This window comes from Pagrus major, chromosome 21, assembly GCF_040436345.1.
Source record: "Pagrus major chromosome 21, Pma_NU_1.0".
Classification (NCBI taxonomy): domain Eukaryota; kingdom Metazoa; phylum Chordata; class Actinopteri; order Spariformes; family Sparidae; genus Pagrus; species Pagrus major.
The window spans coordinates 19565964-19632605 of NC_133235.1; the positions used below are offsets into that span (position 1 = coordinate 19565964).

The 66642-nt window shown below is 41.2% G+C and overlaps 2 protein-coding genes across 3 annotated transcripts; one reads left to right on the top strand and one right to left on the bottom strand.

Annotated features, from left to right (window-relative positions):
* Positions 1-823: 823 nt before the first annotated feature.
* npc1 (Niemann-Pick disease, type C1) lies at positions 824-17016 on the top strand. The gene is made up of 25 exons (XM_073491174.1): positions 824-937; positions 3322-3450; positions 3600-3706; positions 4073-4218; positions 4446-4613; positions 4712-4961; positions 5106-5188; positions 5292-5662; positions 5833-6059; positions 7075-7175; positions 8030-8132; positions 8223-8412; positions 8655-8837; positions 8991-9105; positions 9269-9396; positions 9728-9862; positions 10044-10133; positions 10539-10729; positions 11211-11326; positions 12078-12207; positions 12391-12576; positions 13056-13287; positions 14194-14307; positions 14513-14675; positions 14770-17016. Exons 1-25 carry the CDS (start codon positions 860-862, stop codon positions 14850-14852), a joined length of 3819 nt encoding a protein of 1272 aa, XP_073347275.1. The 5' UTR covers positions 824-859; the 3' UTR covers positions 14853-17016.
* Positions 17017-22579: 5563 nt separating this feature from the next.
* On the bottom strand, positions 22580-45368 carry cables1 (Cdk5 and Abl enzyme substrate 1). 2 transcript variants are annotated; one of them, XM_073490763.1, is made up of 10 exons: positions 44686-45368; positions 36064-36135; positions 35826-35918; positions 34622-34699; positions 30431-30536; positions 29681-29837; positions 29435-29538; positions 26299-26405; positions 25963-26170; positions 23030-24463 (listed from the first exon to the last, which is right to left on the bottom strand). In XM_073490763.1, exons 1-10 carry the CDS (start codon positions 45285-45287, stop codon positions 24323-24325), a joined length of 1668 nt encoding a protein of 555 aa, XP_073346864.1. In that variant the 5' UTR covers positions 45288-45368; the 3' UTR covers positions 23030-24322. The 2 variants fall into 2 exon arrangements, with proteins under 2 accessions (XP_073346865.1, XP_073346864.1); XM_073490764.1 differs by lacking the exon at positions 34622-34699 and having other exon boundaries at positions 22580-24463.
* Between the last annotated feature and the right edge of the window lie 21274 nt (positions 45369-66642).

A 66642-nucleotide genomic window follows, 5' to 3' on the forward strand; every position in this document is an offset into this window, starting at 1 on the left:
TCATCATATCTTGATTTGTAGATGTGGTTTTCAAATACATATTGTTTTGCTTATTTTTCACATAACCACAATATTTGTAATAAAACCTGAATTGTTGTTACTTTAGCATCCAATAGTATAGTAATACTTAACAAGGCGTGTAGGATTATTACATTAAAGGGTCCATAGCTAGTTTTCCTGGAAGTTCATTGTCATAACAACATAGCCATGGCAGTAAACTGATCTTTGAAGTTTCAAGTCTTAATAGGGAAAGGTTTTCAGGTGTAATATCAGGAAATAACCTTCCTTCTTTAATTAAAGAAGAATCAAATATGCATACATTTAAAGTGTGTTCACCAATGAACTAATCTTTTTTGTTTGTTTTTGGTACATTCAAATGTACATCTTAAACTATGTAACTGGCGTCGAATGGGATTTTTGAGTGTCTATAGTATTTTTTGCCTTGACTGCTTTCTATTAAAAATTTTTTTACATACTTTTGTTCTTGTGATTCAAAGTTTATACCTTTTTAGTCCCTGTTATTAATTAATAAAATAAATCCAGGAACTTATAGTAATATCTCTGACAAAGTTTGATATTATTTATTTTATAAATATATTTCTGTCAAACAAACAAACACCATCGCTCATATTGAGAAGCTCATTGATAAAATAGGTTTTCAGGGCAAATTAATTACAGTGTTATCTAATGCGGTTATGGTTTTTAGGTGTAGTTCGTCCTCGGCGACGTGTGGTGGCAGCACTGAGAGAACATTTTGTCTCCGCCCCCAACAAATCATCCGACGAAGAAGAAACCATCAACAAGATATGCGAAAGTTTAACAGGACTGACACTTCGAGTCGATCGCTTCAGTAAGAGGGATGGGAGTCCTACCAGGGAGAAGCTTTTTATCTGTACTTTTCTTCATCATACTCCTGTCGGAAGGACATTTTCGATGGGTAAGCGTAACTTAACGTTCGTGTTCGTGACTGAAACATGACTCAGCTCGGGCTGCAGTTGACAGTGTGGTGTTTATCTGAGTGGGTTAGCGAAACTCAGCTTCAGGTCAGGTGAGCTATTTGAGGATTCAGCTCTTACTTATCCCAAGCAAAAATAGCGTTAGCCTGTAGTTGTCTTAACAGTGGCGTAAACATAGGAGCTAGTGTTATTTCTAGTTGGAAACTGGAGCAGTCTCGTAACGTTAGCGAAAACAGACGTTAGCTTTGACATTCCTTGGAGACGGGCTGTGTTGATACAGGTTGTATCCTGGATCCAGAGCCGGTGTTTCGAAAGAAGTTTTCCTCTGTCACGTCTTGACAGATTTAAAACACCACCCCTTTTCAAATAGGTATCATATAAAGCTTAAATAAACGTGTTTCAGTTCGTGTTGTTGCTCACGAAGCTGTAATGAACACGCCGAATCTACAACGTTAGCAAGTTATTATAGCTGCAGACGTGAGATAGGTTGGATGCTAGCCTGATAGCTAGCTAACGCTAAATCATTTTTACCGTCGCTGTTTGAAAACTGTGGGTAAATTACGTTTTTCTGTGGGAAATTCTCCTTTTATTTGCATTTACCATGTGTACATGTAATGTAGAAACTATGGAAAAACACAGAAGTCTAGAGAACTGCATTAAATGTCCAAGTAGTCATAATAAATAAGACATAAACAGGCAAGTACATAGAAATTACAAGAGAAAGACAACAAAATCTGTGGAATGTTGATAGTAATTTTTGCAAAAAAAGATTAACATCAACCTCATTTGACTTTAATTCCATATTATCTATGCACATGCATATATGCACCCATATCCTTAACTAATTTTGAGTAGTATAAAGGTGTGTTTATACAACATCCACCTTTACAATGTTATTAAAGATTCGTCCTGTTGTTTAATCAGGACACCATAAATTATGTCAATCCAATCGTCAATTGTTCCTATTTCTGGTGAAGATGTCATTTCAAAACAAACCATACCATGTGTCCCTACTCCTTGATTTAATCAGATGTAGATAACCACTCTCTCACTTGTCATCAGTATTTTCAAGGTAATCAGGTCAATGCACTTCAACATATAGCACTACTTCAAACCTGTGGGTAAAACATCAGATCTGAATCTGATTAATGATGACCCTTTCAAGATATCAGCAAAATGGTAAAAATAACAAGGATGTGGGATACCTGAAAACCATGATTATTTGTATAAGCAGAAAGGATTTACAGATACTGTCAGTTTCTCTTGCAGGGTTGGGGTTCGTACATCAGGTTACTGTTATGCTTATGATGACCCATTTTGAACAAACCTTGCAGGGTTCTGGTTCTCACTCAATACAGACAAGTATTATAAAGCTAGTTCTGATTATTGCAAGTGGACTTTGGACAAACAGTTGGTATAGTTACATGGAGAACTGACCTAGTCTGCAGCTGTATAAAACTCCAACTAAAGAAGTAATTACATTTGAAGGCTGCCCTTGAACTCAGGCCCACAGCACAAGAAGGACAGAGTGTAACACAAAAGTTTGTAGAGTAAGTGAATTAACTTCCCTAAGTCAACCCTCCCAATGAAGAACACGTGAGAACTCTGATGCTGAATAGACAGATGACGGAAAACTTTGCCAGCAGAAGCTATAAATAGTACTAAAATTGTATTAAACATGTCTTAATTGTATTATTGCATTTTCTTGAACACACTGGATTTAAAGCAAATATTTCAAGTGCTCAATCGGTCTTGATTGTAGGCATAACAACATTGACAGAATGCTGTTATGTTGCCATAGCAGTCTGACCACAGTTCTCCTTTTTCTGGCCTTATTTTGATGGGTTAGTCAAGATAACACTGCACAATGTGACTAAACAGACTCTCTGTCTGTGTCAAGGCTTACTCTTCAAATGCAGGATTGTAAAGAAAAAATTTTTTTTGCGGAAGTGAAATTGATATTTTCAGACATTCAAAGCACGAGATACTAGAAACACAGGATATGAAACACACCCAGAGTTTAAATGTGGCAAATATAAAACCTCAAGGTGTAAAGGAACAGCTTTGACCTACGATCAGAAGGCTTAAATCTTTTTGAGCAGCTAGAAATAAGTCACATGGTCCACTGCAGCCTTAAGAGGAAGTCAGTGTGGTTGAGCTATCTTTGTTGGTAAGACCTTGTTCTTGTCCACAAGAGATAAAAAAAAAAAAATCAGTAAAAGGCGACATAAGATTCAACAGACTCTGCAGAAAAACATTAATATTCTGTATGCAGACCAGAACACGGAAACAAAAGGGCCAAATGTGTTCATTCCATGAACACACCGCACAAATGATCATTGTGTTTCTGTTGTCTTTGTATCAGGTTGAGGCCCAGCACTGTGTGTGGTATGGCGAGTGTGGAGAGTCCGAGAAGGTGCACGGAAAAAAGTACAACTGCAACTACAACGGTTCTGCCGTCCCGCTACCCTCTGAGGGTTCTGACCTTCTCATGGTACAGACATGCTTTTTGTCTTGTTATTTCTGATATTTGATGCTCAAAACAATCTTTTGTAACACACTTCTGCTTTACAGCATGCTTTATTTTTGCACTATGGAAATGTTGTATCAAACTGACGTCATCCGGTTTGTGTTTGCATGCAGGAGCTTTGTCCCGGGTATGACTACGGAAACCGAAGCCTCTGCTGCAATGTCGACCAGTTGCACACGCTCAAAGGGAGCCTCCAGCTGCCCCTTCAGTTCCTGTCTCGGTATGCACTGCTTTTATGAGTCACTAATGGAGCACATGACATGCTTGGAAAGGCATTATCATTCCCCCTCTCAATTTCGGAACACAAAGAGTTTCAATCTTTTTAAATCTGTCATTATATGCGCTGCTCAAATGTTATATGTTGTTCTGACACACAAGCCTTGGCTTTCCATGTTCCAAATAGTGGGTTAGAGACAGACTGGCTCACAGGTCTAATGACTATGATTTGACAAGGTTGCCATGCTTTGTGGACTTTATTTCACTACATGTGTTATTGCCTTGTTTTTTTCCTTGCAAGTGTTACACACTCTCAAACTTTAGCTTGTTTTATTATTCTGCTTCTCACACTCTTAATGTCTGTGCACAGGTGTCCCGCCTGTTTCTTTAACCTGATGAACCTTTTCTGTGAGCTGACGTGCAGCCCCCACCAGAGTCGGTTCATGAATGTCACCGAAGTCAACGGGACCGATGTGTTGGAAGTGCAGTACTATATTGGACAGACATTTGCCAACGGTGAGTCCACAGCCAGATGCTGATTGCAATATGAGAAACGGCTTCCGTCATTATTTTCATGACATGTCTGGGAAAACTCCACCAGTTCCCTATTTAAAAATAAAGTCATGCTCTCAGTTGTGTAATTCTGTGGGTGACTAGCAGTCATAACTGTTACATTTTTTTTGGCAAATAGAATAGGGGACAGGCATTTAACTTGATGAAAAACTTGAGTTTTTCCCTTTCAGCCATGTACAATGCCTGTAGGGATGTCCAGGCACCATCCAGCAATGTGCAGGCCCTATCGCTGCTGTGTGGGAAGGATGCAAAGGACTGCAATGCCACTAACTGGATACAGTACATGTTCGATATTAACAATGGACAGACTCCCTTCCCTATCATCCCGATATTCTCAGGTAAGTCATCTGGTTCTGCTTCCTTTATGCAAGTTAAAAAGATGCAACACCTGTAGCTCTTTGTATGATTAATTCACTGTGCTGTTTCTTCACATTAGATGTCCCGGTGTCTGGCTACACCCCCATGAATAACAAGACATACGCCTGTACTGAGGGCCTGGAGGACGGTTCAGGTCCCTGCTCCTGTCAGGACTGCACAAACGCCTGCGGCCCCAAACCTGTGCCTCCCCCTCTCCCCCCTCCCTGGACAATCCTTGGCATGGATGCCATGACGGTCATCATGTGGATCTCTTACATGGCCTTCCTGCTCATCTTTGTTGGAGCTGTACTGGGAGCTTGGTGTTACAGGTAAGGGTCCATTTGTGATTTATTCTGTTAGAATTCATGCGTTATACCTGCAAACCCTCACCTGCTGAAAAGGAACATGTTGGTTCTGATGCATGCTTTAGAAGTTCATTCCAGCTTGGTTTGTGTGGTTCTTTGTGCGAACAGGAAACGGACCATCATGTCTGAGTATGGCCCCATATTGGACAGCAATAACCCCCTGTCTCTCAACAGTGACAACCCTGACCAAGGTATTGTAATGCATGATAAATAGTCAAATTGTGGTGCTTCTGAGGTGTAATAATTTTGTTGTATCATTGCTGCAACTAACTCCCAGTCTGTCTCCCATTTTAGTAAATGCATCTTGCTGTGAAACACTGGGTGAGCGCTTCGAGAATTATCTGCGGATCCTCTTTAGCTCCTGGGGCTCCTTCTGCGTGCGCCATCCCTCTGTGGTCCTACTGGGCAGCCTGATACTGGTGGTCGCCTCCTCTGGGGGTCTGGTCTATATGAAAATCACCACAGACCCCGTCGAGCTGTGGTCGTCACCCAAAAGCCAGGCTCGCCAAGAGAAGGACTACTTTGACAGCCACTTTGGACCCTTCTTTAGAACTGTGCAGCTCATTATAACCACCCCACTCACTGTCAATTTCACTTACTCTCCATACTTTGGAGGATCGGACGTCCCATTTGGTGCCATCCTGGACAAAGACATCCTGCACCAGGTGGGAAATGATTATTAGCAATACTTGGTTATTAAAGCCATGGTTTGTTTTGTATCATACCAGATTAGATATAAACATTGCATCCAAGGAGCAGCTGCATCTCTGAAACTGTGGTTTATTGGTTCTCCTTTCTTCTCCTACCCACATTTTTTTCAACCGTAACCAAACAGGTGCTGGATCTGCAGCTCGATATCGAAGGCCTTGTAGCCTCATACGAGGGCCAAAACGTCACCATGAAGGACATCTGCTTGGCTCCGCTGGCCCCGTACAATGACAACTGTACCATCTTAAGCGTCCTCAACTACTTCCAGAACAGCCACGCTGTGCTAGACCACAGTATAGGAGATGACTTTTTTGTTTATGCTGACTTTCACAGCCACTTCCTCTACTGTGTCAGGTGATTTCTTTTTTCTAAAGTTGGTTCTTAACTTCAATAATCTAAGTTTTAGGCCTTAAATGAGGTATGATTTTGATACTACTTAAAAATTGATTGGATTATGAAGTTAATATTACAAAGTTAATGTTAATGTCATAAAGTTGTGTTAACTACAGTCTCACTTTTTGTTTTTGGAAAAATTTGTATTGATTTCACTTTAACAAAACTTCAAAACCAATAGTCACTAATCAATCGGAGCACACCCAGCTAGTGTGTCGTGATGTGGTGTGTGGACTAACATGGCATCTCCTGTCATCAAAAAAGAATCTACTTCTAGAAGTAATGAGTTAAAACTGTAATTTGTTAACGTAAATGCTCGCTATCGCCCAAAATTGTTCTGTATTCACATCTGGAGCCCTAGCACGACCCAGTCTCTTCAAAAAACTTACAGGGGGGGACCTTTTTAGATAGATGATATAGATCTTGAATTGCACTCATAATGGACTTAAAAAGTCTTAAATTTAACTGCAGCAACCCTGTTGTAAACATATCTTGTTTGCCAGCAGAAATCTGTTGTAGGTCCAGGTAAAGTTCCTATGGTAAAAAGGGTTAAAACTGCTAGAAAATACAACAGTGTTGAAATCTAACACCTGCAGCTCACGAGTCTATTGTTTTTTTAGATGCTGGCATTTTCTAAGAACGGTTGTGGGGGAAAGTGTCTTCTTAAAATAGCACAATCACACTTCCTCATTGGTTATCATGCAGTTATGACCTGCCAAAGGACTGCAGATGTAAATTGGCTCTAAGCTAACTCGTATGTTACGTTGTGTTACAAACATTTATGTTTAATACTGTACATGGTCCCCCTACAAATAAGATACATTAAATTAAGTTGTACAATCTGTTCTTTTTCACTGCTTTCCAATGAGGTCAGATAATGTCAAAATCTATACTGATGAATGCGTCAGCCTACTGGTGTCTATGATTTTCAAGGGCTAACTCTAATCATTAACTCTGTTGGTCTTTTCTTCCACAGCGCACCAGCTTCCCTCAATGACACCACCCTCCTCCATGATCCCTGTTTAGGCACCTTTGGTGGCCCCATCTTTCCCTGGCTCGCCATGGGGGGTTATGACGGTGAGCTTGATTTACACTTTTACTGTTTTAGACGAGTCAAAATCAGTGTTAGTTTTTCCATCCACAGGTATGAAGGAAGATCGTGACAGTCGACTATCTTCCTTCACACCTGTACTTTCATCGTGGTCAGCACCTCTATGACATCAGTGTGCATACCTCCGTTCTCTCATCTCAAGTTTTTCCATCCACAGCAGTTACATGATGTGTTTATAGCCTCTTAAAAAATGTTTATTGGACTAAATGGGGAAAAAACCTGCACTCTTCTGGTTGCTGAGCTAGTAGATTAACTTGTGGCAATGTTCAGTCAAAGGTGAATCAGTAAAATACAATATAATCTCTTAAGATGCGCAGCAGGTTACAAGCACACCATTTGAAATTGTATCATGAATAAAATAAGAATAAGGTTCCAAGTGTATTGGCACACATGGATTTAAGCAACAAATGTTATTAAAGGAATAAGGTTTTGATGCCAGGTGCGTCTGAATCAAACAGAACGGAGACTCACACCTTCTGAAATAATCTCCCCTAATTAGGACCTAATCAACAGTAAATAGTAAACTTGTAAACAGTAAACTTCACAAAAAATTGCGTCCTAAATCTGTGTGCTCCAGTACACTTCAGGCTTGTTGAAAGTCTCTCTTGATGCTAGATTCTACTCTTAGAGAACTGGACAGGCTGTCAGTTCCTTGTGAGGCGGTCGAAGAGTGTTGAACCTGATTATTATGAGAGCTGAAACAACCAAACAAAGTCTGTGAAATTTTATCTGTGCTTTTTTAGTCTCTCCACCAAAGTGAATGCTTAGTTCAGTAATCTTTATTAAAGTGGTTGTTGACAGGGTTGTTCTTGCTCTACAGAAACCAACTACAACAACGCCACCGCTCTGGTGATCACCTTCCCACTCAACAACTACCTGAACGACACCGTCAGACTGGGAAAAGCTCTTGCCTGGGAGAAAGAGTAAGTTCTGTTTGTAAAATCCATCTTAGCTCACTGTTATTTGTGTCACTGTCTGTACTTATTGTATTTTTGTGTGTGTGCCTGTTTCAGATTCATCAAGTTCATGAAGAACTACAAAAACCCCAACCTGACAGTAGCCTTCAACGCCGAGAGGAGTATAGAAGATGAGATAAACAGAGAGAGCGAAGGTGACATCAGCACCATAGTAATCAGCTATGCCATTATGTTCATCTACATCTCCTTGGCCCTGGGTCACATCCACAGCTTCAGGAGAATGATGGTAAGAGCCTAATAACTACGTCATTGCAGTTTTGTACAACGTGTCATGCATTTTATAGCTCCAAGTGTTGCCAGAATCCATATCTGAAATAGTTTTACACGTTACTCAGTGTTCCAGCCTGTGATGTAAGAGCTTGACAAACCCTTTTCAGAACAAAACTAGTACAACTTGCTAGACAACTTCCTGCCACTCAAGTATGGAAGCAAAGTAAATGACTGATTGTTGTCTTTTGTCCCATGCAGGTGGACTCTAAGATTTCTCTGGGTATAGCAGGTATCCTGATAGTGCTCAGCTCTGTGTCCTCCTCCCTGGGCATCTTCAGCTATTTTGGTATCCCCCTCACCCTCATCGTGATTGAAGTCATTCCTTTCCTGGTGCTGGCTGTCGGAGTAGACAACATCTTCATTATCGTACAGACGTATCAGGTAACCTCCCCTCTTCCAATACACTAAACTCAACTCATGCAGTCTATCTCTTAACATAAGATCCTAATTTCAGTGAGAATACCTCTTTTGCGTGCTGCCAATATAACCCGTGTACACCTGCTAAAAGTGATTTCCATTTGTATTTCTCAACAGAGGGATGAGCGGATGCCCCATGAGGAACTTCACCAGCAGATTGGTCGAATTCTCGGAGACGTAGCCCCGAGCATGTTCCTCTCCTCCTTCTCCGAGACAGTGGCCTTCTTCCTTGGTAAAATAAATCCCTCTATTATACAGCCCAACAGAAAAATGAAACCATTTTGAATCATGAGAAAAGTGTCTTTGGGGCCAGAATCCGCCCAATTGCGACCAAAAGAGTCATAGTTTCCGGGTGAGTCATGTGCTGATAAAACTGTCGACTTTGTCTTCTGTAGGAGCGCTGTCCAACATGCCTGCAGTGAGGACATTCTCCCTGTTTGCTGGCTTGGCTGTTTTTATTGATTTCCTGTTGCAGATCAGCTGCTTTGTCAGCTTGCTCGGCCTGGACGCCAGAAGACAGGAGGTGAGACTGAGGGAAATGGTTGTGGGGTTACAGATGACTGATTGTGAGGTTTTCGTGAAAATGATTTCCTGTAATGGCCACAGTTTAATGTCATGCAGAAGTGTGATTGAAGTTTTCATCCTACCAATCACTGCACGAGCCAATATAACTGATTTAATGGCTGAGCTCCTCTCGGGTTGTTTGCAGAGAATTGTTATTGGCCAGTGCAGTGATTGTTGGCAGTAAAAACATATCTCATGACTAAAGCATCGTTTTAAATGATTCATCCTTCAAGTTGGTTACAGATTTAGTTCCACTTCATCAAATGCTGTCTTGTCATTGTGTTTAAAAGGGGAATCGACTCGACATTATTTGCTGTGTGAAGCTGCCAGAAGGTCAGGAAACCAAGACGGACAGCCTTCTCTTCCGTTTTTTCAAGAAAGTCTATGCCCCATTCATCCTCAAAGAGTGGGTGCGACCGATCATTGTAAGTACCTCGGTGCCATGCTGCCAGTCGTGCACATCTGTCTCTAGTCAGTTTCCACTCTGACTTAATCCATCAACATATTAGAATAAAACATGACGGGGGGAGTTGTCAGACTCGTATTTTTCATCAAAAAGAATATTGTTGACTATATGATGATTCTTTTTTATTTGTGTGTGTTTAGGTGGCAGTGTTTGTGGGAATGCTCTCCTTCAGTATTGCTGTGGTGAATAAAGTAGAGATTGGACTGGACCAAAAACTCTCCATGCCCGATGTGAGTCTTAACTGTGTTCATGGATTGCTAGTGGACACTGCTTGAATATTTTCTTTATCTGTTGTTTTCTAGTTTCTTTGCCTTTTTTATCACTTATATTCCATCTGTTTTCACCTTGATTTTCATCTGGTTTTGTAAAACACTTTGCAACTGTGTTTTGAAAAGAACTGTACAAATAAAGTTTAGTATTATTTTTACAGAAGTGGCAACACTTCTCAGTTTTTTTTTCAGAGGATTTTACTTCTCTTGTCAGTCATCCATGAAGCTAAATCAGTTGCATGTGATGTGATGTGATGTGATTATTTGAATTTCCATTACATTACGTTTTTGCAACGGTCTTCTTATTACAACATGCTTAATAGCCTTGGTTTGCATTCCTGCACTGATGATCTTTCCTCCATCTAGGACTCGTACGTGCTGGACTACTTTAAAAACCTGACCGAGTATCTCCACACCGGAGCTCCGGTGTACTTTGTGGTAGAAGACGGTGTCAACTACAGTAGCCCAGAGGGCCAGAATGTTGTGTGTGGAGGAGTGGGCTGCAACAACAACTCTCTAGTCCAGCAGGTCTACGCTGCCTCACTCATCAGCAACTAGTAAGTCAGAATGAGCAAATAGAGCAGAACTTGTTTTATTTTTCATTTAATTACATTAAACATTTGAATTAAAACCCCGGCTCCCCTGGGCGGAACTGAGCTACATGCCGAAGTATCCTTGAGCAAGATACTGAACCCCGAAACTGCTCCTGACGCGCAGTTGGCACCTTGTGTGGCAGCCTCTGCCGTCAGCGGGCCCTGCGATGAGCTGGCGACTCGTCCAGGGATATACCCTGGCCTCCGCCCTATGAAAACTGGATTTGGCCCCAGTAACCCCCGCAACCCCCTGAAAGGGGGGGGGTAAAGCGGCAACATCTCCGCGACCCTCACGGAAAAGCGGTCAAGATAATGAACTGAACTGAACTGAACATTTGAATTAATATGGCACCAGGATTTCATAACAGGCAGAGGTGCTAAAGTCTGTCTAATCTAACCCCTGATTATATGATCTTCTCAATTTGTCTTTTCCTTTTACTTCCAGTACAACTATTGGCTTCACACCATCTTCCTGGCTTGATGACTACTTTGACTGGGTGAAGCCTCAGTCCACCTGTTGTCGATACTACAACACAACTGGGGCCTTCTGCAACGCCTCGGGTAAATTTTAATTCAGTGTCAACACGCTTTGAACCCTTTGAACCCTTTGAACCCTCACCTCATGATCCTGCTGTCTGCCAAACTGCCTTTTGACACAGTTCAACAAAGTTAAACACAGTGAAACAAATAGCGCTGAAGGGCATAATCCAGCAAAAAGAACAGCAGAAATATGAAAATACTTAACTAAACATTAATGAAATTATAGTAAAAGTATCATTCAAACTAATTCAAGTTTTCATCTTAACAGAATCAAAGTGTTTCTTTAGATTAGTTTAGCAAAATGTTTGTATAATTATTAATGCAGTACATTGATATATCCCATTTTTAATAGATCCTCATAAAAAAACTTTTGTCCAGTTAAGTCACCTGAGTATCAGCAAGAGCCAATTTATTTGAGGAAGTTGGAAGCAAATAAAAGAGAAATGAGGAAACAAATGACGCAGTTTCAGGAAAATATGCTAATCAACAAAATGTTTATACAGCTATTCAATCAAGACATTTATGATAACAACAAGCATTGTTTTACAACAGTAGCCTGTAGATCTTTAGGCTCACAGTGCTCAAAGTTGTTATTCTGTTCTGTTATTCTCATATTTAAGTCTTTTTTTGTGCCAAAACCTCAAATTGCAACTTCGTTTACTCAATTGTTTTCAAAACTTTCTTTCAGAGCATATTTGTTTATTTCTATTTTGTATATTTCTCAAATCCTCTTGTTTAAATGGATAAAAATATTCCCAATATTGTTTTTCAGTGGTAAATCCCTCCTGTGTACACTGTCGGCCCATGACTCCCAGTGGGAAGCAGAGGCCGGTAGGAGACGACTTCATGCGGTTTCTGCCCATGTTTCTGTCAGACAATCCCAACGTCAAGTGTGGAAAAGGGTAATCTTATAGCTCTGCTGAAATGTTTTTTTCTTCTTCTTTTTGTGGTTTGTATTGAAACCACATGAGATGTGATTTGGTACTTTCCCTTTAACTTCTAGAGTTTCACAGTATACCATTTTAGTTGTGGTTGGTAACTTTCCTTTCTTTTGTCTCTCTCACAATGCGTTAATGCTCATCCAGCGGCCACGCAGCCTATGCCACAGCAGTTGACGTGTACCCTGACAACACAGGGGTCGGAGCCACATACTTTATGACTTACCACACCATCCTGAAAGAATCCCCAGACTACATACATGCTTTAAAAATGGCCCGAAAACTGGCTGACAACATCACTCAGTCCACAAACCATAAAGTCTTTGCCTACAGGTAAGTCCTGTTCCTCATTTGCACCTTTGCTTAATATTCAGTATAAATTATATTGTAATCGTTGTTTTTGTGACAATCATTTTAGTTTCACTCACTGCTTTAGGGTTTTCTCAGGTGAAATACTTGTAACTGAAGTTTTGCTTGTTTTGAACTCAAAGTTCAAGGGTATTAGGGGGGGAAGTAGGTCATAGATAAGCACACAGCAAATCAAACATTGTTTGACCTCAAGTCCTGAAAAAATCTTCCTGTCGCCTGTGTCCTATATAACACAAGAGTCACACCACCACTAATGCAGGTCAAATATTCAGAGAAAAAATGGTGTGCAGATTAAAAAAATAGATTTGCTGTGTCTATTTAATGTTGGAATAAGTCTCCATTAAAAATGCATGAGGGGATAAGGCAGAAGATAATTGAGCTTGGATTGAATTGAATTTTCTAAGGGCTGTTCACTAAACTCACAAAATTCTCCGCCTATACAGCGTCTTCTACGTGTTTTACGAACAGTACCTCACCATTGCGCATGACACAGCTCTCAACCTGGGCGCGTCACTGGCATCCATATTCGTGGTAACGACGGTGCTGTTGGGCTTCGAGCTGTGGTCAGCAGTTGTTGTTTGCATGACCATCGCCATGATCCTCGTCAACATGTTCGGCGTCATGTGGCTGTGGAGCATCAGCCTCAACGCAGTGTCCCTGGTGAATCTGGTCATGGTAAGAAGCAACATAAATCGCACCAAACATATACACCAGAATAATATTCCAAGCAAGATAACAAACAACTTGTGAAATGGTTTTTAAGCAAAGCAAGAAAAAAGTAAGAATTTATTTATTTTTATTTGAAATTGGCAAAATCAGCATGGGAAGAGGACTTGACAGAGAGGATCAGTTTGGGGTTACAGAGATCTTTTTACAACGTTCTTCCTATTTTTGTAGTTTCAGCCATTATTTTTATCATGTATGACAACATTTACATCAATTTACCTGCTAATTTAATCACATCAGTCTCCCTCATAGCAAGTAACCTGAGTCAGACACATAATCAGTTGTGATTATAACTGTCCATTAGATTACACACTGCTACTTTCTGTTTCAACTTTGACTCACTTAAGTTACTGTCGGTGCAATGCATAATTTAGATTTTCATAAATACATTTTAATTTTAGGAATGTTCAATTTATTGTTCACTTCAATTATAAACTCTGTAAAGGCAGGATAAGTATCATATACAGTATATTTAAAGGTATATTAACACATTTATCAAAAGACTTTTTAATAGAAGAATTTTTAATATTGATGGTGTTCAGCTACATCACAGATTGTGCCTTTAAACTTGAGACTTATTTACAATCTGTCTGGTCATCTGACCCCACTTGTGTTGTTTACACAAAGCGACTTTGTTTCGCAATCACTGTAACCCTAGATGTCAGCACTTACTCACTTTTGTGAAGAAAATGTTGTCATACCCATAATGAACTTTCCTTTCAAACAGTTGACAATGTGCTTTTCACCACTCGCCTATAAAATACTCACTTTCAACGCAACAAGTTTTCAGCCAGTTGGCTTTTATTTCAGCATTTCCATGTTTCCCTGCTGAGATGTTTCTGTCCTCTGTTGCAGAGTATTGGTATCTCAGTGGAGTTCTGCAGTCATATCGTCCGAGCTTTTTCCATCAGTGTGAAGAAGAACAGAGTGGAGCGGGCTGAGGAGGCCCTGGCTCACATGGGCAGCTCTGTAAGTCTCACTTTACCGCTTACAAATTCTCAAAATGAAAGTAAACAAGGAGCTTTTGCATCCTGGTATTGTGGATAATATCAGTGTGAACAAGCTTGCATTTTCACTTCTTGGCATAAAATCAGCTGTAAAATGATTTATATTTCAGTATAATTGTGTTCATCATTACGAACATGATTTAAATGACACTGTTTCCTTTTCACAGGTATTCAGTGGGATCACATTAACAAAGTTCGGAGGTATCCTAATCCTGGCACTTTCCAAGTCGCAGATCTTCCAGGTCTTCTACTTTAGGATGTACTTGGCCATAGTGTTGCTCGGTGCCACACACGGCCTCATCTTCCTCCCCGTCCTGCTCAGTTATATCGGTCAGTAATGTCAAACATAAAAAAAAACAAACACATTAAGCACAAGATTTAAGCACAGATTTAGAAATAAAACATGATCTGTTCCTTTTCACAGGTCCTTCAGTAAACAAAGCGAAGGTGTTTGCTGCTAACCAGCGCTATGCTGGTACGGAAAGGGAGCGCCTCCTCAACTACTAGCAGGCCCGCTTGGGACGATGAACAATGAACTAACTGTCTGCGAGAGACTGTGTGGGTGTGAGCGCAAGCCGTTTCTGTGATTACTGACGCACTCATCATCATTGCCACTACTATGCACGGATTTAACTCAGGAATACACTCGGGAATGGGAGTGCCAGAGGCCTTGTCCAACTGCAAACTTACTGATAGTCCTCAGAAGACTTTGGACCCCCACCCTTCCTTTACCTTCACCTCTTTCGCCGCCTCACACTACAGGACAAGCCTGACATCCGTAGGTGAAGCATGAGCAAACAGAACAGAAAACAGAGTGGAAGTAGGAGAGACACCATCCCCAACATAAGTTGACAGACAAACTCTGCGTCAGTTCCATATGCTATGAGCTGTTTTGATTTGGGAAAACTCAAAAGGGTAAAACTGGTCAGTTTTTTCATGTTTTTTAAATATATACCAGACGACGAAAAGGATTTTCTTTTTTTTTTTCTAACGTTTACTTTCGTGGGACTTTTGTAGAACTATTTGATATTATGAATCAATTAATTACTGGCACACCGCACACACTGGCACTATCGGATAACAATAATGATATCATAGGCCCTCGTATTACCTGGCATCAGTATTTATCACATCCGGGGCTTTGTCTACATACTGTATTATATAGCAGGCCAGCTAGTTGTAGCATTTTCAGATAGCAACAATTTGTTTACTGTGCAACTTGTGCGTTTTGACCCAAGCAAACTGGATTCGAAATGAACTTTGAGGATTAAGTGTTGACTTTCGGCTTAAAGGGTCCACTTAAAGCGCCCTTTATGCTTTAAATGGGTTGAGTTTAAACTAAAGAAACTAAAGAAAACTGTCAAACCTAACACATAAGGTTAAACACTGTCGAAAAATATTGCGTAACAACTTAGATGCAACATTTAACCGGCGCTGTTTATATAATTAACAAATGCTTGTTTTTTAAACTGAACATTTAACTGTGAAGACATGACATTTCAGTGCAAATTATGTCAATATTTGATTTAAATGTTTACATTAACGTAACATTTTTTAACTGTCTAGTTTTTCTGGCGCGAACTAGTGAGGGTAGCAACATTTAATTCACTAATTGCACACATTGCTACCCTTGACATAAAAAAAAAAAAAAAATGCAACCATTTTTCATTGATTTGGATATAAACACCCTCAAAATTGAAACCTCTTAGTAGTTTTATGCAAAAGTTGCTCTCTAAACTGCATCATGCCTGGTCTTTTATTTCCAAACAAGTAGCTATTTACATGATCCGGTGCAACATTTCATCTTGGAGCGAGTTAATGTATTTGAAGTGTCCTTTTCCAGTGTTTTTGTGACTGTTAGTTCATCTCTGCTTGCTTGGTGCTTTTACAAATACTCCCAGCAAAAACCCCCTAAGTGATAACAGTGAAGATACATGATGATGCCAGGTGTAAAGGGTGCTAACAATAATGCTAATAATGGTTTTACATTGAAGTGTAAATGAGACGCTGTGCAGTTGCTAAACAAAACATTTGTCGCATCAAGAAGTGGCAAGAAACAAAGCTTTTCATTTAACTGGAAATAGCAGACACAGGACTAACTTAAACTTAGTGTTATTTGTAATATGTTGATACAGAATACTGGAGAATTATTGGATAATGGTACAGTCCTGCGTTTTTCATTCCTACACATTTAAGTTATTGATATTTTAATGTAACTATTAACATTATGTTACCATGCATTGCTGTCTTTTAATCCCTTCCAGTGAATCGCTTTGTTTTACAAGAAATGCAACATTAAGGACTGTGTTCACTTCCATCAGCTGCCCCTCAACATATAGTTTAATTTGAATATGGTTTAAGGAGGATGTTAACATTTTTCCCCAAGGTGTAAAGAATCTGTTTTGGACCTTTTTAAAGAAACAGCACCATTCCTTCTTTTTGTTTTTTTTCTAGCTCTATTGTGTTTTTGGTTGTTTTTCACGATGCAGTAATGTTTTATGGACTGTAAGTAAGAATTGTGTCGATGAAAAGTCAAAAACTGGATTTAAACAGTGCTGTGCATTGACATGGACAAATCATCTCATTGAAGAAAACGATTGCGGTTAAAGAGACTAAACCAAGCTTATTTTAAGTATTTTAACACGTATATTAAATAGTTTTCAGAAAAATATTAAGTGAGCCTGCGTCTTGTTTTTTCACAAAGGTATACCTCTGAATTCATTTAGTTGTTTTTGCAGATGTACATTTGATTTAAAGGAGACCTATCATGTTTTTTCAGTTTTTTTCTTTCCTTCAGTGTGTTATTTAGATTCTTGTGCATGTAAAAGATCTTTAAAGTTAAACAGCCCAATGTCCGCATCAAAATAATGAACCTGATAATGAGCACACGATGTCTCCTTTAATGTAATATAATATAATACAACCCTTATTAGAATGAGGTAAGGCTGCAACTAGTGATTATTTTCATTATCGGTTAATCTGTCCATTATTTCCATGTTTAATTGATTAATCATTTAGTCTATAAAATGTGAAAAATGTTCATCATATTTTCCTAGAGGCCACAGGGACCTTCTCCGGTTGCTTCTCTTATCAAACCAACAGTCCAAAATTGAAAGACTCTTTATGTGCTACCATAAATGACAAAGCAGCAAATCCTTATTGTCAAGAGGCTAGAATTTAACTTCGATTGACTGATCTTTGCAGCTCTAGAAAGAGAGAAGAAAAAACAAAATCTTTAAAATCACAGTAATCTTATTCCTTTAAGGTTAACATTACTGCAACTGCAGCAGAAGTCATGGTTGAGATTGTTCAGATCGACCACAGTGTGGCGCCTGAATCCAGTCATGGAGCTCTGTCTGCATTGTGCTCTCAGTAATGTAGTGGGAGTGACCTAATTTCATGTCTTGAAGAGAAGCAGTCTTGCCATGCTTTTACAGTGAATTAAATTTCTGCAGGGTCCAAGACAAGTAGTTCACAGAGTCTTTTAACTAAAGCCTGTGAATGGAGCTGCTTGTTCAGCGTGTAGATCTGCAACTTTTGGATATTAAGACCATTACTAACATCCCATTTGGAAGTCAGTGCCAAACCCCCGAGCTGTGTGTTTCCTCCAGGGTGTGTTGTTGTGTCTCTGTCCAGCCGTGTTGTCACACAAACCTCCAGCTCATGACTTATTTATCCGCTGCCCTGTGAGAGCGGGGACTGTTCTTTGAATCCGGCTGAGAGATTAAAATATTAATTTCCTCTGCAGGTCTGCTGTGCTGTCTGCAGGGGGAGAGTAGACAGGTTGGGAGAGAACTATTATGTAAGATGTGCCAGGCTCGCCTCTCAGTAGACTCTGACCTGTCCCCATCTTTCATTATGACACCGATGCGCACATGATGCCCAGCAAGGCTGTTGTAGTTCAGTAATGAATGAAAGAAATTTTAGGAATGAAAAAAGAAACTAAATTGAAATGGAGTTCTGCTTTGCCTTTAGTAACAGTCTGAGTTGAACGCAAATGAGAAGCTTTGTTTATATGAGTACTATTCGGATTAGGACGTCATTTAATGCTGTCAAAGACTAATTTTTATTGGCAGTGCATCCTAAAAAAATCTAAATATATATAGGGAAGTGAAACCAAAGTGAAAGCAACAAATGCTGGTTGGGAAAGTTAAATAAAACTGAAAGTAAGTCATCGTGACTCACAAAGGTGATATTTTAATCCCGAAACAAAGCACCAGCAGTTTACTTATTATTAAAAGGCTTTTAATTAGTAATGCTACCATACAGTTTATTGTTGATACTCAGTTAAGCCTCAGACCGTACATCTAGTATATATAATATAATATACTGTCATGAAAGGTCATGTTTAGTGTAACCTCCTGCAGATAAAATAACACATGTTGTGATGTAAGAACTTCTCATATCACAATTTGTTCTTATGGGCTCAATCTCCCTCCCACTGAGCGTCTGCTGTCTGACGGTGACACTGGATTATAAAATCCTGGAATTCATTTTTAATCTTTTAGATATCAGGACTAATCTCGAAAAAAGATCTGTAAATAATCTAGTAACAAATACAGTAATCACAACTACATTGAAGGATTAAATACCTCTTGTTTATCTTGAGTAGTTATCTATTCCACCACTGCTAACTTACATAACATTTTTTCTCTAATTTCAGGAAAGCAGCTTTGATTTATTAACGGAGTTAAAGGAATAGTTCACCCAAAAATGAAAACTTAGTAATTGTCTACTCATCCCAATGCTGATGAAATGTCAGGTGAAGTTTTGTAGTCTGCAAAACATTTCTGGAGCTTCACAGCAAAACAGTTTGCAACATTCTCCTAAACAACTGAAGTAGATGGGGACTTGTTTTAAAATGTAGAAAAAAAACTGTTCCTTTAACAACCCCTCATTTCAATTTCAGCAACTTATTCCAGCACACTAGAAATGGTGACTTTGTCTGCTTAGAAAGCTTTGTATTACATTACAACCAAAGCTACTCAGAAAACAGGCTCTAAAGATTTGAATTTCATCCTCATGATGAAGAAACAGCACTGCCTCCTAATACTGGCACATTATCAAATGTCATCTACAACATCACAGCTGCCTCTGAAACTAATTTGTGCAGTTGTCCTTGAACTCACATTGTGTCCTCCACCACACCTGCTTAAAAAAGTGTTGTTTTTTTAAAAAGATCCATCAATAAGTAAGTGTAAGAAGCATTTAATGTCCTGCTTTGCGTCACTGGTTTTCTGTTACAGTGGGCTCGGCTGTCTCTGAAACAGACTCTTGGGGTGGAACAAAAGGGATTAGGTAGCCTTGTCAAACACGGAGAGGGGATCAGATTTTCAGGTCCACCTGCAGTGCTTTCCCCTCCTGACCGTGGAAACACAACATTGAAGTTACTGAATAAAGAGGATTTTAGCAGATCGACGGCCCTGTTCACATTAAAAACACGCCCTGCACATTATGTAAATGTGGGATTCGGCGAGTACAGTCAAACTCGTAATGTCTCTCCAGGACTGAATCCAACATTAAGGACATCAAACAGCTTGCTGCTCAATTATTTGTTTACAATCTACTGTAAAAGTCCTGAGTCACAGTATCATGACAGGAAAGGGGTAAAATGCCGTTTCAGCCAAATGTTGTTATTTTAAAGGGAAGGGCAATAGACCGCAGCTTGCCCCAAACGATGGTACACATATTTTCACAATGAGGGTCACTTATGTGTGAGCAGGGCTCAGGAAGGGCTGTCAATAGACCCCTTTATGAGGCACTGAGGGGGGAATTAGGCTGTCAATGGAGGGGACTAAGCCACGTATGCCATGTGTCCACACTCGGCCCTGGCCTGTTTGTTTTGATGGCAGCACGAGACTGGCGTGACCGCGGGCCTTGTTTACATTGGATATGTGTCAAGCAGGAGAGTTCCCACTCGATGAGAAACTGACCTCTCCGATTGCATCAGAGCCGCAGGTGCAATCCATTTCCAGGCCAGGCTTCTGGGGTCGCACCTATTTATCGCGCTGAGGTTAAGCAGGCCTGACAGTTTGATAATCCCAGTTATGCATTCACAAGACGGAGGGGTGTTTTTATACTGTACAAGGCTTATTGTGATAGTCAGTCAGTTTAAGAGCGGCTGGTTCATGAATTTGAAACAGACTAAAGACAGCGAGCACAAATCACATTAATTGCCTATAAAGACAAGGAAATTGCACAGTTAGAGCTGTAATACCTCAGGTCACAAAGCCTTACATACTGAAGAACAAAGCAATAAAACAAAAATGAGCAAAAATGCTGTTCACAAAGCAAACAAGACATTTTGGCAACATGTTGTAGACCAGAAGTAAGCTCAGACTTCCAGGTGAATAATGAGAATCTTCCATATGAGTTCTGGAAATTCATTTTTGCAGTATGAAATAGGACCTCAAACTTGCTTTATGTTGCAGCAATGACAGAAAAATAATTAGCATTTCCTAGACACAGAACCAGTTATATTATCTTCCCCAGTTTAAAATAATAAAATAGCATCATGTTAGCTGTCTGCCCATTCTGTTTTGATAGATTGTTTTGTCTGTTTCTCTAATCTTATTTAAAGTTTAAGGAAAGGGCAAAAGTCACAGGTCAATGGTTAACATTAGCTTCATTATAATTGCAGTGCATCTGAAAAGCACATGTAATACTACGAAGACACTTTTCATATTTTATATTTTATGTTTTAAGTATGCAATAAGTGCAGCCCATGTCAATATGCGATACATGTGTCACATGTCTGCGAGTTGATTTTGACACGCACCATAAACTGACTTGTGTTCACAGAAGGTGGACACTGCTTCAACCTGAGGTGAGGCTACAGTCAGACTGAAGACCAGTTTCAGTAGTATCTTGGTTCAGTAAGTCTGTCTTACTTCAGATTCTTTTGGTGTCAGCATCTGTGATGTTATCAAAGGAGGACCCTGGAGGCCTATTTTCTCAATCAGGTACTTCTTTTGAGTGATGGGTTTGTACACGAACACATAATCTCCTGCCAAAACTACAACAGTTTTGGAGAGATTTCTGTATTTAAGATTCCCTCCTTGTTTTCCTCACTAGTTTGAAGTGGGCAGCTCTCTGCTGGAAAATGGATCCGTCATGTAATTGCTTAAACAAATTAGAGTTCAGAAACATTTGAATCTAAATCTGATGATAGCTGGGGGGATGTTTGCTTATGTTACCAGTACCTCACACAAAGCACACCCACACCATTCTGATGATGCAGTTTGAGTTTCTGAGTGTTAAACCTTTAATGAAAATTGACTAAAGTACTCACTTTAATTGTGTTTAGTCAGCTGCTTGACCAGTGGTTTTTACTTCTCACCATGTCACTTACTTACAATCACTCTCTATGTTTACACGCACAAAATATTCCTGTTTTTTCCCTTATTCCGAAAAAGATAATATTCCCACTCAGCTGTGTACACGGCTAATGACAGTGAGCATTCCCCTCATATTCCTGTTCACATGCAACCTTGCAAAAAAACACTGGCTCCCTCTTTCATTCGTTCAACCACCTTCTTGTAAAGGTTGGCGTTGCAACAGTTGTTCATATCCAAAAAATCTATTTATATTCTGGCATTTCATAATATTTCAAAAGTAGGTGCGTTTCTCCTTCCAACCAGATATGTGGGCTATTCTTTTGTGCATGCTTCTCTTCCCCAGTCTTGCAAACTGTTGGCTAGGCAACGCACAGAGCTGACCATAAACAGGCAACAGACCGTGTGTTGATAACTGCAGTAAAAACCCTAACTGAGATCTGAATGAGCTGTATGCACGTCAAAATCCTGAATATCAGCATATCCCACATGTCTTAATGGGAAAGAGCTACAGTCGGAATAAGGCGTCATTCACAATAGATGAATATTAGTGTGAATGTAAACATACTGACTGTTAGGTGTGGTTACAGGAGCAACATATCTGACCACACCCAGTTCAGAGGTAAAACAGGCTTGAAACTTTCCACAAGAGAGGACAGCAAAACCCTGCTGTTCCACCTGCTGTTAATGTACTCTTTAATGTTATAAAAAAAAGTACTTAAGATTTGTGTGTGAAGTTCAAGTGTATACCCACAGCGACGTCACCCACAGATTTGTGTATGACCATTGCATGGGGCCCACTTTAAGGGTTTCCCAGAAATTTCAAGAACCGTCGGTTGGTATCTGTTCACTCAATACACGCTAGATTCAGGAGAAGTAAAAAAAAAACATGTCAGAGTCTTTTTTTGATTGAACAAGCAAAGCAATTTATTTACAAACATACACAGGGAATAAGTGTCGCCCATGAGTCTTTCCTCACAGAGTACTTAGTGTGCATCTTAGCGTGAAATCTTTGGGCTTGCAAACAGAAATAAGCTCAGTGATCTTTTCCACCTTAAATCAGCATAATCCGTGTTTTCCTCATTACAATTTGGTTTACTGATGTGATCATTTCCACTCGGATAACATCAATACTTTGAGCAAGTATCTAATACCATTTTTTTTTTCAAGTGGGGCCAAACTGTACGTTCCTGATTCGATGGCCTCACAATACTTTGCGGTATTGTGTGAGACAATTTCAAGGAAAAGAAAAAAGAAAATCAATTTGAGAAACATGCCGAATAAATGAAATAATACTTTTTAAATTGATCACATCGCTAAAGCTTTTTTTTTTTCTTTTTTTTTGTTTAAAACATCTCAATCTAAAATCAATAAATGCTGATTCAAGTCATATGCAACATTTTGATCCGTGACCGATAACTGTCGGGATCTCATTTAGGTTTTCTCCTCCTCAGAGAGGTCAGAGGTCAGGTCAGCTAAACAGAAGTGTCTCTGAAGCCTGTAAAGACTCTTGCTCAAGGACACTTACTGACACAGGGTCTGAGCCCACGTCATCCTCCAGGTGACACCAGGGCACCCTGCTGCCACTCCGCTGCTTATCCTGATCACTGCTTAATGGCATTTTTGCACTCAAGATAGTTCAAAATGACCTTCCTGACCTCATTATAGCACTTTAAATGTGCTAGCAATACACTCTAACATAGAGCACGGGAAATTCGACACTGATAAAAGTGGGTCTGGTCTCCGTGAGTCCATGGCAAGCATTTGACTGGTAGAAAATGAATGGAATACTTCAGTGAAAATAGGAAGTCCCATCTTGTCTGCAAGTACCTGTGTACAAACAAATCAATACTATACATGCGGATAGTTCTGGCTAGAAAACTGGTAGAGAGAAAAACAATTCAAAAGGTCCATTCAAATGACTTGTGTGTGGTGCTTATGAACACAGCTTATTTTTCAGGGGTTAGTTCCCAAGCTCATTAAAAGTATGAAAAAAAATGCCCCCCTTCCCCCCCATAATGTCTCACAATATTCAAAAAGTGCACTTCGAGGACGATGACTTGCAAAAAGATGAGTCACTCCGGGGAACTGAAGTCGAGCCAAAACCAGCCGCTTAAAAGGCTTTTGTTTAAATTTTTATGCAGGTCAGGAGGCAACCAATCATACCGAAGTTTACAAGAAGGGAGATTAATGAAAAGAGATGATAAAAATGTTACAATCGTCGGTTGCTTTAACTGAGAAAAAAAGTTCACCATCAGATCCAAAGCTCTCTTAATCAACAAGAGAGCTCTAAAAATATACAAAGTAAAGATGAAGACGTGTGAAAACATGCAAACTAGAAAAACAACTGGTTTGCAGACGGTTGAACCCTTTCTTTCAGAAGTCTGTGTAGTGATGATGATGATGATGAATGTAGAAGTCAAACGATGAAGGAAAGTTTTAGAAATCTGTGTCCCTTTGGCTGATTTCAGGTCTTTGAGGGAAGGAGCTTGTTGTCGGTAGTGATGAGCTGCTGCAGCTGACTGACAGCCGAGCGGTACCTTAGAGCATTCAGATGGGGGACGAGGAGAGAGGATGGATATCGTGGGAGGCGGAGGATCAGGAGGAGAGCCTGGCGCTCGTCCTCCTGATGGGTCACTAATGCTAGGAGGTCTGCAGCAGGCGTCTGTAGTGGGGCATGATCTCATGTTCTGGCAGGTGCAGGTTGAACTCCAACGCCACCAGGACGGGGAACTCGAAGGCTATCAGCTCTCTGCGGTTCACTCTGAACCTCTCTTCCAGTTTCTGCCAGAAGAAAATAATCAAAGATTAAACAGCACATGCATAACTTTTTTTTTTAAATGGTTGATTGTTATGTTGTTTTTTTCTTTAATTTATTTATTTTATTCATATGTATTTGATGACTTGGGAATGAAACTCAACAAACAACTATCTTTCCCCAGACGTGCTTACTGCACCATTGAATGATGTATTTACAAACACCAACCACAAATCCTGCATAGTATGCCTTTAATTTGCCACGCTAAAAGCCTTCATTGAAGGGACACTCAACCGATTTTAACCATAGGAAGTACTACTCTGTGAAAAAGATTTCTAAATTCAATATAACCTTCATAATGTCTGAAAAATGGACATTTACTTGGCAGAGAGGAGGCAAGAAAAGACAATATAGAGCTGCAATGTGGGAATTTTATGAGCCCGTGTTTTTGGGGTTCAAACCAATCAAATCAAATTTATTTACACGTCCCAAAATAACAATCACATCGCCTCAGTGGCCTTTACAATCTGTACAGCGAGCGACATCCTCTGTCCTTAGACCCTCGATTGGAGTGCGGAAAAACTGAGAAACCTCAGGAAGAGCCACAGAGGAGGGATCCCTCTCCCATGCAATAGATGTCTCATGTACAGAACAGAGCGTCAATACAAGAGTATCTGATACAAGGAAATTATATAAAACATATGTGAAGAGTGTGGCTCAAGGAGGACGACTGAGCAGGCCGAGGCATTGATCTGGGGACGAGACCAGACAATTAACTATCTTTCTCCAAAATCGCTCACCCGCCCTTTAACACGCCGTTGAAAATCTGGCCAAACCCCAGATCTATGAAAGACAAATACAAATTCACTAGATTCCCATTTAAGGGTATGAATCTGTTCGCCAATTATGACGGTCGTGCTATCAGGTTGTTTGGGTTCCAGACCATTTGAGTATCTGGGAAGAAACTTGCAGCCTGCCATATATGGGATCTGGAAACCACTTGAATGCAACACCAGGTCCTGTTTTTAGGGACATATTAGATCCGACTCTCAATATCTGCTTCAAGGATGTTGAAGGTCATGAAAGGTCAACACTTATTTCTCTTACAGCCTTATTTAGCTCAGACGGTGAATTAAATACTCTTTCCTTTCTATTTTCGCTTTTCTTGTACATTCCAGCTTCACTGTGTCTCGTCTACGGGTACGTTACTACTCATTACTGAACAGGCACACCTAGTCAAACCACATTTTTTTACTCAGTCCTGGTAGTTGATACCTTGTCATGCAAACAGTATTGATTTTATCTAGTCATGTTCTGATTTATTTATTATTTGATAAATAAAAAATGATTTCCATAAACAATGTCCTGTTATGACAATAATCCAGATACTATGTTTGATTCTCACTACGTTTGATTTGGCTGAACCAACTCTTTAATCTGGTGCCGTGAGCGGACACAAGTCATCGTCCAAGTGCGATCGAGGCACAAAGTTGTGATTTTCAGAGGTGCGAATGAGGAAACTTACGTCGATCAGGAGCTTGACCTCGTGTTTCTTGAGATCGCCGCCAATCTTGGCCGCCAGAAGGACACAAGCTCCGGCACAGAGTTTACGATTCTGCTTGTTTAGTTTGCCTTGAAGAACGAGTTTTTCAAAGTAGACGAAAGCCATGGCCACGGTCGGTTCCTCGTAGCCACATTCATCCTGGGCTAACTTCCTTATCTCCCTTTTCAAGCTGCGGGGAGGTGAGAAAGCAGAGAATGAGGAAGGGGGGGAAATAAAGACAAAGCCAAATAAAACAGGTGAGCCACGTGTTATGTCATCTGTTGTGAAGGAAACTTGCTTCATGTGACACCTCCTTACCTCCTTATCTTGCTGAGCGTCAGCCTTATGTGGGGGAATTTCTCCTTGAAGGTTTCGTTCATGTCCTTTTTGAGGTCAGAGGGTTTAACGTATTCAATGACCGTGGTCTGAAAAGAGAAACCAGAGGTGGTGTCAAAGTGACCACACTTTCAGCACTGAGCAAGGCGACTGGATCCTCACACACTAGTGTTGGATTCCACAGTCTCACAATGAGGCTTAACAGAAGGCTGGCGTTACCCAAACCACTTAAAGGATGAATCCGGGGATATTCTACATTTTTGAAAAAGTCCAGAAGCAACAATGGATTTGTCCGAGTAACACACTGTTTCTTCTGTGCCGTGGATGGTCTGACTCGTCGGGGCGCTGTAGTTTGAAAATAGTCCCTGACAAATTCACTATTTGCTACTGTAACTTAGCTATATCTAGGTTTTTCAAATGCAGGTAAACCCGCTAAGAACAGGCTAGTATCCCTTTGCCACTAGTTTGCCTTTCTGTTTTCGTTTCAGTGTCGCATTTAACCTAACGAACGTGTATGTTACAGTAGATACTTTTTTATTTCCTTTACTTCAGCCTCTCTTTCAAACGCAGCGCAGAATGTGGATAAATAGTACAGTATTTACGCACAAACGTCTGGAACTTAAAAGATGCGTTTAAGCATCGTGCCGGAAAAGGGGTGAAAATTAGCGTGTCCACCCACGTGTCCATGCTTGCCGATCGAAGCTGGAGCTAATAAATACCCGTAACTACTGCAGAGCCATTAGACCTCAGAAAAGGATGACGATTGTATCCTTTCCCAATGATGACAGAAGCCAGATGTTAGTGCTTGTTAGAAGATACTTTGTCTAGTGTGAAAATAGTTTCTTGACGGCCACACACAGAGTCTGAATATTGACAAATATTGAGAGATGGACCATCACATTGTCGGTTTTGGTGTTTTCACAGGGTTTGTTGATGATAAGAACACGTTTTCCGTGCCTTCATCAGGCTTCAATTAAACTTGTTGCCTGTTATAACATGTTTTGAGTACCAGGAGGGTGAATCACTTTGAGACAGTAATGAGAGGCTGAGAGTTTGGGCTTAGAATAATATCCCTGAAGAAAAAAAGGCTTCTCTCATTCCTAGCACTCCTAGCACAAAAGAAGAAGTCAGACAAGACAAGAAACGCGAGCAGTCAGACGATCATACACGGGCTACAAACCTACACTTTGGTTCAACTTTGACCTTTCCTGCTTTCCGTAGCTGTGCTTGCAGGATTATTACCAACATTTTGGCTGCACTCATTTTCAGTTTGACCTCCAACACTTTAGCCACGATATCAAAGCTACTTTCTTTGGCTTGGTGTATTTGTAGTTTCTCTTCCTGCTCCTTTCACCCCGCTTTACTTAATTTTCTCTCTATTGTCGCCCTCACACATACGCACACACACAATGCCACATCAAAACAAACACATTACACTTTTTTTTTTTTGTTCTCAGCCTAGGTCACACATACACATTCAGTGGTACTGAAATTAGATGCAACTGTTCTTTTGCTCGTGTTGTCGTCTAAGTCCAAACTTCACTGAAAGTGAAACAGCACAAAAATAACTAATTATCATCAAGATTACATTTGTTTATTATTCAAGTGACGGATTGATTACAAACTGTTTGTGTAGTTTAATTTTTTTGTCATTCAGACTTTGCTGTAGCATTGTCGCCGTGTTCCCAGATCTGAGCAATGACTCTGGTACAGAGCTTATATGATTAGTCGATGAATCACGACATATGGCAGTAAATTATATATGTTTGGGCTTTGCACTGTTTTCAGAGCTTTTTCAAGACAAAGGCATTCAGGAAAATACTGAAAAGGCTTTTTTCAATACTTTCTGACATTTCACAACAGATTAATTGACAATAAAAAGAATCATCAGTCTCTGCTCTACTGTGGTGAACACAGTGTTTTTTTGAGCTAAGTAAGGACACGCTATGCAGTGGTGCTAATAAAAGGACGACTTTCACTATGCATGTACGGCCACGCATGGAGTGTGAATAATGCCATCCACTCTGAACGCCCCGCTACTGATCATAAACCGTGAAGCAGAACGAATGCTTATCGATGGTCGTAGCCGCGAGAAATGAACATAACTAAACATGATTTTTTTATAAAACTGGATTTAAAATGCTAACATGGGGTTTACTTGCTTCATATTTTATATTCTAGGTCATACGAGCGTCCTCACTCGCGTGCAGAGTGTAAAAAAGCTAAATTTATCCCAAACTTAACATGAAAGTTCAGTCAGAGTCGTGTCCTCTGAGCAGCCCCTTGTTCACCCAGTGAAATGCTGAGAATTTACTGGTTCCATTCCTGTAGTAAACACAATAGCCATTGTTATGAGACGCTGGGTTTTGTAATCGGAGGAAGACAAAAAAAAAAAAAAGAAAGCACATAACCTGGCCTTGACTGAACATTTCAACTATGTCAGTCCTTGTTGTGTATTCTGCCAGTCTCCGTAACAAAAACAGAGCCGAGGGAAGAATGAGGTGGGAGTCTGGTCAGGTTTGTTTTTCTTTTTCCAACCGCGATAAAACATCCGTTCTTTTCCGGAAAAGTGCAAGTGTGATTAGAGCCGAGACACAAACACTACACTGACTGTAGCTCTCTGGCGAAGTGGCTGTTTAATAGCTGCTCTCTACTACAAAGTATGCGTATTCATTCACGTCCCAGAAGGTGGGAGAGAGTCTCGGCCAGTGACCTTGCTGATTAAAAACTGACTGAAACATCCTCCTGGCTCCTTTTTCAAAAACAGCTGATAGAAGAGGAGGAGGGAGGATCTTCTTTAGAAAGAAACTGTCAGGGCAGATCTCGACAAATCTTTCCAGTGTGTTATTGTTTTTGGCTGTGGTGGGAAAACTGAGCACAAAAGGTCCACAATGACAAAAATAACCACTGGAAAAAAAAAACAGGGAGATTTATTGGAGGACATCACATCACAACCAATTATGTCAAAACAGAGGTGGATCTGTTTCAGCGAATCATGACCTGCACGAAAACAACTTTTCCATTCTGCTCTCATGAGGACGAGGCTGCAGTTGCGGTGGTGCTTGTTGTTGTCAGCGGCGGTGATGATGTGTACGACGCAGCTGGAGTACTTTCTTACCATGTAGGAGGGGAAGATGAGGACTCTCTTGTGTTTTCCACAGGGCCACTGCGGGTCATCCAGCAGATTTGGGTCGTACTCGCGAAAGTCCCCCAAGTCGTTCCCTGCCATGAGCACGGACACAACAACAAAGGCCGAGTAAGAATTCGCACAACATCTTTTCAGATAAACAACACACGGGATAATGGCAAAAAAAACACAAAGTTCGTTATGAATAAGAACAGTATTTGTTGGCAGTCGACTAACCTGTGTCTAAGCTGCTCTGGTTGCTGTTGGCTCGGCCCAAACTGAGGCTTCTATGGCTGGCGTTGCGAGACTGAGAGAAGGATGAGGTGGAGTCGATGGTGTTTCTTCGGCCCCCGAGCACATTAGTGGGATACAGGAACTGGGTGTAGGACACAGTCTGCAGACACAGGTGTTGTTTAATGTCTGCTTTACAAAGGCATTAAAAAAGTGCTCTTATATAACAGCCGTTAGATTAATGGAGCCTTTTCACAGCAGCCGTTTGTCGAGGCAGGAAAAGCACAGGTGGTACCAATAAACATTAGCGATGGCTCAGTTTCATTAAGTGTCCCAGTATATCAAACAAATGGGCCAGCATGCACAATAACAGGAGTCTGGAGCTGACTTGCCTTATTTAAATGCAGTTATTAATAATATTTTTAGTTACACTTGGGTTTTTCCTGCTATGACATATCAAAATGCTAAAAGTGTTTAGCATTTGAAAACTAGGAAACTGACTCTTCTTAAATAGAATTCATTTAAAGGGTCTCTCAACTTCTGAATGTGAGTAAATTAAGACTCTTGTACCCAAACTAATATATATATACTCACATATCATTACAATAACATCTCATTTTACTCACTAAAAACAAGTTTTATTATACACTGTTCCAATATTATTATTTTTTTAATATTATAATATATTTTAGTATATTGTTTTATATTCTCGCTGTTACCAATAACGATGAGATGATGTGTCTGCCGGCTTCTCACCTTTCCATCCGCTCCCAGCTCCACTCCCTCCAGCCCAATCACCATCTCCTTGGCGCTGACGCCTCCTGACGGGTGCCGCTGACGCCCTCCTTCCAGCTTTACATCCCTAATGAGCACAAGACCTAAATTTAGATCTTTCACCGTGAAAACCACCTCACAACTCCTGCACCCTTTTCTGTTGCCTTTCTCGCTGAGGCCTGTTCTAGCTCACCTCTTCATCTCTACCTCAGAGATATCCCCCTGTACCGATCTGAGCTCATCAGCCGGCCATGTTTCTGTAATTGCCTGTGTCTTTGGGTGCATCTCGGGGCAATCGGAAATAAAGAGCACCCCTGGGAGGAGGGACGGAGGAAGAGTACGGTTTCGTTCTCTCCGTGCTCGGCTGCTGCCTCACCAATGCCTGAAATGTCTGACTGCTGTGGGAGATTTGCACGAGGTCAAATGTTGAAGCAGAAAACAGACGACTGGCGACTAAAGTGTGTCAGTGGAGCAAACAGGGGAGAGCTCTCGACTGGACACATTATGTATCGGCCAGATATTTCTGTATTTAATGTCTGCTGCTGTGGACGTATTGTAGACTGAGGTGAACACGTACAAAAATGTAAAACCATGTGGCCATTAGGTCACTTTATACTGTTTGGATATGAGGATAAAACCACAACAGGGCACTTAACATGAAAATATACTGATTTAAATAAAGATATTCCTGCTATGACTTACCTTCACTTGATTTTTTAGGTCACTGGCAGTACATGCTAATGGGTGTGTGCGCTGACATAGAAGATTACATGCCTCCAGTCTATTTTATTCACACTCTGCCAAACTGAATAACTGATACCAAAGAGCTAATGGCAAGTGGAAAATTCTGATTCTTTCCAGTAATTTAAGATTTTAAGGTGGCTTAAAATGAAACTGCTGAAGCACAGGCTTCACATTTCCAAACTAAAACCTGAGATTTCAGCAGATAGCAGACATTAAATCGTAACCCCGTCTTGTTTTTCTACCCCTCCCTTTCCCCGTCTTGCTTTCTATCTGAAGTGTTGACCAGATAAATTGAAGAAATTACACAGCGGGCCCTCACATGACTCTCCTGGTGTTTTGATGACAAGTTGGGCAAATCTGTTATAATGAAAACAGTGTTATCTGGCAAACAGGCACGTCAAGACACAGTGTTGACAGATGCATCATAGACATGGAGATCCCCTGGCAGCAGACATCTCACAGACCAGCGGAGATCAAATAAAAAGGGTAGGAAACATAAGACACGGGAAAAGCTTTCTAGGGAAGAGAGCTTTTCTATGAAGCCATCCAGAAAATAAACTGTCGTGCTTCAGTTTGCTGAGGATAATGAGGAGCAATGGAAGGAAATCCAAAGAAAAGCTGACATTGCTTAGTAACATGCATGAATAGTAATCACTGGCTTCAAACATCTGTGCGTTAGTAGTGTTATAATCTGTGCAAAGTGCTCATCATGCCCTGCTAAATGTTTCTAAACCCAGAATCAGGCAAAGCAATATTAACTAAAGGAGTCTACCAAATATTTTATGGCCCATATAAACAGTTTGGAGCTGGGTTGGCTGGCTTTAGGACTATATTCCCCTACGATCACTAAATTATACTTTATTAATCCCTGTGAGGAAATTTGTCCTTTGCATTTGACCCCTCTAACTTTGTCACCCTGCGAGCCAACTTCAGCTACACTCTAATGCCAGTAGCAGTACCTAACATGCATGTGTTTTAGGGTCAGAGAAACTGGAGTATATAGAGGAACCCATGCCAACACAGGCAGAACATGCAAAGTCCACACAGAAGAGCGACCGTCGACCGTAGAGGGGTTTGAACCCACAACCATCTAGCTGTCACGAGACAGTGACGCCCCATAAACACGTCCAATTTAGTTTTAGTCCGCATAGTTTGTGTTTGGAATGGTTTCGCATTTCTGAAAACGCGGCTGGGTGAGACAATTTATAACATTCTCATTTCAGTATGCTAAATATGAAGCTGGAGCCAGCAGCCTGCTAGCTTAGCTTAGCTTAGCTTAGCATGAAGACTGAAACCAGGGGAAAACAGCCAGCCATGCTTCGATCTACGCGCTTGTGGCTGAACACACAGGTGTCGAGCCAATTTGAGAAAAAACTGGCAGCCACAGGCGTGGTTTGGATGTGATTCTGGCACAAATTCAAATAAATGTAAAACCATTCCTTTAAATTTAAGCATTTGCTGTATTAACTGTAGGGGAACCGTCCCCATTTGAGACCAAACCATGCTGCGTAAAATTTGGCACTTTTCGTTCATGGGGCAGTAAAGACAGATAGACAGAAGAAAGAGGGGAATTAATACATGCAATCAGACATTTGGGCCCAGCCGTCTATTAAAATGTTGTTTTGCAGTTACAACACTTTGACTGAGCCGGCAGAAGTCTAACTGTGAGCTGTCAATTAGCAGCAATGAGCGGCCAAATGTGCATATTGGATCACCCTGGGGGGTTTATTAACCCTTGACCTTGCACTGATCGGCTGGCTTAGGAAATTCCACAAACTGATTGGGCCTTTTATGCTCTTCACCGAGCCCCGGCGTGAAGCTTTTCTTTCTGCGCATTGTGTTCTCGGGTGTTTATCTGTTCCTTTCTCTTTCACTTCCTCCAAAACACGCCGTTTCATGTGACTGGGGGGCGTCACAACCGAGGCCGGACCAGAGCTATCAGGTGGGTTTTCATTACATAGAACTTTGCGTGAAGAATAAACAAAAATGGTTAATTACAAACTGTCAACAGAAACTCAAGTCTGCCAGCATTGTGGAGAATTAGACCAAAGTCAACACATGAAAATAAATATTTTTTATTAGGCTGTTCACATTTGGTTTTACCATCCGCTCTGAGTGATCCGATCAGAAGTTGACAGTTTTGAGCCTGTCAATCCCTCGATGCAAATATAGACCTACATCGCTGGAACAAACTAATACGGCATTTTTTACAAAAAGGAAGAAATATCTTAATGTATAGTAATTGCTGAATTAACAAGAAGGCCCATATAGTAATGAATGTGTTGTTGACAGCATTTCACAACGCAACATGTCTCAAAATTTAGCATTTTTTAAAGGGAGTCTGGGGACTTTGCTCGCAGGTGACAAAGAAGTATCCTTTATTGGTTATTGTTTACTGTAGTTGTAAAATGTAACAATAAAATGTTGTATTCCTAAATAAATTCTGTGTATATGGGAAAATTAAGAGGTGAGGTGCACTTCAGGCACAGAGCCAAACAGGACGCACTTCGACACAGAAAACAGCGAAACTAACACTTTATACAGGGAGAGAAACAACTGAATGTTTTGACATCAATGCCGAATTTACACAAAGACTGGAATCATTTAGAATTTGCCGTTAATGTTTCGCAAAGTTTGTTAAGTTTCTACACAACAACTCTTAAAATGATGTGATTTGTTAAGGGAGTCTGGGAATTTGCGGTTACTGGTTCAATGGTTAGTTAAAAACAGACGGTGCGTCCACAGACATCTGCTGCAAACATTGGCATGCTAAGAGAGCACAAACACATGATTTACAGTGAACTACATGGAATTCAGACGGCGTGTAATCCATTCTGACTGTTTTTGTGGCTTGTTCTTGTTGTTTCACAGAGGACGTCAGTCGAGTAGGCGGTCCTTTAATGTTGCCCAGGACACATGTCTGTACACACTGCTGAAAGAATGTGGTCACTTACAGCCCAGACCACCTCTGAATGTGGTCTGAGCCGTCCACTTGTGATCGGACCACTCAGGACGCATGTTGATACCAAATGTGAACAGGGCCCAAGAAGAGCAGGACCCCAGGGAGAGGTGAATCTTAAATGCTAAACAGCAAAGCCAGCGACAGTTGCAACAAACAAAAATGAGTTGACTTGAACAAAAAAAAAGGTTGAGTGCCCAAAAGCCACCAGAGCCATTACGGGGAAAGCAATACAAGCAACAAGCATTGGGCTACAATGTAGTCTAGATATATACAAAATTAAGACTTTGAAGCCCGTTTCAGCCCAACTTAATGGTAAAAATGCATCCACCAAAACCAACCCTTAGCAATGTATGCACCAGTCAAAGGGAGAATACATCCACAGAAAAAAGAGGGATGAGAAAACAAAGGGAAAGAGGGAGCACAGGCTGGAGGAAGTTACAAGGTTCGGCATGCTGTAGGATACATACCCTGCTTGGCTACAATCTCGATAGGGCAGGACAGAAAATACACTATAGAAGGATCTTCTGCCACTGATAAGGACTATCCTATAAAAACAAAAAATGGTAAAAACAAGCTAATCAATGTCTATCTGATAAGATCCACAGGTTAAAGTTGGAGAGTAAAAATAAGAATGAAGAGAATGAGCTGAAACGTCAGTGTGAGTATGTGTTGTTTTGTATGTAGTCAGTGGTTTGGGAGGGAAACAATGATGCATTTTTGTTTTTGCAAGTAAACATACGCTATTTTTAACCTAAAATGCCTTGTACTCGTGTAAACATGCATACAGTATCTAATCAGAGATGTTTCCCAGTGACCAGACGTCATCAGCACACAGAGCAGAACGGCCCTGAGTGAAGTCACACTACAACAACCTCGAATTTACTGCTTTTAATAGCTGCAGCTCTCAGACACGTGGTGAATCTTACTACTCGGCCAAAGTGGCCATTAAGATATAAACAAAACGCGAGTCATGGGTGTGGATATGAGGAAAAACAACTTTACCCATCAGGTGACTTCATCTAACTAAACGCATAAAACAAAGAGAATCCGCACTAACTTACACAAGATGCAACAGCCTGAGGATCAACAAATACATCTACGCTTTATAAAAACAATTAAACTGAGAATGTGTTTTCTCAGAAAGCATCGGAAAACAAGACTCTGCGTAACAAAAGGGCTAATTTAATTAGATTTCACATCCAAAGAATGTGACATTGATAATAATGAAACTCCCGAGAGCAGTGTGACTCAAACACTTCCTAGGTCTGCTGGCCTTGAATAAACAACCGTCTTTCCTTTTGTTTACACTCTGCACAGCCAATAAAGCATCTACATTAACACCGCTGTGCCAAAACCTGTGTAATATTGAGGGATGTGTGTGTTGAATGCATGCTTGTGTGAACTGTGACACAATGTGATTTAGCTTTTAGTAGTGATGTCAGGGTGTGATTCCTAAAATAAATGTAACAGTGATCAAACTTGATGATTCTCAATCAGTTACGTTTCATTTAGAAGTGACAATGTCATGCAGTGTGTGGGCCGGGCCTGCTCGCCTACGATGTGGCCTGTAAGGTGAGAAACATCCTAACTGCAGTTCATTGACTGGGGCAGCCTGCCATAATCCACTGAGGACTTGTATTGACTAAGGGACGCTGCTGTTTGCCTTCATACCTTCCATTGCGCATATCATGTTGCCTCATGTTCTTTATGAAGTGGATCTTCTTGAAGCTCTTTGGTCGGGGTGAACCCGATAGGGTTCGGCATCTGAAATGTAAAAACAAAACACAAAACATCAGTACCTCAAAAAAAGACAGAGAAACTGTGTCACTGGGATACATTACATTGAGCTGGGACAACTAATACAGTAGTAGTAGACAGTGTGATGGGGTACATCCGGGCAGTTTACTACCTGCGTAGAGGAGCATTCTCCTCAATGTCCTCTAGCGTTTCAAGCGAAGAGCGCTGAGAGATGAGTCTTCGTCTGGGAGGGCAGACAAGAGGGGAAGTTAAAAGTTAGGGGATATGAAGCAACATCATCACAACGAACACAGGAGCAACTGTCGTTCTGCAAAACTGCTTTTAAGGAGAACTAACTACTGTATCTACTATAATAATAATCCTTTTCATGATCACTTTTCTTTTTGGCCAGAAACATGCCCTGCAAAGCAATCTGATTAAAAGGCACAACAATAAATCAAAGTCAGCTCGGCTAATCCACTCAATTTTATGAATTACATTTTAACAAAAGTGTAATTACCCATCTCTGGTTGTAACTTAGTGTTTTTCCCACATGCCTTCAGATAGCCAGTCACCAGCACTATTAGATCTCGACACTACAAGCATGCTGCGTGCTTATTGGCTCACTGTAGCTGACGAGATTAATTCCTTAGATATTGAAATTTGTTATCGATACTCGATAGTATCAAGGTAATTCGGTCGTTGGACTGTATTCAAATACAATATATTCCTAAACTTGAAAATGTAACGGTTAAAATTAAGCATTTTCCAAACTTTCAAGACTTCGTATGAACCCTGCTTGAACCCATGAACTTCTGGCAGCGAAAAAGCATCAAGGCTGAGCCCTTAAACACAATGTGTGTGGTCGCTGAAGGCCTTGGACCGAAGGTCAAACAATGCTGTAAAATTATCACCGTTTTTGTACGCTCTGTGGTTAATTTACGAAAACAAGTCTCGGACGGTCGAGTTATGACCGTCCAACGACAACACTGTGTGTCAGTGTGGTCAATGATCACTCCTCAGTCTTGCTTAGATCACAGAGAATTTTCCAGGATCAGAGCTGCTAAGAGGATAACAAGCTGGCTCGGCGAGCACTTTGTGTAACACATTTTGTCACAGATGGCCTTTATTTCACACACTTTAGTAGCTGCACCACTCAACAGGCTAATTCTGCTGGACCCACTTTTATATGGTCGGCTGCCAGATTAAGAAACAAACCCACATGCGATAGCTAAGTATGCCGGAGCTGTTCCAAAATTAGGTTGGAGTTGCATGTTTAGCACCACAATAATGACATAATCCAACTCAATAGGCAGCCTTGCAAAGTGGCCACATTAATAGTAGTGGAAATTAACACATTAGTGGTCGTATAACAAAAACATGACACCTTCTCACTGAGGGTCTATCTGTCATCAAGTACTAAACAAACCTGCAGCCAAGTAAGGCTGTAAACAAATGACTGCTCACACACTGTACATCAGCTTCTAGTATTTCTTTACACAATTCAAAATGTGTCCTTGCAGCATCAAGACAAACTGATGACACCTGAAGTGACCCAGCCAAAGGTAGAGACAGAGGAGCGTGAAGCAGAGTGGCTGGTTAATGAACGACAGAGCATGAGGACAGATTAACAAAAGATGACTCTCCCAGAGTTTAAACCAACGCAAGCTGAGTGAACACTGTATACTGGCTGAGATGAGTGTTTACATGAGGAGTCAGACTGTTGAAGCGCACAAGAATCCGAGGGCCATCATACTGGCTAACCTCCTGTGTAAAGTGACCCCAACGATCATAAAGTGGAGGGAAGAACATCGAGCTCTGATGAAGTGCATGAGCAGTTCATGATTTAGTCCAAATGATTAGAAAAGCTGACATCATCGCCGTTTCTGCTCGGGGTTATAATGAAGGGCTGCAACCTCTGCCTGAAGGTCAGGCGAATGAGATCATGTGATTTATGCTCTTGCATCATTCTTCTTCTCCAGAGACAACCCTGAAAAGTGGATTAGCTGGATAAGGATCTGAGACAACAGGCTTCTTGTTTTCTCTGACGGTGCATCAAGTCATTCTTATAAATACTTTATATATATCAAATGGTGCTTTTCCAAGAGTTTAGGCCATTAAAACATTTTCAAGGTCTCACATGGCTGTATTTTGATATATTTGGAGGTGAGAAGGAACATTAGCATGGAGCATAAGACTATCTTAAGCTAATGAGAAAGAAAAAATTACCTAGTTTAAGTCTTAAATCCAAAACTGACTCAAATTAACAGTTTCTATCTCAAGGCACGTCTTAAAGGTGCAGACAAACAAGAGGTTTTTCAGTTTGCCATCAATATTTTTATACAAACGCTGACTCTAATGACTATGTGTCATGTGAAAGGTGTTGCTCAAAGTGAGGGACTCACAGAGAATCAACATCTGACACTGCAGTTCTCCTCCACTTAAGAGTTTGTTTCGGTTTTACAGGCCACATTTTTACTCTCCCGGTTCACTCTGACTGGAATCAGCAAGCAGCTGCTTTGAAAAAGGGAAAAATCCCAGATGAGTCACTTTGCACTACCAGCCAGGCAGGAACCAGCAGAAACAAAATTAGCATCTAGCCGGAGCATTTAGCACCTAAAGAGCAAGACGCTTCTTCTCAGGAGTGGTGGAGAACAAAACGGAGCTAAAAGGAGAGTGAATAGTGGACTTATATTCAACCAGTGGCTGGAGAGATTAGGCAACTGTTTGCTTTTGTCGTAACAGCTTTATAAGGTGATAATATGTCAGTGTTGTGTTAATAAATGCAGATTTTTCAAGTCTATCTTGTTATAGTACTCACATTCTAACATTCATAAAGAGTTATTGTTTGCTGTAATCACTCGTCATGCCTAGCCTAGCCTTGAAGTGAACCCTTCTTAGAGGCATTAGAGAAAGTGATGAAATCCACAGTTCTTGTTCTGAGCAGAAATGCACCGTAAACTTCAAGCTAATATATGAGGCTTCAGCAGTCTTGACTTACATCAAAATAAGTCAGTGTGTGGGTAGTTTAAACACGGGTTAATCAGCTAAAATTAGCCGACTGACTCCCATTACCATTACCAGGTGATGGGTTTGCTGTTTTGGATTTTATGTCTTGTAGTTCAGTCACTTTCAAATCCAGCAGAGACTGAATTATATTTGAGTTTTTGCAAAACTATTTACGGATTTGGAGCTGCTTTTTACTACTGCAGAGTCATCTGACCCTGGAATAAATGCTGATTGTACCCTTTCCCACTAAAGACAAAAGTCAGATGTTAGTGGGTGCTTGTGGGTTATTTTCCCAGTGTGAAAGGGGTATTAGACAGATCAAGTGAGTATTGTCAAAATTTTCTCTGCATTTTCTCTTTGGGTCACTCTGAACCGTGTTTCCATGCAGCATTGTGGTGGAGAGATAGTAGACAAAAATGGAATTTCACACTCAACAGCTTGTAACTTTAGATTTCGAAACCACTTGATTGCATTAAGTTAGGCTGCTGAAGCCTCATAAAAGTTTTGGCTGAAATTTTGCAGCAAAAGTAAAATGTAGATTTTGGCCCATCTCTCGCAGTGAAAGCAATCACTTTAGTAAGGAAAGGAAAAATGATTACAACCGATAACATTCAACATTTATATCGGCATGAGTACTGTATTAAAACAGACTTGCAAAGAGTGCCTCACCGTCTCCCCAATCCGTGCCAAAACAGAAACAACCTCTTATTAGAGACATCTGTCTGCATTCTCTGTGACAGTTTGTCATTTTTCAAGCCCTAATCTTGTGTGAATTGTTACTGTTCTCCAAAAAAAAAAAATCATTCACCACTTGGCCAGAGGGCATGTTTCCAGTTGATGAGGACATCAATGAACTGTGAGGACTTTGATCCAGTGCTCTGTAGATGAACAGCAGCAGCAGGACGTGTTTTTAATGCAAAAGATGTTTTCCAGGCCGCTGCGGATCCTGGAAACAATAACACAGGCCAGGCCACTCATTCACCTCAGACACAGCTCTCACAACCGGGGTTAGAACAGTCAGTTTCTGCCCAGTTGGACATTAGCAAGGCCCAGTGAGAAGCTTCAAAGAAGTCACGCTATATATCAGTGGCAAAGGAGCAACAACAAGCATCACTCAGTGTCTCTGACACAATGTCTGCAATTGTTGCCATAAGTGATTCTGTTTCAGCGTGTTTCATAAATGCAACCCATGCAGCATTAAGCTAAACCTATTGCAAACACAATACCATCCTCTTGCAATGAAAACGTACCAAAAAGCTATTGATAATCCTGCGCAGTGGTGCCATGCAACCAAGCCATAAAACTCAAGTGGACCATTTAGATGTGGAGATTACAAGGTTTCACACGTACGCCCTGTTGGCAGCCTGCCACAGGACATAGTCTCCTATTTTGTGGGAGTGTCGCTGTGTGGAAATAAATGTAATGTTCTGGGCTTCTTCACACAAACACAGCCCAGGCAAAGGGAAATGTGATTAATCAGAAAAAAAAAAAAAAAATCCACTTCGAGCAGTTCAGCCTGTCTGATCCTCAATCACAAATGGGATGCATCAGCAGATTTGAAAAATAAATTTGCAAAAAGGAAGTTGAACACAGAAACATTATCGCACTGTAAGCTGACAAGTGGATATTTAACTCCAGGGTGCAGCTTGTACATGCATGAAACAAAAACACATGCTGACCCTTGTTACTCTGCCTTACACTCGACAAATCTTCTGGGCTTCACTGAGTGTTTGTTGACAGCTCAGACATCGAGACTCTGAAGGAAAACGAAGCGTTCTTATATAATCCTGCGATTATGCCAACCATGACCTCAGCGGACAACAATCAACCTCATAACCACAAGTATGTGACCCAATCGCACAAAACTCCACAGGACCATTATAATGGCTTGTGCTGCTTGTTTTCCAGCCACAGCCTCTGCTGCCTCATGCTAAAAAAAAATCCTGTTAAAATGCTAAAGTACATGACTCTGCACTGCCTAATGGTTGGTGTGGGAACACAACTACAAAGAGGACGTGAGAAGACTTAACCTGCCTGTGTTTTAGTGGGGAGGGGATGAAATGAAAATAGCTCTACACCTTAGGCAGACAAGGCCAGATGGTAATAGGTATGCTATATTTAAAGCGCAGCTCTTGGCGTGCTGATTCATGATGGATGAAGGCTGAGGAGTGGAAGGAGAGCTGAATATGAAATCATTCATCATTTTAGTGCATTAGAATCTGATGGGGATGTGGTGTAAAGCAGCTTTGGCCTCAGAAAGTCTATTTTGGCGGCACATCAGAGGCTCCGTGACTTCCTGAATGGGAGCAGGACTGAAGGCCAAAAAGTCTGAGGGGAGAGTGTGTCTCTGATGCCCCTGGGAGAGGAAGTGGAGGACAGAAAATACAGAGCCGAGAGCCAGGCTGCTTCTCAGAAAGCCTGGGCATCCTGCCTCTCCCAGCCAGGGACCTCTGGACACATTTCCACCAGCTGCCCTCAGAAAACAAACCAGGCACTGTGCGGAGAGCTCGTCTGTCCGCGCGCCGGAGGAATATGGCCGCGCTCCATCAACAGGTTGCTTACTTCTCAGCATTAGAATTCATTTTGCGTGGACGTTCTCCAAGCACATTCCAAAAGCAGGTCGGGTACAGTCGGGGTTTAACGACTCCATAATGTATGACGGAGGAACAGAGTGGCTGTAAACATTCAACAGTGCGGCTGTGAACCTCAATGCTTTTTCGGTACCAACTGAAATGTGTCAATAGCAAAAGATATTGACAGCTATGAAGTCCTAAAAGCTGGCAGACAATATTTTGAGCACACAGATTGATTCTAATCATAGTCTCGTCAATTTTGGCCTGAACATCTGATTAGGATGTCTCATGGGCGCCTCCCTTTGGAGGTTTTACGGGCATGACCAACTGGGAGGAGACCCAGGGCTAGACCCAGAACTTTGTGGAGGGATAACATATCACCTCAGGCCTGGGAACACCTTGGGATCCCCCAGGAGGAGCTGCGAAGTGTTGCTGGGGAGTGGGACTATTTTGAATACCCTGCTTAGCATGCTGCCACCGCTAGCGCAAGAAAATGGATGGATGGAGTTGACATAACAATCTTACCACTAGGGCTAGGCGATCCGACGAGTCTAGATCGTGATCGATCTTGAAGATTTCCACAAAACCAATTTTAAGTCAAAGCGAACAAAGTTAAACGAACAAACCAACAGAGTGATGTTGCCAACTAGTGGCTATGCTGATTGGACGAAATACTTCACAAGGCTCTTCCTTGGGTGACGTATTGTAAACAGATCCAGATCACCCACCTCTACTTACCACAAGGTCAAATAGTATTTTCAGATTGAGGATGTTTTTAATCTTACATTTGCTGATCACTTCAAGGACCTCTCGTCCACGTTGGCTCAAAAGTTGAAGCCACACAACGGCTCACAATAGGGTGAGACTGTTCTGTCCACTGCTGTGTCCAAGGTCAAGAATGAACTTCCAGTCTCGACTTTGAGGCCAACATGAACAGGAGGTCTTTAAGGGGCTCGGGGAAATAGGAAATTAAACATCTACAACTCCAAGACAACTGGGCGACCACCATGTGTTGAAGGAGATTGTGTGATATGATCTAAAACTCCACAACAGCCACTAAATGGACTTTGTGGTGTCAACAAATATTAACTTGATTTTGAAGGAATGTTTCTGTTGTGTTGTACTTTTTGAGTGTCAGTAAACTATAAAAATGCCTCTCTGAAAATACATGAGCACATTTCACAATTATTAATGGTGCCCTGAGAGTTTTATAACCTCTTAAATGCACTTCTTTCACTGTCCAAAAAGCACAGATTAAGACATTCGGAAGCTGTTAGTTAGTTTGGCAGAGCAATTTCCACGAGGTCAGGAAGGGGAACTAAATGCCTATTGAGTGTTTCACCATGGAGCAGCGCTTCCTGAGATGTCTGGCAGAGGCACCAGAGGGAGGACAGGATTTGGGTAAGAGAGGGGCTCTCAGTGGAAAGTAGAGGCGAGAGGATTTGACAGCAGGTTGTGACAGTGAGAGGACCATGAGACGACTGTTACTGACAGCCGTCCTGCTGCGCGGCGAGACCCTCCAAACTGTCCCTGTGCGTCCAGCGTGAAGTGGACAAAGAGGGCAAATAAGAAGACGTCCACATGGAGCAGCAACAAACCCCTGTTGTACATGTAGCTGAACAGGGGTGTAGAGTTACAGGATGTTTACAGAGGAGAAGGAGACAGCAGGTGTGCGCCAGGCTTCGGTATGACATTCTCTAAAAATAATTGGAGTACATTTGACAAAGAGCATATGTGCGTGAGTTAGAACGAAAACAGAAAGGAGCTGATGAGGTGTTCTCTCTGTGGAAACTGGGTTACAGCTCCACAGCTGCTGGACCTGTGATCATACTGCACCTATCTGCCCCTGTCTGTGCCGACCAGTGAGTCACGAGACTACAACCACCTGCGTGGAGTGAACATACAAACAGCTGAACTGTGTCCTCCTGCTGTTTATGTCCTGGCTGCTGAGAACCGAAAGTACCATCACAAAACAGCTGACTGTAAAAAAAGAAAAACTGCAAGAACACTGTTCCTGGAGTTCATTCATTCAGCTGATACATGTGGTTAAAGAAAACAAAACACTTAAAAAGGAACAGTTCACTGAGAAACGAACGTTCAGTCATTATCTACTTCCGTGCCGATGGAAAGTCAGGTGAAGTTTCGTGGTCCGCAAAACATTTCTGGAGCTTCACAGCAAACTTGCACGATTCTCCTGAACAAGTGAAGCAGATGGGGACTCGTTTTAAAACGTAAACAAAAACAGAAAACGGCTCCATACCGTTCAGAATTCACGTCTCCAGAAGGCCTGAGATGCCAGATAGATTTAAATAAAAGATGTTATTTACACAGTCTGCACTTGGTCGAGCTTGTGCACCCACTTCAGACGGGCTGCTCGCTAACGTTTTTAGCTTAGCAACTACAGTGAAGATCTCGTTGAAGATTTGTGAAGCTCCAGGAATGTTTTGCAGACAATGGAACTTCACCTGACTTTCCATCAGCATGAAGGCGACAAGATAATGACTAAACTTTAACCCATTAGAAGTTGTTTATTATGTTTTACACCCTAAAAGGTGAGCTATGTGGTTTTGGAGAAGAAATATTAACCTGAGGAGAAACATCTTCATTTATGACTTAACAAACTAAATAAAACAAACTCTCTTTGATTTTGTGACTGAATAAGCAGAGTAAACAAACTGACCTTAAGAGGAAAACACAATTTCATACTGTTTTTGTTTGTTTGTTTGTTTATTAGTGGCGGACCCTGCCACCTTTCTAGCTTCAAACAGTGTTCTGGGGACCTTATTTCCCTCTGAGAACAGCTTGTGTATTCAGATATTGAAAAAATAAATATCTGAGTTTGTGTTATTACCTCATTAATATTGCATATACTCAAAACTAAAAAGTGCCCCTTTAACTTAATGTGTGTGAAATGCTTGAGGAGGCCTGTTAATACAGGAAAATCTAACAAATTAAACAATAATCTGGCTCGACGGTGTCTATATACACAGTATGATTTAATAACAAATGAAATCTTGTAGCAGTACACTAGATTTATGGTGGTGGCATGTTTGAGTTCTTGCCTGCTTGCTATGATGACATCAGTGTACAGTTTAATGACCTGACTGTGCACATCCTGCACACACGCTTGAACCTTTCACATCAAAGTTGCACCAGCCACACTGTACAGCATGTTCCCACACACACACACACACACACACACACACGGTTACCTTGATCTCTGCAGCTCTATGGCAGAGTTGGCTATCTGTCCGCCCTCCAGGCTGTAGTTCTGGGAGGTTTGCCTGGAGTAGGGGGCAGGAAGGATTCCCTGAGTGTACGTCTGCAGCCTCCCTCTAGTCGAGGCTGGGACCGCCGAGAAGGGCGAGCTGAACGTGGAGGGCATGAAAGCGTCGCCGTCCGTGTCTGTACCCACCGGGGCAGCTGCGGGACCCGTCCCGAAGCTGGCCCGACTGCTGGCGAGGAGAGCCTGGTTTGCAAAAGCGAGCGCCTGGGCGGCCGTGGTGGTCGCCGCCGCCGCCGCAGCAGCAGCAGCTCCTCCCGGGGCGCCAGCAGCAGCAGCAGCAGCCGCCCCGTACGCCAGGCGCTCCGGAGAAACCAGGCTGTGTCTAGTCCGAGCCTCGAGCGAGTTATCGTCTTCGTTTTGATTGTCTGCATCGTCTTGCACGGGTCGCCCATCCAGAGAAATGTTGCTGAGAAAAGACAGAGCCGCTTGCCTCCTCCTCGGGTCTATGCGTTTCCGCGTATGCTCGATACTGGAGTGCTTGATCTGCAGCGTGGCCGTGGATGTGTTGCTGCTCGTGGCAGCCGCCATGGTCCCCGCAGGAGCGATCTTACCTCGCTGACATGAATGCTGTGTTGATCGTGCTTGTGTTTGGTGAATGGTAGTGGCCTGTCTTTTAAGTACATGCGTTAACTGGGTGAAAACAGGGAGGTCACGTGTGTGCAGTATTGTGGCAGCACAGGGAAAATTTGGACCAATGGGCTGTCAGGAATACATGTGTGTTTTTTTTCACCTTTTCCTGACTGCTGAAGCCTCCTGCCTCTCTGACATGGCATGCCAAAATTTGAACAATCTGAGCACGACATCTCCAAAAACAGTCTGACCCGCACGATATTAATCTGCAAGCAGCAATTTAAAAAAAAATAATTAAAAAAAAGTATTATTATTTTCCACCAATTTGAACAACATCTTCTACAAGACATGCTGAACATAATGGCATGAGAACTTTCTGCATGACGAGCACGTCGCTGCCTCCTCCATCAGCCCCAAGGCGCAGCTGTATGCGCACTGATCAATGGGCGCTAACAGGGTGAGCCCCCTGCTCTGTTTGTTTTCAGAAAATAGATCATTTTCTGAATTGCACAAGTCAGCATCTCTGCAGCAATTGCGCCATCTGTCTGCCTGACGTGCACTGTGTGTGCTGTTTTTGGGCAGTAACCCCATTAAATATGCCATCTAGTGGCTTTTTAGGTGACAGACACAGACACAGGCAGACAGAGGCCTGCAGGGGCGGAACCAGCACGGTTTGATGAAGAGAAGCAGCACTGCGGGATAGGAGGCCTTAGGCCATTTGATTGAGGGCGTATTAAAGGGTAACTTCACCAGTTTTACACGTTAAAATGTGTTTGGGACGCGCTACTGCATATGTTTAAAGAGTTATATAAAGGCTGTTGTGGGTCCAGAGGAAGCTGCATTTAATCTGATACCCAGAGAGCCGGAGTCCCGCCCCTGCCCGTGGACCCCATGGGACTTTATTTTGGAAAACTTTGTTTGGTCTTAAATGGAGAATAATTTTTTGATCACGTCTGAACGGTGCCATGAACTACACATTTGATGTTTATTTTTCAACTTGAGAAAGTGGCAGTTTGCCATAAAGCTTATGAAATATAAAACTGTGAAAATATGTAATTATAAAGAGGAGATAGCCAGCAGTCGCGTTAGTGACGTCTCGTTGAAGGTCACCAAAACCCGTAATTTACATACCGTGGAGCTGCTCCTGTATATTTGCTGCTTGCAGAACTGACCAACTCTCCTTTCACATAACTGCAGTTGTCAATATGAGCAGATTTATTGTGATTTTTCATCTTGTTAGTACCTTTTTCTGTGCCATGTTGGTGTTGGTCACGTGTGTTGAGCGAGACAATGTAGTTCACTGAGCGCTCACACGAAACTAGATTATATTTTATTTTATTTACGACAAACAGCGACTTTCTTGACTTGGAAGATTATCTTTTAAATTGACAGACATCATATGTGTAGTTAATGCACAATTCAAGCGGGATTAAAAAATGATTTGTCTCTCCATTCACTACCCGTGGGGTTTACAGGAAGGGGCGTGACTTCGACGCTCTATTGCCTCCAGTGATTTCACTCGTTGGCTATGTTGCATTGTGGGTAATGTAGGCGCCAGGTGCAATGCCAGACCAGTGGACTGCTTTTCAAACCTGTCGCCAACATTACCCACAATGCAACTAAGCCACAAAGTGACATCACTGGAGGCAATTTATCGGGCTTTATACTACTCTATACTTTATGCTACTACTTCACATATGCAGTAGTGCTCTCCAAGACCTGTAAACACACTCAAATGTGCACATTTGGTGGAGTTACCCTTTAATGTGCTGTATATGTTCATAAAAGTTGATCAAATTTAAGAGACTGTTGATCACTCGAGGTAAAATTCACAGCCTTATGGGGAATAGTGCTCACTGTCTGACTAATTCATTCCAACTCCAAAAAAGGAAGTAGCCCAGACAAAAAGTGTCGTTTTCCCTCCTCTGACCTCTCTGGTTTTGAAATGAAGTTATATTGAACACTCCCTGCCATGGTCAAGATAAACTTTTAGGCGTCTTCATTTCAGACTCAGAAAACAACCAGTGCTCATACCGTAAATTAGGTTTTCTTTGTGTCTGTTAATATGAACAAATACAACTTTATTGAGGATTTAACATCATGTTGAAATAATATAAACTAAAGTAATAAAAGTCTTAAAGGCACAGTTCACCCCCAAATCAAAAGTCCCATCTAGTTATATTTGAGAGAAGGACAATTTCTCAGAAACTCTTCAAATCACGCAAAACAGGTAAAAGGAAGAATACGTGTTTTTGATTTTGAGGTGAACGGTTCCTTTAAAAAACGATTTTTGACATGGGGTGACAAGACTGCATAAAGATGTATGATTAGGTAATAATTCAAGAGCAGTTTGACATTATAATTGAATGGTGAAAATTACCAAAGTAATTTGCAATTTATCAAATGACCACAAACTGACGGCAGTGAACCTCAAGCTTTGGGGGCACCAGAGCTCTGGAGACGAGGGGCCATTTCCTGATTTGCCAGATTTGTAAACCAGCTTCACTTGCTGTCATCTCTCAGCAGCACAAAGACGCTCTTCTCCCTGCCCAAAATCAGTTGCTTTGTGTTAAACATACGTGTTTATAATCGCAATCACATGCCTGACTTTGACCAAGGAAAATTATATTGGTAGCTACTACCACAGCAGAGAGAGCCAGCCTTCAGCCAGACAACTAATCAGCAACATCAGCACAGGATCTGGATCAAATGAAAACCTGCAGAGTGACAGCTCAATAGCACTACCAATCTAATGTGATGTACCTCTTAATCGAAGGTGACTTTACTTCTCTTGTCCCATTAGCAATTCCAGGTGAGGTGAGCTGTCAAATGTCCCAATATCATTTAGTGTCATTACATTTGCCTAATAGTAATTTGAGACAATAACACAATAAGACATCTTTGCCAGAAATCCTACGTCATTACAGTTATTATTAGTGAGCCAATCAATACCAAGTATGATTGTGACAACTAAAGTCAGTCCGAACAAAATAAGTAATGATCATCAATCACTCAAAGTGTAATTTCATATGCAGTACGTGTATAAATAAATTAAATTCCTCACCAAAGGCACCTATAAAGGGACATTGGTGAGCACAGTCACCTCACATCAAGAAAGTCCTGGTTCGATTCCTGGTTGGGGCCTTTCTATGCAGAGTTTGCACACTCTGACTTCCTCCCACAGTCCAAAGACATGCAGGTTAGGTTAACTGGTTACTCTAAAAACTGCCCACAGGTGTGGACGTGAGTGTGAATGGTTGTTTGTCTCTATATGTCAGCCCTGTGATGATGTGGTGACCTGTGCAGGGTGTACCCCGCCGCTCACCCAACGTCAGCTGGGATCGGCTCCAGCCCCCCTGCGACCCTGCACAGGACGGGCAGTCACAGATGATGGATGGATATGAAGGCACACTTGCGACCAAATATAAATCTTGCAGATGTCATACACAATGATAAAGAGAAATAGATTGTAACAGAGGCCATCCTCCACAACACCATTAAGTCCTGCCCTCGTCCAGACCACAGACCCCCATCTGGTGAGAATAAATGTTTTATTACAGAAAGTATATAAAGTCAGTCAGTAACACTTTATAATAACCATCATTAATAAATGTTCAGTTATTTCACTGTTGACAAAGAACTAAATGTTTTACTAAGCAATTGTAAAGGTTTATAAACATCAGTTGTTACTTAATAATGGCCATCCAAATAATGTTTTTAGTTGAACTACACAGTATTTATCAACCATGTACGACGTATTAAAACATCGGTTTAAACTTTACAGTAAACAATTGATGAATAAATAGCTTTCATTATTTGTTAACAGTGAGATAACTATTAGCTAAGTTTAATTAATTATAAATGACCATTAATTAATGATGTTTGTTTATAAATTGTGACCAAATAGTCGAGTATCCTGTCATTGTGTTACTTACAGATCAAAATATCTTGAAAATACTTCACTCCCCTTTGCTGGGGTTCCACACCCTCAAGGACCCCTGGAGTGAGAACCACTGTTCACATGATATAATATTAAATATTTGAAAAACAGACATTATTGGCATATGAACATGTTTTGTGGACTCCCAGCAACATTACACTTCTTTACCACTAGAGGTCTCTGTTGTACCTCATATCTGCTCCATGCTGCATGTTTTCTATAATCTGCAGTGCACAAAAGAGCACTCAGTATCTGATGTTCATACAGCCGCAGGGTGGATGTACATCATTATATCAGTACTGAGTGTAATCATACCTTCAGACCCGTGGCAGTGCTTTTTATTTTTGAAATGCTGTAACTGACACAGGTTGGCGGCACTGATGACATATGATATATGACTCTCACTCATCTCCTAAGGTTAAGGTAATGATATATATCCAGGCACAGCACTACAAGTGATTAATCACTAAAGTCAATTTTTCTTTACCTCTGCTTCCTAAAAAAACCCGAAGAAGTTTTAATTTGTTCACAGGGAAAGTGTTCAAGACCAGAACACATATACAATATACCTTCATCTAACGTGTAGCTCTAGGTTAAAACACCATGCCCTGCAGATCTGTGTACGATGCCTTTTTGCCTGGGCAACAATAAAGTGTAGGAACTGCAGGTTCTCTGGCCCCAGTTAATCTGAGCGGCCCATCAGTCCCTGCAGCAAAGACTCCTGCCCTCGGTGAGAAACGCTGAGCTTCCTGTGTTTGTGTGAAGTTTCCTACTCATGAAGTACTTCAGCACCTCATTGTGAGGCTTCATGCACATGACTCTGCTATTACTTCACAATGATTAAAGACAAACAAGCCAACATGCATCATAAATTTTCCCTCACTGCCCTTAGAGGGAAGGACAATAGTGTAATCCCGTAATGGATAAAGCATTGTGCAGTAGTAGTGGCTTTAATAAGGAAAGGAGAGGTTTAAAAAATAAATAGTGTCAAGGTGAGAGGACACAAAGTGGAAGGACGAGGGCAAAGATCAGAGACACAATGGGGAAATAAAATTTAGAGTATTTATTGTTTTATTAAACGGAATAAATGGAATTTAGCTCTCAACAGGGGAAACTCCTCGTCCGTGACGTATCGTAAGTGTTTCTGTTGAATCCCACGCCACCCTTTTGTTTTTTATACCATTAACATTTTGAGCCATTGCAGGGGAAAGCAATTAAAATGCCTTCCAAGCTATTTCAGGGGTGCTAGTGTCACTGCCTGCCTTAGTTGGTCTTGCAGGGATCTTTACATGCATGTCACACACACACACACACACACACACACACACACACACACACACACACACACACACACACACACACACACACACACACACACACACGCCTATAGAGTGCCTGAGCTACTGCTGCACCCAAGCAAGAAAACTAGATCTTACTATTATACTCAACAGTAGACATTGCTTCTAATTTAACAAATCCACAATGCCCAATCCTATCTGCATTGGGATAATAAAACAAGCTGTTATTGTTTCAATTTTGACTCTGAATTCTCCCATATTCCCCAGTGCAGAATCAAATCTATCAACATTAGCAGCCGTGGTCAGATTAGGTGTGCGTTGATGAAGGATTTAGATAAGAGCGAGTGTGTGAGGCCAGCGCTGAGCTCTCACACGGGGACGGCTCGTCCTAATGGGACCGGGGGTCTTATCAGAGGAATCAGAAGAGCTCCCTGAAGTTCACCTCGGTTTAATCGCAGGCTTTCGCATGACAATTATACACAGCACGGCGATGTACACAGAGGAAAGGATCATTCACTTTCATATGAGTCAGAAGCTAACAAATTCTGAAGCAGATTTATGTTTTTTAATCTATCCAGGGAGAGTTGATGAGTCCACAATTCATCAAGTCTCTGAGGGAAATTAAGAGGAAATACTCTGCAATAATACTTAGGAAATACCCTTAGTTGGTTTCTTGAAGAATTACGGGAAAAGATTTTACAGCCTGGGTTTCAACAGGGGTCTGTAAAATTTGAAGTGAATCTGACAATACATGCATACATTACATAAACACAAATCCATTATATCATTAGCAAAGATACATTTGTTTAAAGTTTTAAAAAAACACAACACTGATGATAATCAGTTTGATGATTCTTGTGCAATCGTGTGAAGTGGCTAAGCTAACCGCAGCACTAGTCAGCTAACCACATGTATTGCAACATATTGGCCAGTTATCTGCATTACTACCCCAAGTGTACAGAGCCAAAGTGAATCTTTTTATAACTCATCGAGCGAGAGACTCTTAAACACCGTCCACTGCAGAAACCACCGGAGAAACTGCAGAGCGCTAGGCCAGCACGCAGGACATTAGCCATGCTACAGCCGCTGCCGACACAGCGCTATAGGCGGCCTTACGAGTTAGTGTGGGCCCAGTTTACTATGCAACAGAATTTTATAAAAATATATGCAGTAGGGGGTCCATGCTCCACCTCTCTATCAGCTAAGGGGTCCTTGGCCTCAAAAATGTTTAGGGTACGGAGTAAATATGTACAAATAGTGGAAACAGCTAGCCTAGCTCTGTCCAAAGGAACCAGAAGCTACCTACCAGCACCTCAAAAGCTCCATAATTTGCGCATTATATCTTGTTTGTTTAATTAAAACTGCATTTTGGTGTTTTACAGGGAGTTGTGTTGGCTGGGAGCAGTGACTGCCTGCAGTCTTGTTGTCAGTGAGTTTGCCTTGTAAACCTTGCTTTTAATATTGCCTTTTAAAATAGTCAATAATATTGAGTAAGAAATGGGTCTGTGCTAGTCGATTACAGAATTTGTCAATTGAAAGAAAATTAGTTTTTTAATAATGGATTAATAGTTTCAGTTATTTTCCAAGCAAAAGTGTCAAACATGTCCCGGTTCAGGCTCTGTAAGGTAAGGATTTGCTGCTTTTCTTTGTCATTTATGACAGTAAATGAAGAGTCTTTTTGTTGGTTGGATAAAAGATGCAATTTCAAGATGTCACTTTAAGCACTGGGAAAGAGTGACAAGCACTTTTCACAATTTTTGGGACATTTTATAGACTAGACAGTTAATTTATCATGAAAATAATGAAATGAAAATAATCGTTTGTCGCAGCCCCAGTCAAAAGTCTGTTTGTGCCTGACACAGATAGATATCCTTATCCTGAGGGTTGGTGCTCTGTGGTCAAGAGGGCAGGGCTGCTTGTGGTCCACGGTTAAAGGAGCAGGGGGAGGAGGAGACGGGAGGCGTGGAGAGGTGGTGGGGTCTGCGGTCTTGGCCTGGGATTGATGAGTCTGTTATAGGTCGTGGAGAAAGAGCCCACCCGCGTGCCACAGCCCCCCAACATCAAACATGCCGTATTATGTTGATCTATGGAGATGGAGCCTGGGCAGCACTTTCAACTGAGTCAGGCCAGGTCCATCAAAGGATTTATCTCTTCGCAAGATTAAAGGGGGCCGAGGCGTCTGCCAAACAAAGGCTAACTCGGAGGGTCAGCGCAGGTCCTGAACTGAGAGATTTACACTGGGACAACCTTCAGATCGTCGTAAGACCCAGAAGAAGACATTTCAGGCACTGTGACGTCTGCCTTAAATCTGACAGCTTGTAAACTCAGCCAGCAGTTAGCTAGCTGATACTCACATCATGATTGTCCACCGTGATTGATAAACAATCCATTTCATTACAGATTTCTCTGTACACTTTCATTGTTGAAAATATCCCGCGGTATCATCTAACGCTATAAACACATTAGCACATACTTTCTGTCAGACCGTGAGGCAGGCAGGGTTAAAGTTATTCAAAACCTCCTTTATATTTCTGACATGTTCCTGGCATATTTCAGAATTCCACAGTAATGACGAAATCACTTTTTGGGAACATTAGGTCAGTTATTTTTTCATATTTCCTTTCTAAATGGTAAGGCGGGATATATAGTTAATCAAGCACGAGAAATTCTGCACCGCTTTTGCACAAATTCATGTCACATCCAGTGACTTGTTCCTGTTGCTTTGACCTTTGCACTCCCTGCTATTAGTCACTTTGTAACGTTTTCAGTCGAGGAATGTAGGCCTGTCTCACTGTTGCACTTATTGTAAGACGCTTTGGATGATTATAGCAGCTAAATGCCAAAAACAAACATAGAAATGTGTCAAATTTCACGTGGATTACAATGTGAACATTAATCATTAATTACCCTCATCTTTCTTTTGTTCCTCTGCACATTAGCCAAAAGCAGACATGAAAAACAATTTGGCCACAACTTTTTTTTTTTTTTTTTTTTACAGGAATTTCCTACTTTTGTTTTCCTTTCAGACCAGTTTGCTCCTTTTAAGAGTATTAGCCAGTGTTTTTGGGAACATACTTTGCTGTTTTCGTTCTGTCTCACAATGAAAACACTCATTTATATTCATTTGGAATTGAGTGGGTGAGAGACGTGAAGTGAGACTGGTGGCAAGATACGATCGGGAGCGACGCGGGCTCTCGCACACAAACGTGGGGGTTTGAAAACGAGCTGAACTTGGGCAAGAAGGCATTAAATCAGGGGTAAAACTTTCACAGGAATGTACCTTCGCATACCTTGCGATTCATTGCACATGGGAATATTTGTCTCACTTATAAAATCTGTGGTTGAGGGTGTCGGGTGATGTTAATGGAGACTTTTATTTGAATTCCTCTGTTCTTCTAAAGCAGTCAATCCATAATAACTGTAAAGCAGAAGAGAAATGTGACCTGTGTTGACTTTTTTACACCTCGTCATTAATAAAGCTACTACGCTGTTTTGATTGGCAGCCTGAGGGCCATTGTCTACTTCACAGATAACAGTGAGCCTGATGAAAAGAGCTTTCTGCTGCACGCTAAAAGCAGCAATATCGGACAAATTACAGAGTCAAATTCATTTCTGCAGATTCTGAACTTTAAATGTACTTTTGCAATGAGCAAATATCACAGTCTTTAGTCTCTGAGTGTGTGTAGGTGTGTGTGTGTGTGTCTGTCTGTCGACCTATCTGTGTTGCACATATCAGTATTAGCACAGTGTTGCTACGTGCTGCACCGCCAAGCCTCGCCCATAGTGGGAGGAGAGTACAGGGCAGGGTCAACACTGTGTGAGCCAGAAGAGACGCTGTGCCTGGCACCGACGCACACACACAAAAACACACCCACAAACACACGCACACACACTAGACAGGCAACCTTGGGAATCACAGCCAAAGCAGAACAGAATGTACATTAAGGAGGTCGCCTCTCCTCCCCTCTTCTCCTTATTTCTCTCCCTGCACCCTCCATCCTAAATACATGGAGAGGTTAAAAAAAGGTCCATAATATCTCTGGACTTTGTGATTGTGGTACTTCCTATTGTGTCAGTAAAATCAGCGACGATTTGCCACTCAAAAAGGTGCCTCAAATAGCTCCATTTTACTGTCACGCCTGCTTCTTAATATCAAGCGAAGCAAACACGGTCGACAAGCCGTAATCGAGCCCTCGCCCTGCTGCTCCCTTCCTCCTTCAGTCACTGTCAAACAGTTTTAGCGTTGGAGGTCACATGGCCTAACTTTGCCTTGTAAGCACCCATCGCGTGGTTTTATCTTTGTGTTAAATGTCCTGCTTTAACAATGCACCCAATGAGTAGCAGATGAGGGGAGTTGGCGTGTGTAAGGTTTATAGGTGTGCATGTGTCAGGGTCGGGTGTGCTGTCATGTAGGACTTGGAGGATGTATTGCAGGTCTTGAGACTCAAGAATTAGTATATGGAGGGGAATAGGGTTCATGTTTTGCAGCCAAAATGTTAAATGTCATGGTAACTGACCCACAGACGAAACAAAGCCCAGGAGGCTAAGAAGAAGTTCAGGTCAAGATCATCCTTATTTGAACTGTAAAATACAAACAAACACACAGAGACAATACTGAGAAGTTTATTACTGTTATCTGTTGTTGCAGCATTAAAGGATAAGACTTTTATTCCAACTTGGGTCTTATTTCCCTGTTTTTGGTAACCATTCTTTTTTAAAGTATGCAGTAGCATTGTTAAAAGAAGCCAGACAATGAAAGGGACATGATCATTCAATTTTACGAGCATCAAGTCTGTCCATATTGGCAAGCTGCAGGACATCTTGTGTTCATCATGTAGCAACACTGTTAGCAAGAGGGAGCAGCAGGTCTAACTTTCAAACAGGAGACCTGAGTTTGCATCAAAGTGTAAATGGCTTGAGATCTACCATTTTAAATACATTTTATAGCCATCTTTTTGTGGCCATATTTACACTAGATGGTGGATGCACTGCTATCCTTCTATTCTGACTGATCATGACCCATGGTTGTGACATGTCAATCACAAGGTTTCCCTACTTCATCGTCCTTTTTACTTTAAATGGGATCATAACTCACAAAATGATCATCATGCTGTATTGAAGAAGACTTGAAACTAGTGATTGAGACCATAAAATGAATAGGAAACTGTTTACTGAGGTAGTAAATAAAGCCAGAAGTAGGCCAATTCTTTCATAAGCTTCCATACTTTTTGCAACCAGTGGAGTCACTCCCGGCTGGACATTTGCAAGAATGCAGGTTTAAGGCACTTACGCATTGGCTTAATTATTCAGACCCTGAGGCATCCCATACCATCGCATCATCATTCCCAAACCCTGACCATACTTTAACTTAATCTATTTGCCGTAACCACGACCTTTCCCCAACTTTTACCATATTGTAGTTTCATGTGCAAGTAAAATCAACTTGCTAGGTTTTATACTGACCTTTATAATTATGTGGTCTTTTGTTTCTTGTCCTGTCTGACTTTGTTCCGAGTTCCCAGATCAATTATTTTGCTAAGTACCATACAATGTTATAAATACCAAGAGAAATGAAGGCCAAAAATGCTTATATAAGATCCAAAGCGTGGCCTGGTAACCTAGTTGTTGAGACATAAAGCATTTATCTGCAGTGTTCCTGATTTGATTCTGTCTAGGAACTCTTGTTACATGTCACACTCCTTTCTCTCCTCGTGTTTCCTGTCCTGCATCTGTACTCTCAACTATTGACTAAAGACACAAATGCCAAAATAATGATATAAACTTGGCAACTGATGTGTGACTGACACTGTCAAAGTGTTTCCGATGTACGAACTTCAGTCTGTCTCGACTTCAAGCTCGCCACCTCGTCCCAACAGCTCACAATTGTCAACCACGTCTTCCTGTTATGGATCCTGGTTGCTGTTGATGAGAAAGGGTAGAGGGAGAGAAGAGAAAACACAAGCAGCAGATTTCAGGCATTCTACAACGCATTAGGTCATGAGAATTGGAACTCGTGCTGTTTAAATGATGAAATGGCTCACCAAAGGGACCTCGGTTGAGCTCCACACAATTGGTCACCACGAGGTCATCTCCATCTGAGAGGAGAGAAGGAATGATAAATACGCCCGGCCCTGCACAATTATTAAATTTCTGCGTTCCTTTTTTTTTTTCATCCACTCCACACTAAATGAAGTTGTTCTTGTGGGCTGTTTAGTTTCGAACATGAGCTTTGTCTTCGTGTGGGAATTCGAATGTGACAGACGCACAGAGAGCGAGGAGGGCCAGAGAACAGAGAGGTCGTAGCCAGACATCGGAGCTATTTTTGTTTGTAGAAATTCAGAAGTGGTCCTGTTACCCTGGAGGCAGCTCGTGTTTTCCATATAGCTCAGCGACTTGGCAGGCCTCGACAGGGGCAGTTTCACATTGAGCCCCCTCCCTGCTTCGAGCTCCTCTCTCTCCCCCCTTGCATCTTCCCCCACCAGTCGCCCTTCCTCCCTCTATCCTCCCACCATCCTCCTCTCACCCCCGGCAGGAAAACGCTCGTGGCCCGCAGTGGAGACAGCCTGACTGCGCAGGCGGCCCAGCAGATGCACTGGAGATAAGTTTGTGTGCGTAAGCTGGGCCGCGACCCTTGGCGGCAGGACATTGACCAGATCCTGTCAGTGAGAGGGCAAGAGCCGGCCTAGCACCTCTTCTGCTCATTTGCTTCTACGCTGCCCCCCCTACTCCCCATCCTACTGTCTCCACGCCTGGCTTCCCCAGCAGCCAAGCAAGGGCCAGAGGGGAGGACAGGCCCCCTGGAGCCAAGACTTTCCTCTGGGATCCCAGACTCCTCCCCCGGTCTCCCCGACACCTCCTGTATGCACAGTAGAGGTGCCACAAACACACTTACACACACAGTCAAAACTCCACCGAGAACACAATAGGTCCCCAAGATAACTCCCCCTGTCCCACGGAAAGATAATGGATGGTGGTGTGTGGCAGGCTCTGCGACAGAGACGCCGAACCACTTATGAAAACACCATCCTTCATGCTACATCAGCACTTCTTGGTTTCTTTTGTCTGTGAAATGGTTTCGGAGGAAACACCTAGGCTGGAAACTTGGATGATTTGTCATGTGAAAACGTAGCCGGTGGCACCGAGTGGTGACTGTAGGAGAGATCTGCTTATGCTTTTGTATACTCAGGGTTTTTCCCCAGCAGGGATAAAATACAACAGGATTTCTCATTAATTCAGTGAGTCAGTGAAGCTGAGAGAAAAGATAGCTCTGACAAATAGACAACATCATATCATAAAATACCAAAACAACCAGGATGCCGAGCAGTACCAATGACTTCCTGACTCCAACTAAGTGCCCGTGCCCTAAAGGACCATCAGCAGAGATGAAAGACCTGGCACAACTTGAAATGCCATGTGGAAGTATTGACAATTGGACTTCTTTGAAGTACAGATAATAGAGCTTTCACTAGTTTTTATCTCCTCCTGAGACTATATTTAAACCTTTGAGCACTGGCTAGCGTCATTTGGATCTTGCCAGCAAAACAAGGGCCAGATCTCTGTAAACACAAACCATGAATGGTACACTGTAAAGGGCCATACCACTGGTTTTGAATGTTTCAGCCCAAATACAAACTACTTGACATCACAACAATTTATTTTGCCATTTCTACAAGTACAGATATCCACTAGTTCCATGTGCTTAGTTTATCAATCAAGTCTACGTAGAAGTTTTGCTATTGTTGAGAGAATATTCAACAAATACTTCCCAAAGCAATGTGTGCTATCATACAATTATAATAATAATTGACAAAGAATAATGCACACTTGGTGGGACTGCAGCAGCTGAAAGGGACGGTGTGTTTACTAGGGAAACTATAGGTCACTATCTCCAGTATTAGCAGTGCCGCTTAGCACTGGAAAAGCCGAAAATTCGATTCTACCGGGCGGAGAAATCACAGTCGTTGTGTCAACATAAAAGCTAAGGATCCAGATATATACCTCAGAGGTTATATGCTATATTTTTGCTAACACATTCAGCAAATCAACTTTTATACGTTGAGATTATGTTCATGTTTTGTTCACAACTTGACATGTATCTCTAAATGCAGGTTAACTTACAATACAGCTGCTCTAAATGCTTTTCCTTGAACTCCATTTAGATTAATGTGGAGCCAGTCAAACATCTTCAAGTGAGGCTTTATGTTTAGCAGATGGTAAAAAAAAAAAGCAGGAAACAGAAACAGAAATCACTGTGTTTGATTTCCATTCTGATTCCACTTTAAATCACAGAGTCATTCATCTGCCCCTGTCTGTTACAATGACCAAAGGTGCTTGTGACTCAGATCACAGTACACTGGAAGAACATATATACACACACATACCTCCTCCTGCCCTGAATCATAACCTACCACTAGAATTCATTTCTCACCAGACAAGCAACTCCTCCACACAGAGCAATAAGAAGCTGAACCCGGCTACTCATAGCTGGGAGGTTAAACCTAGTTTGTCATCAGATTCCAGTGGGAGGGAGGGATGAAGAAGTTGTGCAAAGAGCAACCAGGACTGTTCACAGGCAGCATCTGACTCCTACTGACACCTCTTCTTGGAAATCTCATCAGCAATTCCCTTTGAACCCAGAGGCTCCAAGTCTTTCGGCACTCTAACTCCTCTTGATGCAGTTTTCCAGAGAAAGTTAAATGCGTGGCATCATCTGTCTCCACCTAACGTATCAGGAAAAAAATGTAGTTGGTTCTAGTTTAAAGGTACTATTTGTAAGAAGTTGAATTTTGAGTCTCATTCCCAACTCTCTGACATTGAGGCTTTGGGATGGCGCATTACTAGTCCACACACTCCCAAAGCGTCAGTATTTGACAAGTTGGGAATGAGACTCAAAAATCAACTTTTCTTAGAAATAGGGCCTTAAAAGGAGGTACCTATTTTGAAACACATTTGATAAGCCAAACATCTTATTTGTCCTCTTTTTCTCAAGCTCAGTGATGGCACACAACAAAAGAAATTTAATTGAAAACAGACCCTTCTTGCTCACATATGAAAGAATTCCCAAACTGTGTAATTTCCAGAAATAAACAAGAAATGCTACAGAACAATACAGATGGGCCAGTTGGGATTTTTCTATTTTTTGTGCAACAGCTCACACATATCAGGAATCCTCCCAGCCAGCTGAAGGTAGGTTGAGGTTATCATGACTCAGATGCACGTGTCCACCAACAAGTTTGTAGTTCCCCCCAAAATAAAAAAGTCAGTCTACTCCGGTGTTAATTGTGAAGTTTGTCTAAATTTGCTGTGTGCTGTTCCAAGATCAGACGGCATATTAGTCTAGTAATGGTTCGACCCAGCAAACACGGGGTGTTGGGAACAAAAATTTGTGTCTTCGACAAAGAATCGAGGATTTCTCAGGACATCCTGACAAAAGCACTAATGTTTACCTTGTCTCACCTAATTGACCCTATGTCTTCCATGATGTTGACAACTAAACAGAAGAGGAATTAAGTCATTTTAGTGAACCTAGAACCGTTTGATTATCCTCCATGGATCATAGCATTATACCTGATTGATCACACCTGTGGGTCTGTCGACAGCTGAGTGTTGATGCTGTCAGGTGGGACAGTTAAGTCAGTCCCTGGCACCTCCTTCCAGGTCTGTACGACATACACAGGTCAAATATGTAGTCAAGGCATGGCTATATGCACCCCCATCGTCAGAATAAATGTTGTTTATCTATGTTTCTGCAAACTACATATATGTTGAAACTTTCTTTAGGTTCAATTTTCAATGTTTCGACAGTTTCAATTAGAAAAAACGTCTTTTTGGTCGCCACAAACATGGCTGGAGATGCCCCGACATCCCGTCAAAAAATTTCCAGTAGTTATGAACTTACAAATGTTGAAACGCAGTCTTGAAATGTGGTCACTGGCTTGGTTGGCTTACCTAACTACACTGCCACCCCCTTTCCCTCCACCTGCCGATATGAAAGTGAGGTCAAACATGAATGTGAAATGACACTAGTGTAGCAATGTCAATATGGTACATAGCCTATGACACGTACAAATGTGAACGTAACAGTGGTCTGAAGAAACGTTAAAACAGCAAACATTTTATTCTGGCGACTGGGCTGCTATATGACTCTATTATCGCCTAATCTGACACCGTGACTAACACTGTGGCAAAAATGATGAGAAGTCTGCTCCCAGATTTAGAAATCTCCAAACAACTAAAGTCAACAAGGACAAAGCAGAAAATGATACCGAACAAGGCGTGCGGCTCAAACTGTGCTTCTAGAAGTCCTATATTTATACCAATATTTGGTCAATATTATCATTTTTTTTAAAGTGACTTACTTCGAACTCAAATGAACAAGTTGCATTGTGGTGAGTCCTTTCTTTAACAAACTACCATCACACCCACTTCATGTCAACAAGAGAGGACAACATGAGTTATTGTAGGACCGTGTGGGAGTGACAGAGTCAGCGACGGTGCTCATCAGGTTTTGCGCTGTAAAAGAACCATGTTATAAAAGCCATAATGTTGTGTACAGTCACACTCTCTGCTGTCTACTTATGAACTTCCTGTCGCATTGCGCAACATGTGAGAAGAGGCTGTGATGTAGGGTAAATATTGTCATAACATGATTCACTGGCCGCGTTGTGTCTAAAACAAACGGCTTCATCATCAGCGTTATCATGCTGCTGTTGCGGTAAAACAGTGTAATAATGATTTTATTTGTGGTATGTTTTTAAAATGGGGTTTCTTAATGTCATTAAGGGAGGCTAAGAAAAACATTTCAATTAATGTCTGAGTTCAGTGGTCCAGACCGAACTGAGTCACAATCCAGATGATTCTCCACATTGTTTTAAAGGATGGAGGGCCTTGTCTTGTACTTAAAGTACAAGTATTACATTTACTTGAGTATTTCCACCTTATACTACTTTATACTTTGCTGTACCTTTACTTTTTAGTCACAGCTCAGTTACTACACTTCACAGACAAAGATTTCACCTACAAAATACACAATTATCTTAGTGTAAATATGTTGTAATATTGTTTATATTGTTTCTACTGCTTTTTTACTTATATTTTCTATATTTTTTACTCACTTATTTGTAGTTTTTAATTGATGCGCCCTATTTTTGCTATCCCCTTTGCTGCAGTAATATTGCAAATTTCCAAAATTACCAAATATTTCTCACATCATAACAGAGCATTTTATGCATCATGTTGTTGAGTTTGAGATTTCAGATGTGCTTTCCAATTCACACAAGCAGATATTGATTCAGGACAAAAATCTATAACCAGCTTTTGAAACTTGCACAACTCGCTGCAATCAATCACCTCACTAATTTTTGTCCTATTAACATTATTCATACATGGAAATACAGTTTAAGTGCAGATTGATTTGACAAGTATGTACTGCATTGGCATACAATAATAATGAAGCTGACAAAATGAATGCAGACTTCACGCTCACTGTGATGGATTACAACTTTGTTCATAATCTTTTCATTATCTACAGATATGAAAAGGAGCTAATGGCTGCCTGTATCAGAAGAAAACTCCACATTTAAACGCATGGCAAAAATGTTAAAGAGATACTTTCCCTAGATCCGGCACCCTTGCTTAGACGATGCCAATGATCCAACGTGGCCTTCATTTTGAGCTTAACTACACACTTGTGAAGCTTCATGACTATCTTGCATGTTAATGACGCTATCAGGCTGACAAAATCTCTCCCCAGACAGACGGACAGACCGATAAACACCTGGCAAAGTACTCCAAACTGCTTCTGTGGTAGCTCCTGCTAAAAAAGATGACCACATTTTACCATGATGACACACACACACACACACACACACACACACACACACACACAAACAGACTCAAAAAAGGTGAAAATATTACTAGGAAATCTTATCACTGTGTGGTTCAAACTACCCTACAATTTACTCCGAATTAGCTTCATCTTCTATTCCAACATAAAATGAGCCACTTTGAATGGAGAACCATCAAAGCAAAGCAAAGCAACACTATTTTGGTGTTGCTTTGCTTGAGTAAACAATCTGGATACTTCTTCCACCACTGCTGGTGGTCTGCAACAAGATGAGCACTATTAATCTTCTTTACTCGGTCCCTTTGGGGGCTGCATGTTCCCTGTCCATTCACTGTGTGTTGCAGATATCTTACCGTGAGATAATAACTTATGTACTCTTTACTTGGGTTTGTTTTCTGCTGTCATAAAAATTAATGGTGCTTTTTATGAGAAATTGTTACGCCATAACTCACGAACTTCAGTTTTAATTAGCATGTGAATGACCATGTTCTTGAGGGAGTGTCTTGTTACAATTAAACAGCACCGTGCCTGAGCGATCGAGGGAATATGTTTTCTGTTCTTGGGAGCTCGTCTTTCAGCGCGAGCAAGTTTCTGCAACAAAGCTACAAGATTGAACGAATAATACAAAAATGTTGGGTTACTTCCCAGATTAGAAGATCAATGATGTCAAAGTTGTTTTTTCCCAAAGCTTTTCTGAGACTGAGAGGAACATTAGCATGACAGATGTGGCATATTTGTAGTGGTTATGTCTGAGCTATACTAGATTTCAATGAAATATATCTTCATTTGATTTGGATGAAAGGTGACCATAAATGGTTTATAACCTCCAAACATGTAAAGCTATAAGGTAGAATCAGGACAAACTATACCTCATGTTTGTTTTTTTTTATATTGCATTTAAAAAAAAAAAAAAATCAATATTCAAATACATTAATATGACGTTATTTGGGGTAAATGAATAAGTATATATGCCTTCATTCATGGCTGACAGGTCTATTAAAAGAGACAAAGGAAGAAAGGAAAGGAAAATAAATTATGCAGAAAACCATCATATCACACCCAAAGAGATACACATTAAATGATCAGTCAAATAAAACAATTAAAGAAAAAACACCTTTAATGTCCCTTATTATGGAGTCATAGGAGTGCCTTAAAAAGAATAAGTAAAGAAAAAAAGGAAATTATCATTATCATTATTATCAAACTTATTAAAGAGTAATAAATAAAATACTAAATAAATGTGGAAATGTAAAGAAAACTAGAAAAATACTAATTTCATTTTCTTCCACATTTTAAAAATTCTTTTAATATTTCAACATTTTTATTTACTTGTTTTATCTTTTTGCATTGCTCCTTATATTTCAATATTTTGTATTTAATATTTTTCTTAGTCCACTTTATATTTCCTCATTTATTTTCTTTTTGTTTTATAGATTTATTCTTTTTTAATGGCACTCTTATGACTCCATACCTTATTAATATCAGAACAGTTCATACCATTAACACCTTAATGCCCAGCTAACGTACATTTATATGAGGCACCGACTGTCATTAAGAAGTAATGATGTTAGAATTCTCACACTTTCCTCTGCAGAGCTTAACATACACTTTATTTTACCATTTATTTTATCAAACTGTCGGAAATTCCAGGTCAAGAAAATACACACGCAGTCCTGGCAGCCACCAGCCTTTCAGTCAAAACTATATATCAAAAAAATCGACTGACACCAACATCCGCTGGCTAAACCTGGAGTGGGTATAATATTGTTCTCTGCTGTTTACCTCACACACTGGCTGCCCTTTAATCTCTAATCCCTCTCTGAGCCCTCAGACAACACAGGCCAACGGACCCATTGTATGGAATTCCACATCGCTCTCTCAAGGTGTGTGATTAACCCCTACTGTACATAAGAGCAAACAGCACATCAAAGGCCGCCACAGAGGGTGTCTGCAGGTGACAGGTCGGCGGGAGGTGAGGGGTCGGTCGCAGGCTGGCAGGGAACGAGAAAAACAATCAAAAGAGAGCGAGTGTTTGGCTGAGTGGAGGACCTGGGTGAGAGTTTTTATTTTACTATTGAGTCCCCACTCCTCCACTTCAGCTGAAATTAAACTGTTGCCCTTTAAAACCGAATAGTCCCAATGTGCCTGATGAGAAATGACCCAACAAACAGAGCTGCTGCTCATTATGCGATAAAGCAGACAGGACGTATTCATCAAAGGATTGGCTGAGTGTTCTTGTGACTTATTTGTCTAACTTTTAGAGATAAAAGTCTCCCTCACAGTTTAAAATATGGACACATTACATGTAAAGTATGCAAACCATATCACAATATGAGTATAAATGGCTTCTGATGTTGAAAACGCAAGAATGCACAGATTAACATGACATATAACATGTATTTTCTTTCCCATTCCCAAGTCCAGTCTCACTTCTTAGTCTCAGTCCTGCTGTTTCCCAAAATGGCCTATTATTCCATTTTCTTTTGATTTTGTGCCTCTTTTAGACTTGCATCCAAGAATTTTTAAATATCCGCCAGAGAAATAAAAAAAAATCAGTTTACAAGACCTAGATCATGAAGGGTAATTGCAGTTTATTAAAAGGGTTATTTTGACGGAGGGAGAGTTCAATGCTCTGCAACTGAAGATAATATCTACAAAAAGATGAAACACAAGCAAGTGAAAGAAACCACTCACCAATTTGATCACATAGATGAACTTACCCGCAGTGAGACACAAAAAAACATATCTTTTGTGTCTTGCCCGTAGACTTTATTGTAGCAATGCCACTGTGTTCCCAGATTTCAGCATTTTTGGTGAGTGCAATATCAGAATAATTGATGAAAATGATGGATAAAACTGTGAAAATACCATTATGATGAAGCTGAATTATTGTTGAATCCATGAAACTCAGCTGATTCGGCTTTGTGTGCTTTGCAGGCCATGGCAACACACTGCTAATGTATCCTTTAAAGCAGATATTCTCAGACTTTTTGAGTCAAGACCCCCCAGAAAAATCAGGTTGTGTTCACCTTGCAACTCCCTGACCTTACCCCCATGGTCGAGAACCAATGCTTTAAAGTATTTTGTATATTTACCCAAATATGCACCATTGCACCAGCATTATTATTTACATAAGTCAAAAAAAGTCAGAATTTCTTGACATAGATTGATATTTTAATGATATATTGGACATCTCTTTAGAATATGACATTAAAAAGACCTTAAACTGGCAATAAAATTATCATTCTGAAGTAAACAGTGATTGCACAGTGTGAAACAGTGTAAAAACTGACACCATCCGTGTAAAGATTGGTTCCCTATAAGACCTCATAACTATGCAGTTCGGTCACCGGGCTGGATTTTCACTGAAAAATTAAGGTCGAATAACAGCACAAAGGAAGCGTGTCTGCCATTGTGCAACTAAAACAGGAAAGGCATTGTTTTACCCGGTCACTATCCCCAGGTAACAGTTGAACAACTGGAATAACTGTGGAAACTCAACACTACAACAGAGTGAAGAGAGGGAGTGATGGAAACCGAGGTAAAACAAGAGTGAACTGAGGGGCATTCACTTAATGGAGAGTGCCGGTGTTGTGTCAAAGCGTGTTACCCTGTTGATTTGTGTTTACCCTTACCACAAGGACTTGAGACAGTTCAAAACCGGCATTCTTTCTGCTAGATCAGTGTTTTACTCTGCCTTTTCATGGCGCTGAAATCTGGGTTTCTCCATCAAATTGGGATTCTTACCGTTGTTTTTTGCTTTGGACAGTAGCCAGGCCATTAGCGGTAGCTTTGATGCTAATGCTGACTTTGCGACAGCGACATCAACAGTAATACCACAGGGAAACACTAGGCTGGAAAGTTAAAAGGTCTTTTTCTGCTTTCGTTAGGACCTTAAACTGACAGTAGATTTCTTTCTCCTGAATGTATTCCTAACAGGCAAATACAGACGCAGGTGTCTTTGGCGATAGATATATTTAGCAGGTGTTGGCACACTCATGGAGTCAGGTTGTAAATCGATGTTACTCTCCATAAACAGAGTCAGCACAAACACACACAAACACACTCACACCTCTCCCCACCAACAGAGAATTCACCACAAGACCACACAAACTGTATTTACACCTTGCGTTGCTCTGCATAAACATAATTGAGCTCATGCTGTTTGAGTGGTACTCTGTGTTGCTAGTGTGGGTTTTGGAGAACAAAGATATTTCAGATCCCTCCTTC

Excerpts from the sequence above, each read along its gene's own strand:
- npc1 (XM_073491174.1), top strand. The coding sequence starts at position 860 with ATGGGAGTCCTACCAGGGAGAAGCTTTTTATCTGTACTTTTCTTCATC. Across the intron at positions 4,962-5,105 it reads CTGGGAGCTTGGTGTTACAG|GAAACGGACCATCATGTCTG; the intron begins GTAAGGGTCCAT and ends TTGTGCGAACAG. Across the intron at positions 6,060-7,074 it reads CACTTCCTCTACTGTGTCAG|CGCACCAGCTTCCCTCAATG; the intron begins GTGATTTCTTTT and ends TTTCTTCCACAG.
- cables1 (XM_073490763.1), bottom strand. The coding sequence starts at position 45,287 with ATGGCGGCTGCCACGAGCAGCAACACATCCACGGCCACGCTGCAGATC. Across the intron at positions 34,700-35,825 it reads CATGATATGCGCAATGGAAG|GATAGTCCTTATCAGTGGCA; the intron begins GTATGAAGGCAA and ends TTGTTTTTATAG. Across the intron at positions 30,537-34,621 it reads CGAGATTGTAGCCAAGCAGG|GGATGTAAAGCTGGAAGGAG; the intron begins GTATGTATCCTA and ends TGTGCTCATTAG.